General features: G+C 41.4%; 1 long non-coding RNA gene across 1 annotated transcript; it reads right to left on the reverse strand.

Moving 5' to 3' along the window:
• Positions 1–15,466: 15,466 nt before the first annotated feature.
• LOC142826521 (uncharacterized) lies at positions 15,467–45,422 on the reverse strand. The gene is made up of 3 exons (XR_012900712.2): positions 45,196–45,422; positions 16,645–16,753; positions 15,467–15,811 (listed from the first exon to the last, which is right to left on the reverse strand). It is a non-coding gene; the product is annotated as an uncharacterized LOC142826521 (long non-coding RNA).
• Positions 45,423–72,089: the final 26,667 nt, after the last annotated feature.

A 72,089-nucleotide genomic window follows, 5' to 3' on the forward strand; every position in this document is an offset into this window, starting at 1 on the left:
CCCGCTACCCTTCACCTCCCGCTGTGGTGCTCGTCTGACTTCTATGCCACTCAGCTGGGCTGCCACAGGGGAGCAAGCAGTGTAAGTGGCCATTTGGGGCCTGCGCTCCCCATGCAGCACGGGCCGCTCAGAGGGAACAGCCAGCATTTCAGCAACAGCGCTGCCCAGAGGGAACAGCCAGCATTTCAGGCAACAGAACCGCCCTGAGGGAATAGCCAGCATTTCAGCATTACAGAGTGAGAGACATTGGGCTACTATATATATGTTATATATATAAAGAATGCCCAAAGTTGTTTATGATTGTTTATATGTGTAGAGGTGGAGGGTTTTCTTTATCTGAGATAAAGACGTAATGATATTCTTTCTTCTATAGGACATAATAGGATTTTCCCTTTAGGTCTTCTCTGTTTTTTCTGAAAGATTTGAGGGTGGTCTCAGAGGATATAATTGTAGTTATAACATAATTGTAGTTATCCCGTTTTAAAGCGGTGAGAACAGGATTTTGGCTAAAGGTATTTTTTATTCAAGTATTGATCAGTGAAATCAAAGAGATGCCAGTGAAACTGGAAAAGAAATAAAAAGTAAACAATTTGGAAATTGAGCAACTAAGAGGGAAACAGATTTGTAACATTTGCTGTAGGGCTTGGATGTCACCGTTTCACTAAGTCTACGTCTACACTACAAGGTTTTGCACAAAAACCTGCAGAGCGTCTACACCTCAAATGAGCCCTTTCACAATTAAATGGGCAGTTAAATGGCAGAACAGAGGGCTTTTTCCGCCATAGGTAAACCTCCTTTTCTGAGGCATAACTGCTTTTAGGGCTACAGCTATTGCATAAGAAACCCCAAGGGGAAAAATCACACGTGCTCACAGAATGGCCATCAGAGCTTTCTTGTGCAAGAGCGTCCATGCAGTGTAGACGCCCTCTTGCGCAAAAGCATATGGCTTTTGCGATGTGCTTTGAGGTGTGGATGTGCTCTTGTTCAAGAAGTTTTTGTGCAATAACCCTTGCACAAAAGGCTTCTTGCACAAGAAGCCTGTAGTGTAGACGTAGCCTAATTGTTTAGTTATCACTAAAACTTCCAGGCGAGACAACACCTGATTACCTAATGTTAAAAAAAAGGTCTAGCTCTTGAATTCATATCTCAGTCCTTCACTCTAAACTACAGTTTGACTCTTCTCTGGAGGGTCCAGTTGTGGAATCGAAGTCTAGACCCAGGTCGGGATGCCATCTACCTCTGTAAGGGGCATTAATCTGCCTCCATTATTGGCATCTCATTCTTTACTTTTGTTATCCTCCCACTGCCCTTGTGGGGTAGAGAAGTATTGTAATCTCCATTTTACCAGCAGAGAATGGAGATCACACAGGAAGTTTATGATTGAGCAGCTGAAGAGAAAATGAAGTGCTTGGACAAAAGAGACAAGGCCTTCTCCATGTTGCTTCCTTGGGATTTGCAACCTGCTAAATTCAGTGAGGACATTGTCTGCAGCTTCATTTCCTGGCAGCAGCTGGGAAAAGCAGGAAGTCCTAGGCCAGCCAGGCAGGAGGTATGAGTCTGGTAGTTATCAAAGGTGTAACAACACACGCACACATTCCACTCCATAATTAGACTTTAGCATCCAAGGGAAAAAATAAACACATTGAAGATGTAGCTCTTTTAATAACCTTTTTTTAGGTGTTTCTTTTCCATTCACTTAAATATGTGACTAGATGTATGACCATGTATTTTATATAATATAAATTACATCTTAATTGCATGTTTCCTTTGATTTAACTGCACATCTATGATAATGCAAGAGTATGTGTTTTAAATGTCAGTATGCAGTGTTAAAATAGCTATTTTCAAAACATTAAATATCCATCTTTTTTAGTTTAGTGAATGCTTATTGCAGAGACTAAATGTTACTAGCCTCCTTTAAGAATTAATATTTGAAGTTAGAGCACTAGGGTCCTAAATATAATGGTGTATTATCTCCTGTTCTATTAAAACAGACAAGTCATAAACATGGCCCAGTGAAAAGAAAGGCTAATTGCACTGTGCTTCTCAGAGGCCACTAATGTTATTCCCAGCAAAAGGACAACATCCTCGTTTCTGTCTTAGCAGTTACTCAGTTATAAAACAAAAATGTCAAATTCCCATCTCTTCACCTCTCTCTCCTTCAGATGCCTTTCCTGTTATTGTTCCGTGTTCTTTTAACTTGAAGGGCATCAAATACAGACAAGATTTTCATCAAATACAGACAAGATTATAGTTAGGCTCTTAAATGTACATTTAAGCATCTAAGTATGGGTGTGTCAAAACAGCACCCTGAACTTGAAATAAGATATGCAATTTGCACTATGCAAATTGCGTTATCTTATTCTGAAAGCATTTTGAAATAGCTTGTCTTCAAATGTGGCACATCTACACAGCGCCAGATTTCAAAATAACATGCTATTTCAAGCCATCCCTTATCTCTCGTGCAACAAGGTTTACCGGATGGCAAAATAGCAAGCCTGTTATTTTGAAAAATATTTCAAAATAATAGGCAGCTTGTGTAGATGCAGGGTAGCTATTTAGGGATACTTCTAGTATTCCAAAATATCAGTGCTGTGTAGGCATACCCTAAGTGGTCTGATTTTCAGAAATGTGGCACACGCAGAGGTTCCCACTATAGTTGATGTGTTTACTACACTTCTGAAAATCAGAATTCTTTTATAGGTATCTAAATATGGACTCAGTTGTGATTTTGGACACAGGAGTCACAAGAAACAACTGGGTTTTTACAATTCAGGTCATCTATTCAAGCCTCTATATATGAAGACTCTAACTTTAGACATCCCCTTCTTTGACAATCTTGGCCTATCTGTGCTTGGAGTGTCTTCCCATAAGGGCCAGGCTACTATATTCTGAGGCCCTAAGCTATGTCAAGTATAATAGGACCTATATCACACACACACACACACAAAGGAATTATTATTTTTACAGAAAGGACATTGAATATATAAACAAAAAAATATGTTCTCATAAGGAACCAAGAGAAGATATATGATTTTTAAAAATTATGAATAAGGAAAATTATACTATTTTTATATGAGTGGATGAAAAAAATGATTAAAATTTGTCAGGGAAATACAAAGTTTATTCAGACTATATATAAAATGTATTTACAAATATATATTCCAATTTAATTTTCACTGTGAAACAATGACTTATTGGAATTTTTCTTTTGCCATATTACAAAAGGACAGCAAAGGTTCCTGAAACTGATGGTGAGAAGTCTACACAGAATTATCCTCCTCAAGATCCACTCAACTTAAGTCTAAAAGATGATCACCTCATGTGACGCATGGATAATGGTGGAGGCACAAAGTAGCATGAACACTAAAATACACAATTATACATATGAACAGATCAGAATAAGGAAGAACACACTACTAAAGAATAATGGGGAAAAAAGCAGCAAAGACCTTATACAACTAACCATGCTGGACCATAAACAAAGGATGGCAGCCTTACAGTTCTTACCAGCCAATGTAAATGTTATACATGACATCACCTAAGCACTATATGAATATGAGATTGGCAGAATTGCTTCATAAAACTGTTTCTGATCTCACATTTTTTCCAATTTTATCAGCAGTGAGACTATTTATGTATTTAAATAAATTATGAATGACGTCAGATTATTACCAGTTGCAGCTGGCCAGCAAAATACTGCCTTAGGAGACTGATGGCAGACTTTCTCATAGAAATACTAATTTTATAAGTACAATTATTATTTTTTTCCTTAACCCTGACCTCCTGCCTGTCAACAATTAGTGAAGGGTAATGGATGGGTGAGAGTATTTGTGTAGCCAGTTGTGTAGATTTTTATCATGAGATTAAATGGGAAAGGTATTTAGGGGTCATAGTGGACCATAAGCTAAATAGGAGTCAACAGTGTGACACTGCTGCAAAAAAAGTAAACATGATTCTGGGATGAATTAACAGGAGTTTTCTGAGCAAGACATGAGAAGTCATTCTTCTGCTCTACTCTGTGCTGATTAGGCCTCAGTTGGAGTATTGCGTCCAGTTCTGGGCACCACATTTCAAGAAAGATGTGGAGAAACTGGAGAAGGTCCAGAGAAGAGCAACAAAGAAGAATAAAGTTCTAGAAAACATGACCTATTAGGGAAGACTGAAAGAATTGGCCTTGTTTCATTTAGAAAAGAGAAGACTGAGAAGGGACATGATAGCTGTTTAAAAGTACCTAAAATGGTGTTATAAAGAGGAAGGAGAAAAATTGTTCTTCTTGTTCTACATGATGGTTATAATATTTAAACGATTTGATCAAGAACAATAGATACTGACACATACCCTGCTACAATGAGTTTAACAGGATCAAAATAAAAAGGGACACAGAGGAGGAGGGGGGAAGAACTGAGAAAACTGTGGATCATCCTGACTAACTATAGTGGAAATACATATTTAAATGGACAAACCAAAGGACCGTCAAAAAAAAGAAACATGCTTTATTTGGCAAATAACCTACCATCAGAAAACCTCCATAAATAAATTCTTATTGCTTGTTTGCAAATTCCAGCACCTAAATTAACACAACCAGCTCTACCAGTTTAGAAAATTTGACTGTTTATTCTCTAAATAAATTCTAGCCTTTTAAAACAATTTTTTTCTTATCTACCTTCTCAGGAAACAGATGTTGTTTTCTTTATTCCCATGAAAATTTCTTATCTGTATTCCCCTAATATTTCTTATTTCAGCTTTATATTAATTTTTTTGCACTCATCCTATTACAAATTCCATAGTACCTGTGATTTTTGGCTTTGAAACATAGGATTCTTCTTCTTCTTCAAGTTCAAATATATTTGAGTTCTGTAAGCTCAAGAATGTGTGATCTTCTGAAACTAAGCCTTTTGATCAAATATATATTTTAATGTTGTTTGGGTTTTGATTTTAAAATGTAGCAAAATGAAGTTCAATTGCATATGACAGCTCCATAAACCTTACCTGCTCCCAGCCTCAAATAATGCATTAAAGAATATTTAAGAATTAGATTATTATCCAGTAAAGGCAAAGAAAAGTGGGATTGAACAGAGGACAACCTGTGTTGTGATCTTAAGTCATTTCTGTAGTAAAATTACTTTAGGCACTGAAGAAAAATTCAGTGTGGGTGAAAATGGAGCAACAGTAGTTTCTGTGAAGCATTTTTCTTGGGATCTTAAGGTCATTTCTATAATGAAAAATGACTTTGGAACTGACACAGCGACACCAGAGTATTTACCTTATGTATCTAAGGATTTTCATTCTGAATCCCAGCTTTCTTTATAATGGGGGGATCAAAATTACAAGTCTGATAAGGCCAGTTCCCTAGTCCCAATTTTGCCATGCATGAGTATAATTTTTACGAAGCATGGGGACTGAATGGTATTCCCAGTGAAGAAGGTGAAAATGGATCCAAAGCCTTAGCAGCCATTAGGTCACTGACATCAGTAAGTTGTATAAGCTTTTTTTTTTTTTTTTTTAAACTTAGCAGGTTCAAAACTGTAACTACTTTGAAGTTTGAAAAGACTTATTTTCCACAGTAATGAATGTGGAATCTTAAAATGGCTGTCAGGTAATTACTTTCTCATGCTATAAAAGCATAAAGGCATTATAAGTTGATTCCCAAATATACTTAACACATAGACTGGCCAGTTTTTCCAGAAAATCAGCTGCTTTTCCGGAAAAACTTGCCAGCTGTCTACACTGGCCGCTTGAATTTCCGCAAAAGCGCTGACTTCCTACTGTAAGAAATCAGTGCTTTTTGCGGAAATACTATGCTGCTCCCCTTCAGGCAAAAGTCCCTTTTGCGCAAAACTTTTGCGCAAAAGGGCCAGTGTAGACAGCTGAGATTTGTTTTGTGCAAAAGCGCGTCTAGATTGGCCATGGACGCTTTTCCACAAAAAGTGCTTTTGCGGAAAAGCGTCCATGCCAATCTAGACGCTCTTTTCCAAAAATGCTTTCAACGGAAAACTTTTCCGTTAAAAGCATTTCTGGAAAATCATGCCAGTCTAGACGTAGCCATAAGGTATAGTCTCTTTCTCCTTTAAGAATTCTGTCTAGTTAATTAAAAGAACATCATTGTGAAATCCTTTTAAAAGGAACTTTGGCAAAAATGTGTTGCAAAGTCAAGTGCTAATTGAAAAATGTTATATCCAGACTGGAGATTTCCCAGTAACTTTGGTGTTTTTAGTGATCTCATCAGAGTTATTTCATTTCAAAGGTGTGGAATAAATCTGAAGAGTCAGAGACTGTCCTCCTGTGAAGAGACTCAGCATGAGCTATTCTCTGAAAAACGTTCAATGACTGCAAGGGAGGCTCTTCTTATAGCCAGAATGAATGCTTTTTATTAGGTACCATGCAACTTTATAAGGGCCAAACTTTCAAAGAGTAGTAGAGATTAATACTGTATTAAAACCTGCTCGCTGACAATTCAGACCAGTAGACATTGCATTTTGAACTTCAGGTCTAGTCATGTCAAGTTACAGATTATTTGCATGCCCATAAGTGTCCATGGAAAGTAGTGCTGAATTAAGGCATAAACAAACTAAGATATATTTTAGGGACTCACAATATGAGATATATTTTAGGGACTCACAATCTAGACTTCAAGCCTCTTTTGAAAGAGGCTTTTTCGAAAGATACTTTCGAAAAAGCCTCTTTTGAAAAAGAGCGTCTAGACTGCAATCAGTACTTTCAAAAAAGCAAGCCACTTTTTCGAAAGAGAGCACCCAGGCAGTCTGGATGCTCTCTTTCTAAAAAGCACAGTTTGCATTATATAGCGCCTTTTTTTGAAAGAGCACTTTCATTAAATGAGGAGTACTGCCGTCGAAAGAAAAGCCACATTCTTTCAATTTAATTTCGAAAGAACGCAGCTGTAGTCTAGATGCAGGTGAAGTTTTTTCGAAAAAAGGCTTCTTAATTCGAAAAAACCCTGCAGTCTGGACACAGCCATAGATTTAGGCTTACTTGATTTTGATTTTGAAACCATCACTTTAGCAGGCTTATGATTAAGATCTGGGAAGACTCTGACCACAGAGTAAAGTATGACTCTTACTGGAAAATAAGAATAAACACTCCGAGTAGACCTGTATTTGTACAAGAGCAAAGAGAGAGGGAGATGTGGAACAGAGTTGAATTTGAGTTTAATAAATACAGCTGCTCTTGTAAAAGTGTTCATCTTCAAAACAGATTACAAGCAAGTACTGCCACCTGTTATAAACTACTCCATCTCAAGTGCTACTAGCATTTAGATATTGAGTGTGCACTTGTTCTTGGTTGTATGTGTACCTATTGTCTCTTTTTAAGTATTTCAGGTCATATTTTTATCAAACTATGATAGCCATTGTCCATTACTGTGAATCACCCCATATTAGCACAACCAGAATTCAGTTAAAGATGAGTTGCAATGGCACTATCTGGATTTACAACAAACTCTCAAATTCCATCTGAATAGCTTCTTACTGATAAATACCCCCAAGGTGGGAATTTAGGAAACCAGTCAAGGTACTTCTCTCTCTCTCTATTCCCATTGTACCAATATGAAACAATGTAATGAGGGATAATTAAAATTTATGATGCCAAAACATAGCAGTACCAGTACACACTGTGAGACACAGTCTGTGGCCATTTAGGCTGCACTTCGTGTTCATAAAATAATCTATTTTAGGATAGGGATCTGATTTATGCTTCTCTAAGACTTAGGCAGAGTGAGTAAACTGACTTGTTGTTTGAGTTCTCCCCCATGCAGTCTGACTTATTAGGCATCCTGGACCAGAAGACACTGGAGCTGTTGGGGGACGGGGGTGTAGAAAAAGTGAAGAGGTAGGACAAAAGTTGCTGCTTAGAAGTCTCATATGAAAACTCTGACTACTACATCAAGAAGAAGTGACGCTCAAAGAGGGAAAACCCATGTTTGTAGTGTTATGCTCATACAAAGCACACGAGATCATTTATAGGGGAGAAGGCAGCACGCCGCATTTATTGAGAATACAACAGTTAGCCTGTTAGCTAACTGTTAGCTTTTCAGTCACCCACACATACACACACCATGCACACAGTCCTGCCAATCGATGTTGTAGTTACCAGTCCAGAGTATGGATCAATCTAGTGGCCAGCCAGACTGATCGCAGAGGGGAGCCAGGCTTTGTCAGTCGTGATCCGATGCTCCTGGAGTTAGTGGCAAGACGAACCCAAAGTCCCTTGGCAAAACACCCTGTTCTTATAGTCCTTTTTTCTCTGTTGACTTCTATGGATTTTGCTGTGTCAGTTTGTGACTGGTTACTACTTAATTGTTATCTTTTGATGTTAACATTTGAAAACACATCCAAGAGTGTCATCCTGTCCTGGATTGAGTTAATCAATTGTCTTCAGGGGTGCCAGCCTCCACTTTAGGGTCATCAATCTGCCCTTCCTTAATCATGGATGCACGTTGATGGTTCTCTGGCGTCGATAAGTCTAGTTAAATTTCTTTACCTCTCCTCTCTTGACCATCTGGTTTTTACAATGGCCTTCACACCTTATCTTTTTCTGATGCATACATTCCTTATTCACACAAACAGTCTTTTACAAAGACTTTCAAAGGTATACAAACAGTAATGGTTTATACTGAGCAATAAAAAAGCATTGTAAATTAAACCTTACTAAATCTTGTAATCAAAACAGTTCACATTGTGGCCCGGGCCTTCAACATTCCTCTAATTTTATTAACATAGACATAATACAAGATCCTGTCTCTTACTTATTAAACCTTAAAACAAAGAAATGTATATATAACTAAAAGGCCTAATGGTCTGTCCCCGCCTTAACATCAGTAAAGACACAGGCAGTCTGTCAGATGCATTTCTACCAATGCACAAAAAAGGATGGTTGGCAGGATGAAATTAAGTCATACATTACTATATTATTAAACCTGAAATATAAATATAAAATCCCACTCCTACAGTAGGGGACATGAGAGAAATTCTTTTCTCCTAGTAACCAAGGAAAGAGGCGACTAGAGCTTAGATTCTTGTGTGATCATGTAATCAATTTTGCGTCAATACACCAAGGTGCTCAGTTACAAAAAGATGTAAACATGCAACATTAGAACACAATTAGAAGCTCTCTGTAACAGTGTAGTCCAGGTTCCAAGTTCCATATCTTGCACAGATAAAGAGCACAAATATTAAATTGCTTCCATATCATTCAACCTATGCATACTGAATCTTACTTACCATTCTATTTGGCAGGATGCTATCCAAGCCCTGGTCTATACTAGAGAGTTATTTCAAAATAACCCATCTTATTTTGAAATAATAAGCAGAGCATTCACACACCAAGACCGCTATTTTGAAATAATGGGCAAGCTATTTCAAAATCTGTACTCTTGCTTTCTTCAGGGAATAACACTTATTCCTATTAATGTGTTGGGGTTTGGATGTTTTCTTTCGTATTTCATTAGGATCATTCTCAGTATTAGGGGAGAAGGAATAATTAGAACTAAGGGAGCATAGTAATATTCAAGCTAACCTCTGAACATTCCATCTTTCAAGTTAACAAAGTACACTGAACAAGATGTGGAACCTCTATATGTATGCTCTCTTCAGAATGTATTCATAGCAAAAACTGAATGGTCATTAGTTTATCCAAACTCACAGTTGATCTAACTTGACCAGGCTGTGATAGGATACAGTACAATTTCAGTTTGGTAACAGAGAAGTTAACTATTGCCAGTACTAGAAATTATGCAGGTGAATCCTTTGGTGCCATGTTAAAAAATCCATCCTTATATATCAGGAGAAGTTTGCAAGTAGAAATATAGTTGAGGGGAAATAACTTTGCAATGATGTTCAGGTATCAATAAAGGCAAACAGGGAAACTCATCAAACTTATTGTTTGAATACATCCTATTCCATACTTTTAAAATCCATAAAAGCTAATTTTAGAGAAAATTGTCAGCAAAGAGAGAAGTGAATGCCAGAGATAGCATTTTCAGCAATAAGATGCCTACCAATAAATAACACTTCCCTCTTTGCTCCATCCTGAAAGTATAGCCTACATTCTTTCTTCTTAGATGTATACAATTACATTTTTCTTTATTAAAACACATAGGCTGTGTCTACATTGGCACCCTTTTCCATAAAAGGGATGCTAATGAGACACTTCGGAATTGCAAATGCCACGGGGGATTTAAATATTCACCGCGGCATTTGCATGAACATGGCTGCCGCTTTTTTCCGGCTCGGGGTTTTGCTGGAGAAAAGCGCCAGTCTAGACAGGATCTTGAGGAAAATAAACCCTTTTCCGGAAGATCCCTTATTCCTACTTTCAAGCAAAACCCCGAGCCAGAAAAAAAGCGGCAGCCATGTTCATGCAAATGCCGCGGGGGATATTTAAATCCCCCGCGGCATTTGCAATTCCGAAGTGTCTCATTAGCATCCCTTTTACGGAAAAGGGTGCCAATGTAGACACAGCCATATTGTTTGCTTGCACCCACTTTAATAAGGGATCCAGACTATTCTGAACTGATGACCTGCCCTCTTCATTATTTGCCACTCCCCCAATTTTTGTGACAACCTCATATTTCTGTGTATGGGTAAGGATGGCCCTGGCCTCAGGGGAACAGGCAAAAGGCACAGAAGGTGGTGAGCAGAGCAAGTTTTGTCCAGAGGACTTTGGAGGAACAGTGGATGGTCGCACAGCCAGCAGCGGAAGAAAAGGTGCATTTTGCAGGGGAAACTGCCACTACTCTCTAGTTGATGGCTGCATGGCCACTCTTTGCTCCTCCAGACTTACAAATGAACTTTCAGAACACAACCCATTTGTATGTCAGGGACTTCCTGTATTAAGAAATTTGCCTTTCCCCAGCACTACTCTGTATCTCACTAGCAGGCTGGTAGGTGCCCCTAGTGTGTTTCCCCTCTTCAGGAGTCCTTCTTATAAAAGCCTACCTGGGCCCTGATTGGCTGTCACTAGCCTCATTCTGATTGGCTCCCAGGAAAGCTCTCTCTGAAGACTGTTTTTCACCCCATATCAGGAAAAAAAGGGTTAGCACCTCATTACTATATATCTCCACTTAATTTTTAAAGCAGGTCACTGCACTTTCAAATTTATTATTTTAATGAATGACATTAAATCCCTTTAATTTGGGGGGCAAAATGTTTCAATATTGGCTCAAACCTAGGAGCTTTTGGTGACATTGGAGTACTTCCTAAAGAACAAAAAATGGTACTTTTCCCATCATGTACTATTGATGTGAGAGGTGGACGGCTATCTATTAAGATTCACTAAGGTCTATTTCTAGAGTAATTTATGAACTAGCATAATTCAATAGATGATATGGTGATATTTATTAAAACTACAGTGAAACTAGACATCCTTTCAATGCATTTATCATAGAAAATGCTGTTTTTCTTGAAAGGTAGATACAATAATAGTGAGCAAAGGAAGTTAATCTAGCTCCATGGGATTTTATTCAATAGAAAGTCAGTGCAGATCCCATAGGCTGTTGCCAACTCTAGTTTAAAAGAGCATAGCACCAGGTAATATGGGATTATACGATCTACCATGGTGTAAATTTCAAATATATGGTAGTATATCTGGCTTTTTCATGACACAGACAAATTGCTTACTTTATTGCCCTGTCCTGTAATTTTGTTAGCACAGTGAAAAATTCATGTAAGTGGACAGATCATAGATTAGAGATGCTAGATGGTTGCCTCTTTTGGAAATTTTCTTAATGTTTTATCTATCACGTAAATGATTTGCTCTCTCCAAGCAGGAGCATCTGTTCATTGACTGATTCTGCCATCCTTTTGGCAACACTTCTGGGCAGGATATTACTAAGATACTTTTGTTCCATGTCCAAACTTTAAATACTTCAGGCTTCATTTAAAATAAAAGTAGTATTGTCTGAATCATCAACAAGAAAGTTGTATAGCATCACAGTCTGTTCTGATTATTTTGCCACTGTGGAATCTACTTTAAAATAATAATCAGTGTTGAACTTCACTGAGAATAAACACTATGTGATCAGGTGCATCAATTTTAATTTAATTTATAGTGAGCTGTCAAAAAAGTTACATTCCATAAGGTGCTTTGTAAGCAGACCTTTCATCTAAAAGTATACTTGGGTTATTTCTTCAGGATGTTCATTATTACACAGCAATGAAGAAAAGTTGCAAACAGTAAAGAGTCCAGCTATAGAAATCCAAATGTGATTGAAAGTCTGGAAAACTTTCCCTGGGGATCCATCAAATGCTTCAGTACAATATAGCAGGCACTTGCCTAGGAACTCAGCCTGAAAGTTACATATAATAAAAGCTAGACTGTAAAAAGATAAATGAAAGATGTAAACTGCTTGGGAAAATCTAACAAAGAAGCTTTCTTGTTAAATTAAGCATTCAATAATAATAAAAGAGGAGTTTGGAAGGATAGTTTGCTACCTGAAGGTCTTAACATAGAATATCATGTACTCCAAATTCCATTCAAATATTCCTACATTTACTAAACATTACAAAGATGAATATGTGCACTTGGTTAAAATAATACACTGCAACAAATCAAGTTTAAATTTCTATCCAGTAGGAGGCATGCTATTTCTTCTATATATTTGAGAGAGTTTGTGAATCTGTCTGTGTCCATTCAGCTGTGAGCTGTCAGTTTGTTCAAGAACTCCTCCTAAACGGTAAGCACTAAGGATGCTGCTTCCTATTATCATAACTTAAAGAAAGGTCAGGGTTTGGTTGGGCCAGGCCAATGGAATGTGCTTGGAATGTGATTGTTTCTCATCAAACAGAAAGGTATGGCTGTGATTGCAGAAACAGTTATACTCCGGAATGACCATGGGAGAGCCACAAGCATAGGGGGACAGTTACATATCCCAGAATGACCACAGGGAGGCAGCAAGTGCACAAGCATCAGGGAGCAGCTACCAGCTGGGCAGAGCAGCCCCTGTCACTCTGGCCAGTCCTGGGAAGAAGTTGGCAGGCAAGCTCCATGCCCCCCTCACCTCTGGCCAGTCCCAGGGAGCAGTCATCAGCCACTCCCATCTCCTTCCCTGAGTCCTCCTCCTCTGAAACTCCTCAAACACCTCACGCCCTCCAGCCCTGATTCCTTCACCCTCAGCCCCCAGCCCCTTGTGCTGAGGAACCCAAGCAATATTGGGTAAATATTCTTATAATAAATATAATAAAGAAAAGATCCATAAGTTTGATACAATTGCCTTAATTCATTACTGTATTCCAATTCTATGCTGGTGTCACTCAGTTGAAATCAGTGCAGTGACTCCATCATAAAATTAGAGTAACACAATGGGAAATAAGTGTTCCTTTCATAAGGCCCAATTCTGCGCATTTTTCTACGTAGGACTCCCACCAATTTTAATGACAAGTCTTGACTGTGGGGGTGAACTTGGCTGTGAAGAGAAAGAAAACAAAGCCTATGTGCACCTTAACTTAAAATAAGAACATTATAGTAATATCCTTATTAATCATCTTGAAAACATTAAAAGACTGATTTTCACAGGCTTTGGGTACTTACATCTCTCACAGAGCTGTGGGTACTCATCACTTCTCTAAGGCCATTGAAGGGTATGTGTTCATTTTAAACAAAATGTAATTTAAAAAGTGGGAATGCATAAAAAAGCGGGTATGCATAAAAAAGCATGCTGTGGCTCACCACCTTAGCAACAGCCTAGAAAAGGCCAAGGGGAGGGGGGTGAACCCAGCATGTGGAGTGAAGAAGTACAAGCATGTAACAAACAAAGCCATATATGGAAAGTAAAACTATGCTGCCTGCAATACACTGCAAAAGCAACAAAAAATCCCCCAGACTTAAGATAAACAACCTTAAAAAAATGTTTCTAGAAGATAGTAAACTTGGATCATCTTGCTGAGCTGAGCGATGGCAAAAATGAATCTTGCCAAAATTCCTGTTCAGTGTATAGTCAGTGAAATAGAAGAAAATTTCTGATTTCTATTTCAACTTCACTCCTTTTTGGTCATGTTATACATTTAAATCATATCCTACATACTATGAAGAGTATTTCTGAAAACAAATGTTTTTAATACAAAAATGCAGCCATCAATGCCCCCACCAGCTTAGCTATTTAGTAGCTTTTAAACTCAATGGTTCAAATTCAGTGTCCACTGCTACACTCTATTTACTCTGACCCAAGAGGTATTTGTGGGAATGGAATATAATCTGAGAAAACTATTTCAGGCTAACCACTAATTTTGTAAATCTGTGCAGAATAACCCTTTGACTCTGAAAATATTTGCTAGAGGTGGAATCCTGCAGTTTCTGTTGAAACTCAAGTGTTCATTTGTGTGGGGGGGGGGGGAGGAGAGAGGGAGTTTAGACTGCAGGATTAGTCTCTGGATTTACTTGTTCACAGCAAAGTATTCAGATAGGCACATGTGCATAATTTGTAGAAGCACTTAACATAATACAGTAACTGAGCACAAAAATAGACAACTAGATGTGTAACTGAACTTTTGTTCTGTATTCAAGTGACCAGACAAATTATGTGCATGTAAAACTCTGAAACTCTTGCTCTAAATTCCTACATATTTGAAATTTAAATCTCACTTAGTACTTTGCCAAATGTACAGTGAATGGGAGGACACATTACGTCATTGTCCACCCTAACCATTGCCAACAAAATGGAATAGAAAGATTTTATCCCATGTATTTTAGGGTTCACCTTTCCCTGTGCCCCTTAAAGCACATCACATCAAGAAGGGGACATGGAGGAGACAAGGACATGTTTCTTCATCCAAAAGGAGCAGAACAGGAGACTGCAGGAGCTGCAACACTCTAAGATGTGTAGTACTAAGCACCATGTCTCATGGAGCTTTACCACTGTCAGTGGTATTTTGAAACCCTTGGAAAGCACACTCTATCCCTTAATCAGCTGGTTAAATCTTTCATTTTTGATGTAGTATGTTTCCTCAGTGACTGCCAGAGATTTCATCTCAATTTTATTATATGGCCATCCCATATTTCAAAGCAGCGACTCCATATTTGCGGTCAGCTTTATGCATATACCAAAAACAGAATGATGCTGTGTAAATTTACTGCAGTAAAATTGGTTAATAATGTGCATATGACAGAAGATGTTGAAAATCAGAATGCTTGTTTTCCAAAATGCAACAGATTTTGAAAATCCAGTTCAGTCACGTTTTGGTTCTTTCTTTCTCTCTTTCTCTCTTTCTCTCTTTCTTTCCACCAAACATTTATACCTGCAATTATCCCCTAAATTCTAAAATATGAATTCTGTTGCTGTGATATTTCTTTAGAGCTGTTTTTGTTGTAGGGGCTATTCTGTGGGTCAGGTTGGAGGTAGACAAGTGTGTATGTAGCACGGCTACCAAGCACATACCTTCAGAGATTCCTGGCAGTGCTGCAGTCCATAAGACCAACAATCAAGGACTGTCAAAGTTACATGGTGGGGGGAATCTCTCCAGGCAGTGACATTACTTAGGGCGGCACAAAAAAATGGCTTAAAGCTAACTTAACCCACCCTCCCTCTGTGTTGTGATTCTTGGAGGCACAGCACAGAATATCATCCTGAGACTTCATTCTGGTATCCACCAACTTTTTTCATTAACTGTTTGCGAACAATTGTATTTTTTGTTTTGTTTACAATTTTTGTTTTTGGAATACAAAATCTTACAAAGAATCATGTGAAGGTATTCATGTGTAGGTTCATGTTAAAAATTACTTTGATTTTCTTCTTTATAACAGGTATAGTCATCTAAGCAGGTAGTCATCACATCCCACAAACAGTGAGTGGTGAACAGTCCTAGGTATAATCAAAGCAAACAGTTCAGGAGTAATAATTAGTAAACCAAATAAATGTCGAGATTTGTTAAATAAACTATTCACTATTAATTATTCATCTAGCTCCTCACACAGGCACTGCTTAGATCAGTGGTCACTAACCAGTAGACCGGGATCTACTGGTTAGTCTTGAAGCCTCTGGCAGGTGATCATGACTGGTTTGCCCAGGAGACTATCAAGTGCCAGCACCTCAGCTGCCCCTCCCCCCAGCACTTCAGTTGCCCCACCCCCCACTTCCATGCTGCTCCTGCCCTCTCCCTTGGAGCTGCTCCCTGAGAGCCTCCTGCAGTTGTGCAGGGTGGGGGAGACAGAGGAAAGGGATACTGATGTTACAGTGTCCACCTCCTCTCACCCCTGTATCCCATCTTCACAGACAGGGGGGTTATGAAAGTGCTGGGGATGGAGGGAGCTGCTCCTCCTATGTCTGAATGTCTGCAGCACACTGAAAGGGGTGATGCAAATCTCTGTCACTCTCACATTGTGTGTGTCTTTGTCACTCACACAAACTTTTACACTCCCTCTCCTGACCCAACACATACTTGTGTTGTTGTTGTCATCATCATTGTTGTTACTTCTTTTATTTCTTTCAAAGTGTGTTATTTTAGGTGTTTGCCTGGTTTGTGCATTTCATAATTTTATTTCTCTCTTATGCTTAACTGTAATTCTTTGAGCAGTGAGTTCTAAAATGCTTAAGTTGTCAGGGCTGGAGTAATTATCCCTGTGGTAATTTTTTTTTAATATATATATTATACCTAGGAATTTGGTTTCAACTGGTGGTGCAGAGCTACACATTACCTCAAGATTGGTGGACGTAACAAAATGTATTCCCTCTAATTGTTGTCTATCCATATGCAGAACACTGGTTGGGAAGCTCCTGGATTCAGGCTTGATCTCCTGGAGGTGCCTGCAGCCAAATTATGAGATCAGTCTCTAACAGTCTGGCAGTGCACTAGGGTTAAAGCAGACTCACCCCCTGCCCTTGCTCCAACATCTCTGTGTCCCCTGAAGAAGGTGGGGTAGGGAGTCTCAACACATTGCCCCTTGCCTGCAGACACTGCCATCACCCAGATTCCATAGGCTGGGAAGGAGCAACCATTGTCAATGGGTGGTGTGGGATAGGTGCCAGAAGACTGGAGGCAACATGCAGAGCCACCTGCCCCTCCCCCACAGGAGATGCTGCTGGACATGACGGCCACTTCTGGGAATGGTGCAAGGCTGGGGCAGGGGTAAATGTGCCTTAGTTACAATACACCACTGCCTGGGAGCCACCAAAGGTAAGGAGTGCCCAGTTGTAGTGAGCATCCTGAGCCGCTATCTAAGACCTGACCCCCATCTGCACCAAAACTTCCTTCCTGAGCCTGCATTCTGAACCCCCTCCTGCACACGAATCTCCTGCCCCTCACTCGACCAAGAACCACCCCCACACTCCATATCCCCTTGGCCAAAGACAAGAGACTGCATTACAACCCCCTGTTCCAGCCTGCTGAATCTATGTTGGCACTTTATAGTGCTGTAACTTTCTGGCTTAGGGGTGTGAAAAAATATCACACCCTCCTTGTTGTCCTCCCTCCCACCCGAGTGCATGAATTTACAGAACTGTAAAGTGCCAGTGTGAACCAGGTTACAACGCTCTGATCCATGCTCCCAGCACTGTTAGCTACTCCCCTTGTGGAGGTGCTTTACATAGAGCGCTGGGAGATCTCTCCCCTAGCACTCATGCCATGGCCAGACTTTCTGTGTAAAGCACTGCTGTAGCTACGCTTTCAACTCCTAAGTGTAGACAAAGCTTGAGTTAGGATGGGAAAGTGAGATGGATTGAGTGAGCAGGGTGGGGCCTCAAAGAAGGGGCAGGGAAAGAGGTGGGATAAGGGTATTTCGGTCTGAGGTGGATCCTTCATTGCATTTAAATTCAAAAACCAAGGTTGGAAACCACTGGCTCAGATCCTACCATGGTAGGGGCTTATTGTATTTCATAATATGTTTGCTTAACTTCTGGATATTCTATAAAGTTACTTCAGTAGAATTGTGGACTGGCAACATACTGTTATGTCATTCCCCAACAGGCTATCCCACAGAGTGGTACTTGCATAAAGCACACCACAAAATTACATGTAGCATGCACTGTTATGGCCACTTAAATAATATTGCATGTGCAAGTGTGAAGAAGACCTCAGTTGGCTATAAGAATCTGTCCCCTCTTGGTAGAAAATGACCTATCCTGAGCTTATCATACTTTGATCGTCTCCTGGCCAGATTATAGCCGTGCAATATACCTGAAGAGATGATGCGTGAGAGAGCGCATGAACCATGGGTGACAGATATTATTGTTCCACTTAATGCTCTATTGGAAGGAGCTAAGACACAATACTGACAAAGTTGGCATAAAAACCTATATATATATATATAAAGGTGAATAGTAGGTACTTGGACATCTCTATTTGGTCTTATCTGATCTCATTCCTCATACCTCTGCAGAATTTCTCTCTCTCTCTCTTTCACAAACACACACACACACACACACACACACACACACACACACACACACGCTTTCTCGTTTTTTCTATTGGGATTCTTAGCCTGAAAAGAGATTGTGGGAGCAGTTGAATTTATGAGTGGGGAGAAACCATAAATAGAACTATGCAAATCTGCACAGTGTGTTAGGCATTTACAAACAAAAAGCTTATTCTGCACCAGGAAGGATCATTACTTCCAGTAATTAAGAGATGTTTCCTCCAGGACAGTTCTTGTTTTTACTAATTAGAATTCTGTTAAGGGAGTACTAGGCTCCAATTCATCACAGATATTCTTCTTGTTTTCTTATAACTTGAGCCCAAACAAACAGCTTTTTTTAAAAAAAACCTTGGTTCTAATTATCCTTTTTCTTCATGTAAATTCCTTTTTTTTTTTTTTGTGAGCAAGGTTTCTCCAATTACTGTTGAGAATTATACACCCTAGGTCTGTTGTTTCCACTGGGGTTTACACCACTTAAGGAAAATCTGTTTCTAATCTAGTTCTTCATTCGCACACCACAGGATGCCAACACTTATGCATGGTGGTGTTTGTTTGGTTTTTTGGGTTTTTTTAGTCCAGAAGGAAAACTACTTCTTAGGCCTAGTAATTTCCTTGTTTTTGTTATAACTTTGTTTAGTAGAAAAAAGGAAGGAAAAGAGTATGACCCAGTGCTAGAGCACAATTTAAGCATCATGGCTCCAAGATTTGTCTTAGTCACTTTGGGTGTGTCTAGACTACAGGGTTTTGTCTACAAAATGGACTTTTGTCGACAAAACTATACCTGCATCTACACTGGCGCTGAGTTCTGTCGACATAACGTCGACAGAACTCAGCAGTTTTGTCGACAGCTGTAAACATCATTCTACGAGGAATAACGCCTTTTGTTGACAGAGTTCTGTCGACAGAAGGTGTTATTGCATCTACATTGTCCTTTGCATCTACACTGCCATGTTGACAAAATGGCTTGTTTTGTCAACAGAACTGGATGTACTCTAGATGCTCTTTGTTGACAGAAGCTTTGTCGACAGTATCTGTCGACAAAACTTCTGTCAACATAAGAACATAAGAACGGCCGTACTGAGTCAGACCAAAGGTACTTCTAGCCCAGTATCCTGTCTACCGACAGTGGCCAGCACCAGGTGCCCCAGAGAGGGTGTACCGAAGACAATGATCAAGCGATTTGTCTCCTACCATCTCTCTCCAGCCTCTGACAAACAAAGGCCAAGGACACCATTTTATCCCCTGGCTTTAGGCCTTTTATGGACCTAACCTCCATGAAATTATCTAGCTTCTCTTTAAACTCTATTATAGTCCTAGCCTTCACAGCCTCCTCTGGCAAGGAGTTCCACAGGTTGACTACACGCTGTGTGAAGAAGAACTTTCTTTTATTAGTTTTAAAACTGCTACCCATTAATTTCATTTGGTGTCCTCTAGTTCTTCTATTTAGGGAACTAATAAATAACTTTTCTTTATCGGCCCTCTCCACACCACTCATGATTTTATAGACCTCTATCATATCCCCCCTCTGTCTCTTTTTTTCTAAACTGAAAAGTCCCAGTTGCTTTAACCTCTCCTCATATGGGACCCGTTCCAAACTCCTAATCATTTTAGTTGCTCTTTTCTGAACCCTTTCTAAGGCCAAAATATATTTTTTGAGGTGAGGAGCCCACCTCTGTACACAGTATTCAAGATGTGGGCGTACCATAATTTTATACAGGGGCAGTAAGATATTCTGGGTCTTATTTTCTATCCCTTTCCTAATAATTCCTAGCATCCTATTTGCCTTTTTGACCGCCGCTGCACACTGCATGGAAGTTTTCAGAGAATTGTCCACGATAACTCCAAGATCCCTTTCCTGATTTGTCATAGCCAAATTAGCCCCCATCATACTGTACGTATAGTTGGGGTTATTTTTCCCAATGTGCATTACTTTACTCTTATCCACATTAAATTTCATTTGCCATTTTGCTGCCCAATCACTGAGTTTAGTGATATCATTTTGGAGTCCCTCACAGTCTGCTTCTGTCTTGACTATCCTAAACAGTTTGGTATCATCTTCAAACTTTACTACCTCACTGCTTACCCCTTTCTCCAGATCATTTATGAATAAGTTGAAAAGTATTGGTCCCAGGACTGACCCTTGGGGGACACCACTAGTTACCCCTCTCCAATCTGAAAATTTACCATTTATTCCTACCCTTTGTTTCCTGTCTTTTAACCAGTTCTCAATCCAAGAAAGGACCTTTCTCTTATCCCATGGCCATGTAATTTACACAAGAGCCTTTGGTGAGGGACCTTGTCAAAGGCTTTCTGAAAATCCAAGTATACTATATCTACTGGATCCCCCTTGTCCACATGCTTGTTAACCCCTTCAAAGAACTCTAATAGATTAGTAAGACAGGATTTCCCTTTACAGAAACCATATTGACTTTTGTCCAACAAATTATGTTCTTCTACATATGTCGCGAGAATCACAGGTCCGATAATGAATACCCAAGGGGGGAAGGACAGAACCAGGTGGACAGTTTTATCAAATAAAAAAATATTTATTTATGACAGTGGTGAATTTATAGTATTATTCTAAGATTTTAATAGACCGTGGTCATAATTAATTTACAGTATTTATTATATTTATTCTATGGTTTCTAGTAAAACGTGTCAGAGATATAGGGATGGGAATGGCAAGGGGAATAGTCTCTAATCTTAAAATACCCAGCTACAGTAATAAAATAACAGTGATAACTACAAACTCTTCTGTACTACCCACAAACAACTACAACACTAAGGTTATACAACAAGAAAAAAAATCAAATCATACATACCAACTTACACAGCACATGGAACATTTCACAGATATTGGTTCGGTTGTGAAGGCCTTGGTTACGCCCGAGGGTTGGGGGAGGTGGCTGGTCGGTTGATCAGGCCGGCAGCGCTTTGAAGTATACGGGAAGGCACACGCACGGTGGTACGTGTGTTGCGAAGACTTCCTAGAGCGAACTGTGCCATGGGTATTTATCACCAAATCTGCACATCGCTTTCCCGCACTTGCATATTACCATATATGGCCCAATGGTCACCAAGTAGGGGGTCTGTGTCCCAGGGGTTGGGCCGAAACTGTGCAGGTTTCATGCGACCAGGTAAGCCCCGCAGTTCTCACGCCAAGGTGATGAGTGGGAGAGTCTGAGGCTATTTTCCCCTTTTCACACCTTTCCTTTTTCTAAAGGCAATGGTATGCAGGAAGGGTGCGGCTGGTTTCTCTCAAGGAGTTCTGCAGAACAAGTGCGGCCTGGCCAAACTTTTTTACTGGGGGGGGGAGGGCAGTTTCTTTTCTCTAACAACATGCTTCACAATTTTATTCTTTACTATTGTTTCGACTAATTTACCCGGTACTGAAGTTAGACTTACCTGTCTGTAATTGCCAGGATCGCCTCTAGAGCCCTTTTTAAATATCGGTGTCACGTTGGCTACCTTCCAGTCATTAGGTACGGAAGCCGATTTAAAGGATAGGTTACAAACTACAGATAATAGCTCAGCAATTTCCCATTTGAGTTCTTTTAGAACCCTTGGATGAATGCCATCCGGTCCCGGAGATTTGTTATCATTAAGTTTTTTTATTTGTTCCAAAACCTCCTCTAATGACACTTCAATCCGGGACAATTCCTAAGATTCACCATCCACAAAGGACGGTGCAGATTCGGGAATCTCCGCAATGTCCTCAGCCGTGAAGACTGAAGCAAAGAAATCATTTAGTTTCCCTGCAATGGCTTTATCGTCTTTGATTGCTCCTTTTATAGCTCGATCATCTAGGGGACCCACAGGTTTTTTAGCAGGCTTCCTGCTTCTAATGTACTTAAAAAACATTTTGTTATTTCTTTTTGAGTTTTTGGCTAGCTGTTTCTCAAAATCTTTCTTTGCTTTTCTTATTACATTTTTACACTTGATTTGACAGTGTTTATGTTCCTTTCTATTTATCTCACTAAGATTGGACATCCACTTCTGAAAAGATGCCTTTTTGTCCCTCACTGCTTCTTTTACATGGTGGTTAAGCCACAGTGACACTGTTTTAGGTCTCTTGCTATGTTTTTTAATTTGGGGTATATATTTAAGTTGGGACTCTATTATGGTGTCTTTAAAAAGTTTCCATGCAGCTTTCAGGGATTTGGCTCTAGTCACTGTGCCTTTTAATTTCTGTTTAACTAACCTCCTCATTTTTGTGTAATTCCCCTTTTTGAAATTAAATGCCAGGGTGCTGGACAGCTGTGGTGTTCTTCCCACCACAGGCATGTTGAATGTTATTATATTATGGTCACTATTCCCAAGCGGTCCTGTAACGGTTATTTCCTGGACCTGATCCTGCACTCCACTCAGGACTAAATCGAGAATTGCCTCTCCCCTTGTGGGTTCCTGCACCAGCTGCTCCAAGAAGCAGTCATTTAAGCCATTGAGAAATTTTATCTCCGCTTCTCTTCCTGAGGTGACATGTATCCAGTCAATATGGGGGTAATTAAAATCCCCCATTATTATAGAGTTCTCTATTTTGGTAGCCTCTCTAATCTCCCTCAGCATTTCAATGTCAGTATCGCTGTCCTGGTCAGGTGGTCGGTAATATATCCCTACTGCTAATTTCTTATTATTGGAGCATGGAATTTCTATCCATAGCGATTCTGTGGAACATGTTGATTAATTTAATATTTTTATTTCATTTGATTCTACATTATCTTTCACATACAGTGCCACTCCGCCACCCACCCGGCCTGCTCTATCCTTTAAATATATTTTATATCCCGGTATGATTGTGTCCCACAGATTTTCCTCATTCCACCAGGTTTCAGTGATGCCTATTATGTCAATCTCCTCATTTAATACGAGGTACTCCAGTTCACCCATCTTATTAGTCAGACTCCTAGCATTTGTGTAGAAGCACTTTAAAAATTTGCCACTGCTTATTTGTCTGCCTTTCCCTGATGCATTGGATTCCTTTGAATGCGGTTGTTTGTCTGCTCTGGCCCATGGTTTGTCCTCTCCCCTCCTCTCTTTCTGACTACAGCTTAGAGAGTCTCTATCAATGGATTCTCCTCTAAGAGAAGTCTCCCTCCGATTTACGTGCATCTCCACACCGATCGGCTTTCCTCCATCTCAGTTTAAAAACTGCTCTACGGCCTTTTTAATGTTTAGTGCCAGCAGTCTGGTTCCACCCTGGTTTAGGTGGAGCCCATTCTTCCTGTATAGGCTCCCCCTCTCCCAGAAGTGTCCCCAGTTCCTAATAAATCTAAACCTCTCTTCCCTACACCATCGTCTCATCCACGCATGGAGACTCTGAAGCTCTGCCTGCCTACCTGGCCCTGCGCGTGGAACTGGAAGCATTTCCGAGAATGCCACAATAGAGGTCCTGGATTTCAGTCTCCTTCCTAGCAGTCTAAATTTGGCCTCCAGGACATCTCTCCTATCCTTCCCTATGTCATTGGTACCGACATGTACCATGACCACCGGCTCCTCCCCATCACTACACATAAGTCTATCTAGATGCCTCAAGAGATCTGCAACCTTCGCACCAGGCAGGCAAGTGACCATACGGTTCTCCCGGTCATCACAAACCCAACTATCTATGTTTCTAACAATCAAATCACCCACTACTAACACCTGCCTCTTCCTAACTGGCATTCCCTTCCCCTCAGAGGTATCCTCAGTGCGAGAGGATACTGCAACATCCTCTGGGAGGAGGGTCCCAACTACAGGATGGTTTCCCTCTGCTCCCATTGAATGCCCTGTTCCCTTGAGACTTTCATCCTCCTTAAGAGCACTGGGGCTCTCAGACTGGAGGTGGGACAGTACTAAAGTGTCCCGGAAAGACTCATCAACATAGCTCTCTACCTCCCTTAGCAACTCCAGTTCAGCCACCCTGGCCTCCAAAGCCCGAACTCGGTCTCTGAGGGTCAGGAGCTCCTTGCAACGAGTGCACACATACGCCACCCGCCCACAGGGCAGGTAATCATACATGTTACACTCGACGCAATAAACAGGATAGCCCCCACGCTGCTGCTGGGCTTCTGTCTCCATTTTTCTAATGAATAAGTTTAGGTGTAAATGGGATTCTTTTTAAACCTCTGGAGTATAGATTATTCTAAGAGTTATGTTTTAAAGAAGGTCCGAAGTCACTAGTGCCCTCTAACCTCCCTCTCCAAACTCTCCTGTTAGCTGTTCCTGTTCGCAAGCTCCATGATCGCTGAGTCACCGGCTTATATAGCTCTGGTAGCCCCTCCCCCTGACTGAGGCTCAGCCAATTAACAGAGGCTTCTAGGTTTCAAACCTTTTAGAAGCTCCTTCAAACAAACAAACAAACAAACAAACCACCAAACAGACAAACACAAGCTCAGCACACAGCAAATAACTCCCCCAAACACAAACACACACTTCTGACAGCCACTTACCACAAGGGTCCCGTTTTTACTCCCTCTTTTACCTGGAGAACTCCCTCCAGGTAAAAGCCTATAGTCTAGACGTTCCCTTAATTACTTGTCAAGAGCTCCATGCCTATGGACAAGACACTTAGGTCTAGTCCACAATAGACCTGGCAGGCTGGCTTAAGGGAAAATGAGTAGCTGGGTTCAGTTTACTTTAAGCTGAACTTCTACATGGAGGGAGGCTGATGAGAGCACATGTTTCCATCGGCTTCCCTTGGGGTATGTCTACACTACCACCCTAGTTCGAACTAGGGTGGTAATGTAGGCAACCAGAGTTGCAAATGAATCCCGGGATTTGAATTTCCCGGGCTTCATTTGCATAAAGCCGGGCACTGCCATTTTTAAATGTCCGCTAGTGCGGACACCGTGCCGCGTGGCTACACGTGGCACGGACTAGGTAGCTCGGACTAGGCTTCCTAGTCTGAACTACCGTTACTCCTCATTTCACGTTTCACGAGGAGTAACGGTAGTTCAGACTAGGAAGCCTAGTCCGAGCTACCTAGTCTGTGCCACGTGTAGCCGCGCGGCACGGAGTCCGCACTAGCGGACATTTAAAAATGGCGGCGCCCGGCTTTATGCAAATGAAGCCCAGGAAATTCAAATCCCGGGCTTCATTTGCAACTCTGGTTGCCTACAGTACCACCCTAGTTCGAACTAGGGTGGTAGTGTAGACATACCCTTACTCATTGCAGAATAAAGAGTACAGGACAGCAGTGGGGTACCCCTCACCATTCGATTTAGGGGTCTACACTGGACCCACTAAATTGAACACTAGAAGATCAACCTCCAGAGGGTCTGTCTTCTCTGTACTGTAGACATAACCTTAGGGACAGATTTTCAGTTGCCTAAAGATGCTGATAGGTGCCTAGTGGGATTTTCAAATGTGCTTAAGCATGTTAGGTGTTTAGTTCCCATTTTTACTTACTTAGGCACTTTGGGTACATCTACACTTGCTCCCTAGTTTGAACTAGGGATGCAAATGTAGGCGACCAAAATTGCTAAGGAAGTGGGGATTTAAATATCCCGTGCTTTATTAGCATGATCTCACCAGCGCATTACTCTGCTCAATAGCTGTTTCAAAAGCGAAAGTGTGCACCAGGACGCGTTAGTTTGAACCAAACCCCTTGGTTCGAACTAACGTTACTCTCATTTTTTGGAGTCATCACTTTCTTAGCAATTTCGATCGCCTACATTTGCATCCCTAGTTTGAACTAGGGAGAAAGTGTAGACATACCCTTGTATGTAATAAAGGCCAGATTTCAACGATATTTAGATGCCTAGGGATGAGATACATGGTTTTTGAAAATCTTACTAGGTACTTAATTCTCCTTTCAAGAACATAAGAATGGCCATATTGTGTGAGATCAATGGTCCATTCACTATACTATCCCATCCTCCAGCAGTGGCCAATGCTACATTCTTCAAATAAACAAAACAGGGCAATTTGCAAATAATTCATTCCCTGTTGTCCAGCCCTACCATATGGAATGTAGATGCCTAGGTGCTTTTGAAATTCGAACTAAGAGTCTATCTGCATCTTTCAGCATCTAAATATCTTTGACAATATGTTCCTTTTGGTGTAGCTTTCAGAAGCTCATAAGTACTTCATTTAGGCTCTGATCTTACAACCACTCTTGTGCATAACATTACGATCACAGGTAACCCCGCTGAAATCAATGTAGTCATTCTCTGTCTTAAAGCCAAGCACATTTGTAAATATTTATAGAATCAGGGCCTTACACTATTTGGAAAATGTTGATTTAAAATCTTCCTTGTCTTTGTTTACAAACCTGTAAAATTCCAGAGAGGTGCTATGAAGCTTAATTAATTGTTTGTAAAGCTCTTTGAAATCTCCCAGAGAAAGCATTATATATGTTCAAGGCATTATTATAAAGTATTTTAATAAATCACCATTGGCAGAATGAAAAGGTATTTACCTGCTCTGAAAGCTAGTGACCAACTGATTATCATTTTTAAGAGGATAGCTGCGGCAATCCTCCATTCAAATAAAAGTGGCAGCCATGTTTATGCTAATGAAGCGTGGGATATTTAAATACCTGCTTCATTAGCAATTTTGACGTGCCTAATCTACATCTCTCTGTCAACAGAGAGGTGTAGTCAGACATACCCTGTGAGAAAAGCAGTGTCCATAATAATCTTTTGGCTACACTAAAGTAGTATCAAGATAATAAAGGTCTCTCTCTCGCTCTCTCTCTCTCTCACACACACACACACACACACACACACACACACACACAAAGTTGAGTAGAGTAAAGTAAAATAAAATATCCAGAACACCTCATATTTGTATGTCTGGCTAATATTTACTAGTTTACTTTAAAAATGGATATAACCTACTGGTAGAAGTACTACTTTTAAAATGCTTAAAATATACAAAGAGCAAAAATTAAATCCAGATAAAGAGAGGAATTCCATAGAAAAATCACCCACGCTACTTCATATTTATGCAAAAATAATAAAAAAACAAGCCTTCCACAACATATACATCTAAATTCTTGTGTCAATGAACAAAAACTTAGTAAAAGAGTTAAGATTTGAAAAATAACCCTAACATACAAAGCATAATTCAAGTTTCTTGGCTACTGAATGATTGCAGCTGAGAAATGCAATAAGAACATTCCATTTAACCAGAACTACCAGACTTCATTCTCCTCCATTTTCTCCATTACTAAAAATTACTTTGTTCCTGGAAAATGCTCCCTCAGTCTCACAGACCTTGGGTAACTGGCCAGTCCTCATCTACTCACACCCTCCCCATCTGAAGCAAATACTTACCAACAGCCACACAATGCAACAGAGAAACACGTATCCAGGAACCTACACATGCAACAAACCCCATTGCCAACTCTGTCCACATGTCTATCTGAGTGAAATCATCAATGGACCTAACCACAGAAGCCACAACATCAGCAGTTCATCCACCTGCACATCCACTAACGTGAAGCATGCCATCAAGTGCCAGAAATACCTCTATGCCATGTTTATTGGCCAAACCAGTCTCTATGCCAAAATATAAATGGACACAAATCAGATATCAGGAATGGTTAGACAAGTAATCCTGTAAAGGGAACACTGAACCTGCCTAAACATTCAGTAATAGATTTGAAAGTAGCCACCCTTCTACAAAATAATTTCAAAACCTGGTTACAAAAGGAGACAACTGAACTAGAATTCACATGCAAATTCATCACTATCAACGTAGTATTGAATAAGGATCTCAACTAGGTAATACCTTACAAAAATAATTTCTCCTCTCTGGATATTCACATCTGTACACCAAATGCTGTGAAAGACCTACCTCCACCCTAATTTGATTACCTTCATTAACACAAGCAACTTCTTCCTTCTCAGCTTCTGTAACATCCACACCAATTCCTCTGATAAAGTGGGTTTTACCCATGAAAGCTTATGCCCTAATAAATCTGTCAGGGTATGTCTACGCTACAGTACTATTTCGAATTAACTTAATTTGAAATAGTTAATTCAAATTAAGCTAATTCGAAATAACGCATCTATACACAAAAACTATTTCAAAATAGCGTGTCCACACTGAGTGGACCTGAACCGAAGTTAAGTCTGGCCAGAACCAGTGCCAGCAGGGCATCAGGTTAGGATTTAGTGTGTGGGGCTGCTGCCTGAGGCTAACTGAGCTCTGTGCTTAAAGGGACCCTACCCACACCCCAGGAAGACAGTTCTCAGGGTTCCCCACTTGCTTGGCTACCTTGATGAGGGACAGCGAAGCAGTCCTGTCTTGGAGTGCCCTGAGTGCCCGCACTCGGGACACCATAGCACTCAGCCACATGAAGCCAGAGCTGCCCCTGGGCGTGCCGGTGTGTCATGTGGGGTCGTTGCCATCAGCCCAGCTGCACTTGCTGCAGGCTGCCATCCGGGGGGTCCATCTTGGGGCTGTCAGGATCCAGGAGGCCCAGAGGGAGAGAGTCCACCCGAGGAGCCCTCAGAGCATCCCCAGTTCTCCCCACTGGGGGCTCGTGCCCCATTCCTCCCTCATGTCCATCCACTTACCCTTCCCTAGCCCCACTTCCTGATGTCAAATAAAAGACACGTATGTTCAAAAATAGAAACTGGGTTTATTGAATAAAACTGGGGAGGGAGGATGAACCTCTGGGGAGACTGGGAAAATGAGGTGGGAGAGGGGAAGAGAGAGGGTGGGGGAGGGGAGGGAAAAACCTGGGAGGAGGGAGCTGGAAGGGGGAAGCAAGGGGAAGAAGGGGGAGGGGAAGCTCAGGGCTCATGGTTGGGGGTCTCGCCGGACCAACTTGACTTTCATGCTAACCTGCTCCTGGGTTTGCATGTGACCTTTGGTGGCCTGGCTGGCAGCTATCCTGCCATAGACAGCCGCATTCCTCCGTCTAGTGCGGAGATCATGGATGTTGGAAGCATCCCCCCCAAACCTGAATAAGGTCCATGATATCCTCCCTGGATCAGGAAGGTGCCTGCCTTCTCCAGCCCCTGTCAGGCTCCTAGGACTGCTCCCGGGGAACAGTGGAGGGCTGGCTGCCAGTGGCTTGCTGGCTCATGTTTTGGGGCCACTGGGTCAGGGGCTGCAGTGGCCACTGCTGGCTCTGGACTGGCAGGCTTTGAGCTGGCACAGGCTCTGTGGCCAGGGTCTACCCCTTTAATGTCTCCGTGGCTGGGGGAGAGGAGAGAAAGTTTACCTGGTTGTGCCCAGAGTGGCCACCAGGGCTCCCTGGGAAGGGCTGGAGGCCCCCTATTTCTAATTAAGTGTCTACACAGCACTTAATTCAAAATAGCTATTTCGAATTTGGCGTTACTCCTCGTAGAATGAGGTTTACCAAATTCAAAATAAGGGCTCCACTATTTCAAATTTATTTCGAAATAGCGGTTTGCCTGTGTAGACTCTATTAAAGTTAATTTGAAATAACTGCTGTTATTTCAAATTAACTTTGTAGTGTAGACATACCCTCAGTCTCTAATGCATGTGCCAAAGGACTCCTCGTTGTTTTTGAAAAACAATCCCTGGCACAATAAATCCATTTTAAGATTTTCTATTGACCCTGTGAGTCTCTTGCATGCACAGATTGTCAATGCCCTCATGTTATTCCCAGCACCTTTCATGCCCCACAGGTCTCTCAACCATTACGAATGTCAGCAGTACTCATCAAACCTTGCTGTTAACAGGATCAAGATGGAGTGCAAGTTGATTGAGACAATAGAGAGAAAGCTGACTATCATTTTCCATAGTACTGTCCAGTTCAAAATAACTACTCTTAAACTACTCACTATAGGGTATGTCTACACAACAAAGTTATTTTGAAATAACAGCCGTTATTCTGAAATAACTTTACCAACATCTACACGGCCAAACCACTATTTTGAAATTAAATCGAAATAACAGGGCTTATTTTGAAATGGAACCTCATTCCACAAGGAATAGTGCCAATTTCGAAATTGCTATTTCAAAATAAGCGCTCTGTAGATGCTTATTTTGAAATAGGGGGCCTCCAGCCCTGCCCAGGGTGCCCTGCTGGCCATTCTGGCCCAAACCAGAAAAACTCCTCTCCTCTCCCCCTACCCTGCACCGGAGCCCTTAAAGGGGTAGACTCTGCCCACAGTGCCTGTTCCAGCTCCAAGCCTGCCAGCCCAGAGCCAGCAGTCGCTGCACCTGACCCACTGGCCCCAGGATGAGCCAGGCAGCCACTGCCAGCCAGCCCTCCACCACTCCCCAGGAGCAGTCTGCCAGCTCCCAGGAGCTGCCAGGAGCTGGAAGAGACGGGCACCTGCCTGGTCCAGTGTGAAGATCAGAGACCTAATTCACGTTTGGGGGGGATGCCTCCAACATCCATGATCTCCGCACTAAACAGAGGAACGCAACCATCTACAGGTGGATGGCTGCCAGACTGGCACCAAAGGCCACAAGCGAATCCAGGAGCAGGTTTGCATGAAAATAAAGGAGCTGCGGCGGACCTAGGCCAGGGCCACAGGGGGAGCTCCTAACCAGGGGCATAGCCAGATCCCTGTCACTATTTTGATGCCCTGGACTGCATCCTGGGGGGCAGGATGGTCTGTGCCCTCCAGGTGGTCATCAACCACAGAGGAGGAGGAAAAGGAGGGCCAGGAGCCTCAGGAGCCTGGAGGGAGCGTGCCGCACACCCAGGACCTGAGCCATCCCAGCGGGCCTGTCTCCGGTGTCATCCAAAGCTGGGGAGGCAACGACATGTGAGTGCCATCACTGTCCTCTTATGCAAGGGGAGGGGTAGGCGGGGAGGGAGACCAGAGACCATGTGCGTGGCCCTTGCTGACCATGGATCACGCAGCAATCTTTGTATGTGCTGTGCCACCCCTGGACACGTAGCCCAGCTGGCTGCCACACAGGGGCCTTGGCCTGTTACCCACATGCATGTATGTATAAAGGCACATGACATGCTCCTGACCCCAGGGTGGGACACTGAACAATTCCCTCCCTTCAGAAGCCCCCTCTACATAGAGGCAGGGCACATCTCTCACCCCTCCCCTCCCACCCCCACACTATATTCAGCACAAGGGCATGGATGCAGTCCCGGGCCAGCTCCCACTCCCGGGGATAGCAGGACATGCTGAACATGGCCTGTGTGCAAGTACATTGGTTCCAATGGTGCAAAGACCTGCCGTCCTCGCCTTGCAGAGGGGGGCTGGGCTTCACCCACTGTGTCCCCAGAGATAACTGACCACTTCTCTTGTTTCTCCACAGCCGCAGCAGCTGTGAGTGCAGGACGCACCACCCCACCCAGGACATCCTCCCACAGGCTGACCTGTAACCAGGAGGAGTACCAGTGGCAGCATCTGGGGTTACTGCGAGGCCGGCACTGCACCCTGGACTACTGAATGCATGAAGACCTGTAGGTCCAGCAGGAGAGCTGACAGGAGTTGCTTGCCCAGGGCTGTGCCATGTCCGACCACCTGTAGACCCTGGTGCTGCTCCAATCCCTGCTGTCTCCCCAGATTCCACTCCTCAAAGAATACTACATACAACTTCCCTACCAGTTATATGGGGAACTAAGGCTGCTTTCATAAGGCTACTAATAATAGCCCCAGTTTTCAGTCACACACTGCCATCCATATGTTTTTTGTAAAGTGCGTGAAAAGCTGAAAATATGTATGTTCTTATATGTTCTTCCAGGCTGAGACTATCTTTGTTCCTTGATATGTCCTGCAGTGCTCAGGCTGTAGTACCTTATATTTTCTGGCGAAAGAAGAAATTGTGTTTCTGCTTTTCTCTGATTCTATTTTTTTCTTTTTGCAGATGGGCATTGGACCTGAGGGTCCTGATACAAAGCTCTTTAAAATCAAGGAAATTATTCCTAGTGACTTCAAAGGGCTTTGAGTTAGGCCCATGATGAATAGGATAACCCGTGGGAAAAAAACTTGCAAGATGTTTTCAGAGCTGAGCAGGTTTTCACTGTATTGCCCCAGTTCTTTTAAATGCGAGTTGAATCACTGAAACACTGCACAAATATATGAAAATGTAAGGGAAAGTCTATTACAATAACAGTCAACGTGTCAGTAAAAGCTCTCCAAACATACAACATCCAATAGACTAAATAGCATGCCAAACTTGTAGGATGGCCCTCTTGTTACCACCATAAGAGCAAACTGAAGAGATTTTGCTGAAACCATAGACTGAAGAGAATTATTACAAATAGTTGTATTGTATTTGCAAATCATCTGAAAGGAAGTTTTCAGTTCCTATGCAATTATTCTCTGGCATGCTATGATATGACCCTCTTATATATTTCCATGTGTTCATTTCAAATGTCCAGCTCCTTCTTATTCCTGAAATCAAATGTATTATACATAGGGCAGAAGACATGACTCTTTAAAATTACATAATAGGAGACTGTGACGGTCCGTGTCAGAGCCCCATGACAGAGACCATCAAATGCTTTTTGAAAGTAAAATTCTAAAATTAGAAGAAAATGTCACAATACCCCTGAATTTTCAGTTGTCTTTGAATTCAAAGATCCCCTGCTGGTGAATATATATTTTTAAACATTTCTTTTTTAAAATACACACTGCATTTAGCAATGATACTTCTCTTTTCCCCTGTCCTTCTAATACCACTCCCTCCTTTTAAGAACAGCTCTTAGCACTTATCTAAGTAGAACATGAATGGACAACACTTCGTGGAAGCTGTGTTAAAATCACTTTTCCATTCGTATGTCTGGGATTTTTTTTTTTTACCATATTATCATTAACTTTTTATTAGTTTTTTAAAAGCTTTGGTTTTATCACTTCCTGGAGCAAATTCACTTCCATAACCTTTATCCACCTGAGGAAAAATAGAGCACCATAGTGCTCGCTGAACATGTCTCAAACTAAGCGAGTGATTACACAGGCCTGTAAACTAAAGCACAGAAATGTATAAAAAATGTTGTTCAATAGCTATACAAGTCACTTGCAGCATAGAAGACCAAAAAAGAACTATGATAAAAGCCAGAGAGTAACAGAGTAAATCATGGCTGCTTTATATAGGAAAGGGAAATTCCAACCCACTTTGCTGCAGCCATAGAGGAATATATTTTAGGAGAGACTATGTGCAAAAGGTTCAGAGTCTCATTCTTCACGAGCTGTCTATGCAGCATCAGGCAGATGTCAGGCATGGGGGAATTCCCCCCCGCACCATACCAGGTAGTAAAGATTATTACTTTCACTGCAAGTCTGAAGAAGGCATTGGGGCAAACCCTGAGGAAGGGGCTTAACTCCTGATCATCTGCTCAAAACCCAGCCTTGCTGCAAGGACAGGTGCTAAGATCTGATTTGGTCTCATAGAATATAAACCATGGAGAGATGGAAAGGATGAAGCACATCCCAAGAGTAGCTACAGGAACTGGTTCATTGAGTGGCAAGGAATATGTGTATGGACGAGGGTGAACAAGCAAGTTTTGAAAGTAGTTGGTTTTAATAGCCTGAACTCACTAAATCAACTGGGCACACCTTGTTCAGCTTTAGTTCTTTAGTTTCATAAAAGTAAACAACTGATAAGGCTTAGCCATAGCATTTGAGAGTCATCTGTGCAGCCACAGTCAGAAGTGAGCCAGACAGAAGTCACTTTTTGGGTGCAAGTGAACCTTTAAGGCCAAACTAATTGCATTCAATTTGGCCCAATGAGTTTAATTATAATCAAGCAGGAGGAAAGGCAACTAAGAGGAGAGTATAAGAAAGTGGCAGAGTGGTTCTGTGGCCCTGCCCTGTTAGCAAGGATATGCTGAGCAGTTTCTGCTGAGTTATTGCAGCAGTTTACTATAGTTCCTTTACTCCACCCTGGAGGTGCATGGGAGTTGCTCTTTGGTCAGAGACAGTGGATAGCTAGGACAGACGAATTGCTGCATGGAAGCACAACGGTACAAAGTCTTATGCAGAAATGTACCTTTTTATGGGAATTATCAATAAAGTCAAACACTAGGACAACCTTGGGCTGGACCTGAGGCTCTTCTGTATTCATTTTATGTGATCATTTACATGTGTGTGAAGTGATTGTGACATGGATATAGAAATGCTGTCACTAGTATAAATGAATAATTTCATGTAATAGCAATTTTCACTTGCTTTACAGAGGTGTAACTAACTGTATAAAGCTGGGTAATTACCCCCAGAAGGTCTAGATTCTGGTTAGAGCAGAATGAGAACTCCACTTGATTTATATAAACTTTAGAGTCCTGACCCACTTTGGCTTGCAACCCTCAGTGTGAGAGTTATACAAACTTAGACTTCTTTGTGCTCAGTTAGAGACTCTCACTAATATGCACTTTTCATGTTGTCACAGAATTTGACCTCAGGAATTCACCCTCTGATCTACCCACAAAGTATAAATAAAATTACAACAAGAAGAGAGGAAACCGGTGGAGATATATATGAGGAGGGCAAGACTCTACAGGAAAAATCTGTCCCCAAATGTTGATTCTCCAGCAATGTCTTCAGATAATCAAAAAAAATACACCCAATTCGATTCATAGAGATTGGCAAAGGTGAGAGATCACTGCCATGAATGTCACAGCATTGTCATTGTAGTCCTCTCTCCCCACATAAGTGTGTACATCAGTCATCAGAATAATAGCACTCTGATATGTGAAATGTAATAGAAGAGCTGGATTAACAGTGGTTCTAGTCTTGTGCTTGTCTTCTTCCCCCCACACCCAAAAAGAAAGAGGGTTTCCAGCTCTGCGGATCTCCTTAAATCTACAAATATTCCAGAGGATGAATTGGAGGCTATTATTATTTGCCTAGGTGAGGTCGTAATAGCAGTTTCCTCTGTGGACTTCTTTCTTTGAAACTCCCCTTAAGTCAGTGATTCAATGGAATCCAGAACTGACATTGAGTGTCAGGGAAGTGTCTTACACCTCTTCACTGTCTGGGATCCCCTTAATGCACAGTTCTCAAAGGAAAACATTCTGCTCTCATTGAAAATGGGGGATGGAACCAAAAGCCAACTCTGATCTACTGGAAAGAATAGCTGCTTCAAATTAAATTTACAGATTTACCTATACATTGGCATTATGCCCAACACCAGTGTATCTGAGCTGGAAGCTGACCTGAACCTACACCTCAAAACTTGCTCAAAATCTAGATTTGAGATTTGAGTCCATAATTAGTTAAGATGAGACACAGCAGAAGATGAATTTAACAGTGTTTGGCCCTTTCAGGATTTTGAAAGAGAAGAACTAAAGACAGCTTTAAAAACAAGGTAGAGTGAAGCTTACATTTGAGGTTGCTCTGAGATTTGAAGGAAAGTGATTACAAAACTGAGGTTCCACCACAGCTCTTCCAGTGCACTAACTGCCCTAATACCCACTATAAAGGCTATGTCTACACTTGTGGCTTCTTGCACGAGAAATATGCAAATGCAGCTAAGCGTGGAATATCGCCAAGCCTCATTTGAATACCTAATAAGCCGCCATTTTTGCAGAAGAGGCTCTTGCACCATGCGGCTATTCCTGAAAATAATCGGTGTAGCGGCATTGTGCAAGAAGGCTTTTCTTGCGCAAGAAGGGGCAGTGTAGACAGCTCCTTCTGGCACAAGAGCCTCTTCTGCAAAAATGGTGGCATATTGGGTATGCAAATGAGGCTCAGAGATATTCCACACTTAGTCTCATTTGCATATTTCTCATGCAAGAAGCTGCGAGTGTAGACATAGCCTATGTGGGTGAAACAAGATAACCACTTTGTTGTCAAATTAACTCACATTAAAAGTAAGAGACAACAACAGCATATCACCCGTAAGTGAACACTCTTCACAGATAATCACTCAATATCTGACATCTCAGTTCTTGTCCTCACAACACCTTCAAGAGCCAAGCCTGAAAGTTTAAATTAATAAATTTGCTAGAAACTAAAATGAACTAAATAGAGACAATGGACTATTGGCCTATTACCACAATCTATAACCCACAAACCCACCCCCATCTTTTTTTCCTCCCCCGTGGCTCCATAACTGGAAAGGTATTAATGGAGCACTTCATTTTGAATGGTCCTTTAAAATATGTGTCAACTACACATACTAAACAATCTGTTCCACCTTGTATTTAACTGTGGCATGGCCTATGCTATAGACCTATATTCGCATAACTATGTTGCTTTGGGGTGCAGATTTTTCACAATCTGAGGAATATATTTATAACTACCCACCCTTCTGTGTAGACAGCACTATGTTAGCAGGAGAGCTTCTCCTGTGACCTACCTACAAACTCTTAAGGAGGTGAATCAACTAAGTAAATGGGAGAGCTATCTCCCATCATCTTAGGGGATATCTATACTTGCAGTGCCGCAATGGTGCAGCAGAAAGAGAACTGCTACAATTGCACCACTGCAGTGTTTGTGGTGAGAAAGTTCTATGACAATGGAAGAGAGATCTCTCACTGGCATAAAAATCAAGTCCTGAAAGCAGCAGAAGCGACTCCCGCTAGCACAGCATTGGCCACACTAATGCTTACTTAAGTTATGTCACTCAGTGGTGTGGAATATTCACACCTCTGAGGGATATACGTTTTGCCAATGCAAGTGATAGTGCAGACATAGCCTGAAAGCATCTTCATTAAAGCATTAGAGTGGTGAAGCAGCAACAGAGCTGCTGAAGTGTTTTAAGTGTAGATGTGCCCTTTGACATTATGAATGTATTTTCTAGATTAAAAGAAAAGCATGTTGAAAGCTCAAAAGCTTGTGTCTTCCAGCAACAAAAGTTGGTCCAATAAAAGAAATTATCTCATCCACCTTGTGTGTCTAATATCCTGGGAAAAACACAACTACAATGCTGTATGGAAGAAAATAGTTTCAGACACCAGGAAACTTCATACTTGGGGACAAACCTAAGAAACTCTTAAGCAATATTGTAACTGGCACTCATAGAGGAGGTGGGGAACTTTCTTAAACCCAGTCTCTCTGAGGGTATGTCTACACTAGAAAGTTAATTTGAAATAACAGCTGTTATTTCAAATTAACTTTAATAATGTCTACACATACAAACCACTATTTCAAAATTAATTTGAAATAGCGGAGCCCTTATTTCAAATTTGGCAAACCTCATTGTACAAGGATTAACACCAAATTCAAAATAGCTAATTCAAAATAAGTGCTGTGTAGACACTTATTTCGAATTAGGGGGCCTCCAGCCCTTCCCAGTTTCCCTTGGTGGCCACTCTGGGCCAAACCAGGAAAACTCATCTCCTCTTCCCAAGCCCCAGGGCCCTTAAAGGGGCAGGCTCTGGTCACTGGGAACATGCAAGAGCCAGGCCTGCCAGCAGCTGCAAACCCTCAGCCAGTGGCCACAGGATGGCAGTCAGTGTCAGCCAGCTCTCCCCCACCCAGTCCCCCAGCACCCAGGGGCCAACCAGGGGCCGTAAATGGCGCACGCCCTCATGGACTAGTGCGGAGATCATGGACCTCATTGAGGTTTGGGGGGAGGCCCCCAACTTCAATGATCTCCGCACTAGGCAGAGGAACATGGCCATCTATGGCTGCATAGTGGCCACCATGGCCAGAAAGGGCCACAGGCGCACCCAAGACCAGGTGCGCCTGAAGGTGAAAGAGCTGCAGCAGGCGTATGCCAGGGCCACCAGGGGCAGCACCGTAGCAGGGGCTGACACCTTTCCCTACTTCCCCACCCTTGACTGACTCCTGGGGGGTGGGGCGGTCCAGTTCATGCCAGCCCGGGAGGCAGTGAGCCAGGACCGGAGGGTCCTGACCCAGACACACCAGAGGGGCCACCGCCAGATGTCCCAGAACCAGAGTCGGCAGGGTCATCCAGGGAGGCCATACCGGGTAAGTGCCAGCACTGTCCCCTACCTGGGGGGGAGGCAGAGAGGGAGACCAGGGACTGCGCGCATGGCCCATGCCTCCCATGGATCACGCAGCCACCTGTGCATGTGCAAGCACGTGTGCCGTGCCACCCTTGGGCAGGTGGCTTCAGCTGCGTGACACCCAGGGACCGTGGCCCAATAGGCACATGCGTGTGTGAAGAGACCTGACATGCTCCCGACCCTGGGGCGGGACCTAGCAAGATGCTCTCCCTTCATATGCCCCCTCTACATAGAGGCAGGGGACATCTCCCCCCCTGCCCCGGCCACACTATACATTGCACAGAGGCATGGGTGTGGTCTTGGGGCAGCTCCCAGTCCTGGGGAGAGCCAGACATCCTGACCATGGCCTCTGTGCAAGCACATTGGCTCTGACGGTGCAGGGCACGGTTGCCCTCACATCACGGGGGGCGGAGGGGCTGGGCATCATCCACTGTATCCACTGGGAGAACTGACCACTTCTCTTCTTTCTTTACAGCTGCACCAGCTGCTCATGCAGGGTGCACCATCCCACCAGGGACATGCTCCTGCACCTGCAGCCTGCTCCAAACCACCAGCACGTGGCAGGAGTACCGGGACCAGCACCTGGGGGCCCTGCAAGCCCTGCACCACACCATCCAGGCCTGGATGCTTGAGGACCTGCAGCTCCACCAGGAGCAGCTTGCTCAGGACTGAGCAATGAACTGTAACCTGCAGGCCCTGCTGCAGAGCATGCTGCCCCGTGCCGATCCTGCGCCTGCTGCCCCCGCAAATACTGTTCCTCCTGCCACTTCGGCCCCCCCTCCCACCTCTTCCTCTTCAACCTCCACACCCTCCTCCTCAATGTCCGCACCCCCCACCTCAACCTCTGCACCCTCCTCTCCATCCCCCCAGGGATGCTGAGGCCCCCTCCCCCACTGTGCTGGGAGGTGGTTGGCCCAGAGAGACCCCCAGTCCTGAGTGCTGAGCTTCCCCTTTGCCTTCTTCCCCTTGCTTCCCCCTCCAGCTCCCTCCTCCCAGTTTTCCCCATCCCTTATCCCACTCTCTCTCCTGACCTCTCCTGCCTCCTTTCCCCTGTCTCCCTAGAGTTTCATTCCCCCTCCCCAGTTGTGTTAAATAAAGACAGGTTATATTTTTGAAAATACTTGTCTTTTATTTGACATCAGGAAGGGGGAGGAGGGCTAGGCAAGGGTAAGTGGAAGGACAAGAGGGAGGAATGGGGCACAAGCCCCCAGTGGGGCAAACCGGGGAGACTGTTAGCGCTCCTCAGGGTGGAAACTCTCCCTCAGGGCCCCCTGGATTCTGACAGCCCCTCAATGGTCCTCCCAGATGGCAGCCTGCAGACAGTGTAGCCAGGCTGCTGGCAACATGTCCACAAGATGCAGCAGAGTCCCCGGGGGCAGGTCTGGTTCCATGTTGCAGAGTGCCGTGGTGTCCCGAGTGCGGGCAAGCAGAGCACTCCGAGACACAAATGCTCTGCTGTCCCTCAGCGAGGTAGACCAGCAAGCAGAGAAACCTGAGAACTGTCTGTCCGGGATGGGGGGTCGGGTCCCTTTAAGCACTGACCTCAGCTAGCCTGAGGCAGCAGCCCCACACACTATGTCCGACCCTGATGCCCTTTTGGCACTGATTCCAGCCTGCCTTACCTTCGATTCAGGGTCCACTCAATGTGGACGCACTATTTCGAATTAGAAAAATGCTATTTCGAATTAGTTTTTGTGTCTAGATGTGTTATTTCGATTTAGCTTATTTTGAATTAACTAATTTGAAATAAGTTAATTCGAAATAGCGCTGTAGTGTAGACATACCCTGAGAGAGGGAGAGAATGATATTGAGAATCCCAAAGGCACAGGAGGTCCAAGGCTGTGAAGTAGAATGTAGGTTGGTTCTGTTCTCTTACTGCAATTTAAGAGAAAAACTAATTTAGCATATTCTAAAGCATATGATTAAAGGAAATTAAATATCTGTGTAGGCTGCTTGTTTTTTTTTTTTTAATCTTTTTCTTTCTTTGTTGCTTTGTTCCAGCTACTAAAAATACTTTGTTCCATGAAGGATGTTGGTTACATTATCACTGGAAGGGAATTCAGGTGGCCCAGTTGGAACTTTAGGATGATAGTAGCTAGTATGCACAGGGAAGGTAGCTGGGTCCTGGTCTGAACAGACAAGTCATGAGATGCTCTCCGAACACGTAAGGGCAAGAGTTGGGTGTATTCTGAGACCACAATGCAAGCACAGGTGCAGCTAGCCTTGTAACCATGACAACAATTTTCTACACTTAGGGTATGTCTACGCTACACGGCTATTTCAAAATAAGCTATTCCAGAAACCGCAGTCTAGATGCGGTTCTTTCAAAAACAGAGCGCTTTTTCAAAAGATCCTGTTATCGAAAGAACCGCGTCTAGACTGCAATGTCAATTTTGAAATATCGCTTTTTCGAAAGAGTACCATTACGTATTATGCAAATGAAGTGTGGGATATTTAAATCCTGGCTTCATTTGCACTTTCATTTGCTTCTTTACATCCTTCTAGCCTACATCTCTCTTTCAGCAGACACACCTTAAAAGTGAACCAGATGCTTGTCAGCAGTATCACATCAGCTGATGTCACTTGCCATAGCACCACATGACCATACAGATGGTTTTAGGGAAAACAGTATCCTCCCCTATCCAGTTTAAAGTTTAAATTGCACATGGAGATGAACTAGAAACCATAGGTGGAGTGTGCTTTGGGCCAAAAACAAGCCTGAGCAAGAGGCAGATACATAGTGCAATAGCTTAAAGCAGCCCATAAAAAGAACACTGAAGTAATCTAATAATGAAAAGCGCCAGCAGGAAGTTATGGAAAAGTATGGGCAATCACAACAGTTATACATGGAAATACATGAGACTCCAGTCCTTCAAACTCCATGTGTAGCATACAGCTAGGCATGTATTTAAATTTAAACATATGTATAAGTCTTTGCAGGATTGACGCAGAAGTCTGTAAATTTACATACACCGTTCTGAAAGTCCGTGGCCCAGTCATGCTTCTGTGTTTAAGTCAATAGCAGTTTTCTACTTATTTCCATGGGATCAGGATTGGGCTCTTGGCCTTGAATATGATGAGAATGTGTTCAGTCTGAGGGTATGTCTACCCTACAACCCTAGTTCGAACTAGGATGGTTAATGTAGTCATACGAACTTGCAAATGAAGCCCGGGATTTGAATTTCCCGGGCTTCATTTGCATGTTGCTGGGCGCCACCATTTTTAAATGTCCGCTAGTGCGAACTCCGTGCCCGCGGCTACACGTGGCACTAACTAGATAGTTCTGACTATCGTTCCTATTCATTCCACGAGGCGTACAGATAGTTAGGAATAGGAAGCCTAGTCCAAACTATCTAGTTCATGCCACGTGTAGCCGCGGGCACGGAGTCCGCACTAGCGGACATTTAAAAATGGCGGCGCCCGGGCTTCATTTGCAAGTTCGTATGACTACATTAACCACCCTAGTTTGAACTAGGGTGGTAGTGTAGACATATTTATTAGTCACTCAGGGTATGTCTACACTACCACCCTAGTTCAAACTAGGGTGGTTAATGTAGTCATACGAACTTGCAAATGAAGCCCGGGATTTGAATTTCCCGGGCTTCAGTTGCATGTTGCTGGGCGCCACCATTTTTAAATGTCCGCTAGTGCGGACTCCGTGCCCGCGGCTACACGTGGCACTAACTAGATAGTTCGGACTATCGTTCCAATTCATTCCACGAGGCGTACAGATAGTTAGGAATAGGAAGCCTAGTCCAAACTATCTAGTTCATGCCACGTGTAGCCGCGGGCACGGAGTCCGCACTAGCGGACATTTAAAAATGGCGGCGCCCGGGCTTCATTTGCAAGTTCGTATGACTACATTAACCACCCTCGTTTGAACTAGGGTGGTAGTGTAGACATACCCTGAGTGACTAATAAATGAGTAATATGTTATCAAACGTACACAATATTTTTCATGAAAGGGGCCTAGATACTTTGTAATTTATTTATTTGGTTTTGTTACTTTATCAATTATTTCACAACTATACATGGCCCAGGTCCTCAACTGGTATAAACATGTGTAACGCCATTGAAGGCAATTGAGCTATACCAAATTAGTCCAGCTGAGGATTTGTCCAATTATACTCTACCTCAGATAAAAGATAAAAATCAGAAAATAAAAAAACCCTAAAAAGCACAATGTATTGGCTTCAGCAAACCCCCAAAATAAATCATTCCCCCAAACATGCATTAAGAATTTCCAAAGTGAGATTCTCAAATTAATGTAACCAGGAACTGTTATTCATAAGTACTGAATATTAAAGGCTGAAATCAGAGAGCAGAACTCCAGGAAACAGTGAAATTCTAGAAAGGCCATGTATCTTAAGATACATGGATACTATAGCTAAGCAATCAGGGTATTTCTCAGAGTAGTGCAGTCTAACACAATAAAATCAGTTTTATCCTTAGATTTTACACCTGGAATGCAAACAAACACTTTATTACAATCGTGTCATTCTCACTGACTAAGCTCCATATCAGGCTTCCTTTCCAGCAGAACCATGTGTATTGTATATCGTTCCAAAGCTGGCTTTGGCAAGTAAAGTACACAAACTAAAATATCAAAATGCTACATATTTCTTCATTAATGATCTAATTAAAACTTTTCTATCAACATAAATTAAGGTCAAAATTTCGAAACATGGGTACTCATATTCCGGCACCTAAATCTCTATTTCAGCACCTAATTAACTGGCCTGATTTTCAGAAGTGCTAAAGTCCCACAGCTCCCACTGAGCTAATTACTTAGCTGTTTAATATTAAATTTGAAAATTTTGACCTAGAATCTTCAGAAAGAAAGATAAGTATTGGCATTCAGATTCTCCATTACCTTGCATCTTGTTTAGTTATTTGTACCTGTGCAAAGGTTCCATTCTGACTAGTCCAGGTGCAAAGGCCTCATCCCACACAGCACTCACATGGTTACATAATTTTAAGTATTTGCTTGAGTGTAATTGACTTCAATGGGATTTAAAGTTAATTACTTGGTTAAATGCTGTTTTGGATGGAGATATCAGAGCCTAATCCCAAACCCAAATGAATCAATTAGTATCTTTCCACAGGATTCAGAGAGTTTTAGCTCAGGCCCAAACTAACTATGCAAGACAAAGGCCCTATAATGCAGATGTACATTTGATTAAGGCCTGGACTATGCTATAAAGTTAGGTTGATGAACGCAGCCTTGTCCTTTGGGGGGCTAGAGACAGTGACCTAGGCCTTGTCTATACTACAAAGTTAAGATATCATAAGGCATCTTCTGTTGACCTGGCTCTGGAGTTGTGCACATAATGCACAACTGGTGACATAGTTAGAGTGATGCAGTGTTTGTGTAAGTACCATGTTGCTTATATCAACCTACGGGCATGTCTACACTAGGAAACTATTTTGAAATTAGTGGGGGGAGGTGGCTTGCCCTCTTCCCAGAATGGCACCCAGCTGCTCGACGTAGTGGCATGTGTTAGGTGCTGCCCCAGAGCAAGAACTTTGTCCCCTGGCCTTCATGTAGGACTCCTAGAGTTCTTTGATCTTCATCCAGTCCTGGTCCTGGTTCCAACGGTGCCCCTTCTGCGCCAGGCTGGCAGCCATCTGGCTATAGACTTTGGTATTATGCCTCTTGGTACAGAGATCCTGGATGTTGGTCTCCTCCCCACAGACCTCAATGAGACCCATGGTCTCCACAGCAGTGCAGAAGGGTGCCTCCTCTTTTGCTGCCAGCATGCTAGCAGCCCAGGGGAGCTCGGTGGGAGAACTGGGGTCAGTCATGGCATCAGGGAAGGCAGTGCAGGGTTCTGCAGTGTGGCGCAGGGCTGGCAGGTCCGGTGTGGTGCCACAAGTCCTTTCCCTCTGGCTGCATCTTTAAAGGTTGCAGGGGAAGAGAAACTATAGAGTTTTGATGGGTGTGGACAGAGTGGCCACCAGGGCACCTGTGAGAAGCCCTGGGAGCCAATTATTTTGACATAAACACAGTTGTTCCATCCTCACTTGCTCTATTTCAAAATAGGTGATATTCCTTGAAGAATGAGGGTTTATTATTTGAAAATAACAAGCCTGTTATTTCAAAATAATTTCAAACTAACTGGCTTGCTGTGTGGGCACTCACCTTGTTATTTCGAAATAAGGCTGTAGTATAGACGTGCCCTAGGATACAACCATATTTGCTCCAATCCTTCTAACAGCAACAAACACCTACAAGATCTTTATCAAGCATTCTTAAAACTAAAATAGCTACCTGGGGAAGGGAAGAAACAGACCGACAGAGCCAGATGGATACCTAGAAATCACCTGCTTCAGAACAGGCCCAACAAGGAAAATAACAAAACACCACTGATTACCACCTACAGCCCCCAGCTTAACTCCCACCAGCACATCACTGGCAATCTGCAGCCTGGCCTAGAAAACAATCCCTCACTCTCACAGAGCTTGGGAGACAGGCCAGCCCTCCAACCTGGAGCAAATACTCACCAGCAACTACACACCACACACAGAAACACTTACCCAGGATCTATCCTTGCAACAAACCCCATTGCCAGCTCTGTCCACACATCTGCCCTAGTGACACCATTAAAGGACTTAATCACATAAGCCACATCAGGGGCTCATCTACCTGCACACCTACTAATGTGATATATGCCATCAAGTGCTAGAAATAACCCTCTGCCATGTATATTGGCTAAAATGCACGGTCTCTGTGCTACAGGCTAAATGGACACAAATCAGACATCACAAAAGGCAACATACATAAATCAGTAGGAGAAAACTTTAACCTCCCTAGGTATTTGGTAATGAATTTAAAAGTAGCCGTCCTTTAAAAAAAAGAAACAAACAAAAATCTTTCAAAACTAGATTACAAACAGAAACATCAAAACTGCAATTCATTTAAACACTTAATACAATCAAATTAGGGCTGAATAAGAATTTAGATTGTTTATCTCACTACAGTTTCCTCCTTCTTGGTATTCACACCTCCCCATCAGCTGCTGTGAGTACACCCTGATTGAACTGACCTCTTCAACACTGGTCCTACGCTTGAGAAGTAATTCCTCCTTCCACTTGCCATTGTATTGCACAATCACTCCATTTTTTGAGATCCTTTTGTAGCTCTTTGCATTTAGGTTTGGACTTAAATATTTTGAGTAATTTTGAAAGATCTGCAAATTTGCCACCTCACTGCTTACCCACTTTCCAAGCAGGAGCTGCCTGTGACTATAGGCCAACTCAGCGGTTGCCTAGGGCGCCACCTTTAATGGGGCGCCCAGGGCTCTTGATGATGATGTCACAGGGAACCTGGGGCACCCGATGATGACATCATCCCATTGACAGCCATGCAGGCAGGGACACTGATCGCGCATTCTGCCTGGGGCGCCAGCTGCCACAGCCCGCCTCGGGCCAATCCTGTTTCCAAGACCACTTATGAAAAAGTTGAAAAGCAGTGGTCCATGCAGACCTGTAGAGAACACTGCTGTTATTCCTACACTCTTTTCCTTTTAAGAGGAGAAGCTAGCATTGTTTTCATGATCACTTAAGGATCCTTCAATCACTGGAATGACAAGCCTTTTGTTATCTTAATCACCCTGTCTCCCTCTGTTTATAAACAAACTCTCTGCCCCAAAAACAAAGCTGGGAGCAGAACAAACTCCACTGCAGCACTTTAAGCAGACCTCAAATATGCAGTCCAGGGGGGTTCAAACTTTAGGGGGAGCTACAGACCATAGCCCCCTTAAATGGTGCTCTTGCAGAAAAGACTGAACAAATCCCTTTCAGATCATCATACCATGAAAGGGTGCTCCACAATGCAAAGAAGGCAGACATTTCCTGCCAAGTCTATTTGGCATGCCCAGGGAGAAGCTGAGAAGTTTGGAGCACTGGACAAATTAGATTTTCAGCTCAAATCTGAGCCTAAGCCTATTTAAAGCTTTGGGAAGATTGCACATCTTTAATAAAAAGCAATCTTTCTAATACAGCTGTCAAGCTATACCTGGTATAGCTTTACCATCCTCTGCTTACACTCAATCCTAGGTTTAAAAGTCTTAACAATTACCACCTCAAGCTACTAAGAGCACACTGTGTTAATCTTGCTAACTTATTCACTTACCAAAAATATTATTTGACACTTTGTACTATTATTTTAGAATCATTATTTTCATTTTACATAACAACACTCCCCCTTTTTTAAACTTCTAATTTTATGCTTTTCTGTTTGAGTTTTTATAATGTCTTATTAGGAAATTGAATTAACTGAAGATTTTAGATGGGAACAATTCTGTCAGGACAGAGCTGGCCTTTCTGACTTACGTGTAATTCTTGCACTGGGCCTGTTCATTAGGCTGTAATCCTTTCAAACACCTGCAGTGTTTTGTTTTTTATTTTAGCTGAAAAGCCTGAACAAAATGTAGTGGCATCTTGACTTTCAAAATTAGTATCTTGTTTTCATTTTTATGGGGAGTTGTTTTCCATCAGATTGTGTTGCATGACAGTACATAGGGTCCAATACCCTTGATCTTACACTTTGTGAAGTCATTTAAACTTAGGCAAAATAGATGCAAAGTTCTATTAATTCAGAATTCTGCCATCACTCAAATCAGCAATGTCATCTACAGTCACTTAGCTGTCATTTGCACAGGTGTAAATAACACAAAGGTGCAAGGCAGTGAAGAATCAGACAGAGTGCAGCAGAGGGTAGCAGCAGGATCAGAGCCAAGGGGCATGCTAGATCCTTTCCCTCCTTCTGCCTTTGGCCTAAAAAAGAGCATAAAATGGATCAGTATATCACCAACCTACAAAAGGAACAGCAGTGGAAGCACTATTCCCCCCCTCCCCCATGCATACACACACCCCACTGCACCCTCTCCCCATTTGGGCATATCTACACAGCATGGCTAAAGCCGAAATAAGCTGCACAACTTGAGCCACGTCAATTGCGTAGCTGAAGTCAAAAGAGCTTTTTTCGGCTTTTGGTGCTGTCTAAACAGCAGGAAGTCCAAGGAGGAGCACTCTTCCTGGGTATGTCTACACTACAACGTTAATTCGAACTAACTTAGTTCGAATTAGTTAATTCGAACTAAGCTAATTCGAACTAACGGATCCAAACTAAAAAACTAGTTCGAATTAGTGTTTTGCTAATTCGAACTAGCATGTCCACATTAAGTGGACCCTGAACCGGGCTTAAGGATGGCCAGAAGCAGTGCCGGCAGGGCATCAGAGAAGAACTCAGAGCGTGGAGATGCTTTCTCAGGCTAGCCGAGGGCTGTGCTTAAAGGGTCCCGACCCCCACCCCAGACAGACAGTTCTCAGTGGTGCCCCGCTTGCAAAGCAGTTCTGGCTTGGATTGCCCGGACTACCCACACTGGGCACATCACACCACTCAGCCATCAGCTCGGCTGCACTTGCCGCAGGCTGCCATCTGGGGAGAGGGGGCAATTGGGAGGCTGCAGGAGAGCTTCCACCCCCAGAAGCCCGCAGAGCCAGCCCAGTCCTCCCCATCGGGGGCTCATGCCCCATTCCTCCCTCACCTCCTTCCACTTACCCTTCCCTAGCCCCTCTTCTTGATGTACAAAATAAAGATAACGTGTCTTCCAAAATGGAATCTGTCTTTATTGAACAAAACTGGGGGAGACTGGGAAAAGGAGGTGGGAGAGGGGAAGAGAGAGGCTGGGAGAGGGGAGGGCAACTAAAATGATCAGGGGTTGGGAACAGGTTCAATATGAAGAGAGGCTAAAGAGACTGGGACTTTTCAGCACAGAAAAGAGGAGACAAAGCGGGGACAGGATAGAGGTCTCTAACAGAAAAGTTGTTCATTAGTTCCCATAAAGAAGGACTAGAGGACACCAAAGGAAAGGAATGGGTAGCAGGCTTCAAACTAGTAACAGAAAGTTGTTCTTGACAAAGCAAAGAGTCAACCTGTGGAACTCCTCGCTGCAGGAGGATGTGAAGGCTAGAACTAGAACAGAGTTTAAAGGGAAGTGAGATCAAGTCATGGAGGCTGGGTCCATGGAGTGGTATTAGCCAGGGGGTAGAAGTGGTGTCCCTGCCCAAAGTTTGTGGAAGGCTGGAGAGGGATGGCATGAGACAAATGGCTTGGTCACTGTCTTCGGTCCATCCCCTCCAGGTTCCCTAGGGTTGGCCGCTGTCAGCAGACAGGCTACTGGGCTAGATGGACCGTTGGTCTGACCCAGGACGGCCATTGTAAGCTCAGGGCTCAGGGTCGGGGGTCTCACTGGACCCCCTTGATTCTCTTGCACACCTGCTCCTGGGTGGCCAGGCTGGCAGCTCTCCTGCCCTAGATGGCCACTTTCCTGTGCCTAGTGCGGAGATCGTGGACGAGGTCCACGATGTCTGCACTAGCCCAGGCGGGTGCCTGCCTCTTGCGGTCCCGGGCAAGCTCCAGAGAGCCTCCAGCCTGGTCCCGGGAAGAGGGAGAGGGCTGGGGGGCATCGGGTGGGTGGCTCGATCCGTGCCAGGTGCAGGGTCTGCTGGCTGGGTGCTGGCAGGCTTGCACCTGGCACGGGCACCGTAGCCAGCCCATGCCCCTTTAAGGGGTCCGGGGCCGGGAGGGGGGCAGACGAGTTTCCCTGGTGTTGGCCAGAGTGTCCTCCAGGGAAACCTGGGGAGGGCTAGCCTCCTACTAGTTCGAATTAAGGGACTACACACCCCTTAATTCGAACTAGCTAGTTCGAACTAGGCTTAATCCTCGTAAAATGAGGTTTTCTTAGTTCGAACTAAGCGCTCCGTTAGTTCGAATTAAATTCGAACTAATGGAGCGCTAGTGTAGCGCCTATGAAAGTTAGTTCGAACTAACATCCGTTAGTTCGAACTAACTTTGTAGTGTAGACATACCCCCTCTGACTTCCCTCACTCCTGGTAAAATGAAGGTTATAGGAGTTGGAGTAAAAAGTCCTCTGGCTTGACATTATTTTCAACCAACAACCCCACAAATGCTTTCTTAAGAAGGACATAAAAGGCTCATGCACCTCAAAAGAAAGAGAGATTCCAACAGGGAGGATTTTCTTTCCTGGCAGAGCACGGACGGCATCCTCCCCAAAATTCTTTCATTCTTCTTGATTTTACTTATATGTGCCATCATATGTACATAGAACTCACTGTATACTGTGTATGTGGGGTCGGGACAGAGTAAGTGGGGTTGTCTTCCATTAATTCTATGTGGCTTGATGGCCGTAGGGCAACAGTTACAATATTAGAGTCCCTTTGAATATTAGGTGTAGATTTTCCATTTCTTCTTTGCTGCACTGGATGGGTTGTCCAGGATAATATTAGATCTACCAGCTGACTTTCATGCTGTAAATCATGAGATGTAGTTAACTTATTTACAGTGACATGCAGGAATAGACAAAGCTATTCTTGAGTGGATCTACTACAGAATCCTACAGAATGCATAGGAAATTTCTCATGGTTTCTGAGCTCCTCTATATGCAGAGTGCCTTGAACTTTTTTCCTTTTACATCACTGTATTCAGTGTGATAGGGGGTTAGTGACAAAATATAAACTGTATGGTTTCCAGTACTCTCATATATACCTCCACCATGCCTATTCTAGCAGTGGCAACTGAATTTTCTACTCAATATCTGAAGGAGATTCCAGCATTCATAAGAGCAAGATGGGCAAAATTCAGGTCACACTGATATGCTATTGGTAGTTTGGGCAAAAGAACTGAAAGCTATGGCAGAATGTTTACCACCACTTTGAATGAATGTGTTGTATGCTTGAGTTATTAAGGCTTGTCTTCACTACTGGGGTAAGCTGACTTGTTACATTACTCCATCTAAGTGGGGAACATTGCTGGAATTGATGTAGTTTGGGTCAATTTACTGTAGTGTCTTTACCTCATTGCGTAAACAGGAGATGCTCTCCCATTGACTTAGCTTACTCTTCTTGGAAAGATGGAGCAGTGGAGTTGACTGGAGAGTGCTCTTCCATCAATTTAGTGAGTCTCTGCTAGACTTGCTAAATTCAAACCTGCAGCATTGACTGTGGCAGCATTGATCTTCCTGATAGTGAACAAAAGCCCTGAAGTTGAGGATCTGGTTAGAGATTTTAGATGATCCAGTAGCTATGGTGACTGGTAGGGATATGCATGTGTGTGTGTATGTATGTGTGTGTGTGTATATATATTTAAATATATATATTTCACTAATGTACCTCAGGCCTTTTTCTCTAATTAGAAGATTAGGCTAATGCTTTTCATGGAACTATACCCTAAGTTTATTGAGAAGATGAAACAGGTGTACAATTCTGCTTCCCACTCATTGAGCCATGTATCTCCACAGCAGGATATGACATTGTCACTGCGTGATCTACACTGGTAGGCTTTCAGATAGAATTTAAAGTGATGCCATTGATCACCAAAGCCCTAAGTGGCCTTGAAAGACAATCTCTCTTCTCATGGTTAATGCACAGTCTAGCACTTTCTGAACTCTAAAATGTCACAGCAATCTGCAAGGTTGTTCAAAATAGCTGTTTTCAATAGTGCAGAGGATTCTCAGGACTTTAACAGCAGCAAACAACTTTGTCCTTTGTGGTTGCATCTTGAAAACCCAAGGCATATGCAAACCAGCAAAATGAATGCATGTTTGATGGGTAGTATTTGTCATGACAGCTGCCTGTGGAAGTGGGAAAGTCAAGGAAGTTAAGTCTGGCTCAATCAGAGTGTTTGGCTCTGACTCAGCCTTATGCCCATTTATGTGAGTGAAGGGACTCACCTTCTCATGAGCACCCTTTTGTGGCTGTGGGCATGTCTACCGCTCCTCTGTCCCTGTTGTTTTTGGGGTGAAGGTGTCCCCAACTACTTTCCAGTCTGTTGCCTGGGACCAGGCTTCTTTTTATCCTCTTGCTGCTTATGAAGGGAATTGGGGGGGTGACCTAGGCCCACCCACTCCTCTGGGTCCCAGCCCAGGGACCCCGTACGTAGCAGTTGCCTGAGAAGTATCTCCGCTGTCTGCTGCTACCTTGCTCCCTGGGCCACCTCCCCACGATGCTGCCTTGTCCAGCCGAGTCTTTCAGGGCTTTGAGGCCCTGAGCCCAATGCACCTTGTCTAGGGTTTTGTAGAGTTTTGTAGTGGTTAGTCTTCCACAGCTGGACCTGGGTCTCAACGCTACATCTAAACTACACCCCTCTGTCGGCATGGGGATGTAAATTAGATGTATCAAAAGTGCAAATGAAGTGGGGATTTAAATATCCTGCTCTTCATTTGCATAATGGTGGCTGCCACTTTTTTACGAAATGGGGCTTTTCGAAAAAACCCAGCAGTTTAGATGGGGCATTTTCGACAGAAATGCCCCATTTCGAAAGATCCTGTACTCCTCAGGATCCTGTACTCCTCAGGAGGAGTACAGGATCTTTTGAAATGGGGCATTTCTGTTGAAAATGCCCCGTCTAAACTGCCAGTTTTTTTCGAAAGGCCCTGTTTCAAAAAAAAGCGGCAGCCACCATTATGCAAATGAAGCACGGGGTAATTAAATCCCTGCTTCATTTGCACTTTTGAAATGTCTAATTTACATCCCTCTGCTGACAGAGGGGTATAGTTTAGACACGGTCAACCAGGCCTGTGGTTCAGTCTGCACTCAGAGCTGTGTGAGGTGCTGCTGTTCTTCCATTCAGCCCCTAGTTCTGACTGGGTCAAGTGCCAGTGAAGAACAAACTGATCCTGGCCCAGCAGCTTCTTTTATATCACCTTACTGTGCCCTGATTGGCTGCAGTGGAAGCATCCACTCTAGTATGCCTAGAGGACTTCTTTTCTGCTCTTCTCCCTGGGCCAGGGTATGGCAAGGGCTCCAGCCTGTCTTCAGGCCTAGTCCACCCTGTCACAATGTGAATGAGCCAAGAAAGAGCCAACCCATAAAGGACATTCTGGCATTACTTCCTGGTTGTTACAGTAACTATTTACATTACTTCATACATTCTCCCATTTGTATTCATATAATCAGCTCCAATGGATAGACTGATGTTTTGGCATGGCTCTGACTTCAGATTTTCTGGCTTGTTTATGTCTATTGCATCCAGCATGTTGGTGAAACTAATTAACATTTATTTAAGAACAACTAATATCCAGTCTATGTTTTGATAAATTGTCCAGAGGATAGGGCCAGTAAACTAAATAAATTAATTAATTATATGTTAAAATAATATTAGCTACCATCTTTAGTACACCAAAGTCAGGTAATGTAAAACTGAAATTTAACTTTTAAGTCTATTACCTACATCTACCATATTTTCCAGCGTATAAGACGACTTTTTATACTAAAAAACATCCCCCAAAAATTGGGGGTCGTCTTATATGCTGGGTATAAACATACTGTAGCTTCGGCTACATACAGAACGTCCCTGTGCTGATACTGTATGTACCGCGCTGAGCCAATCCCGGCAAGAGGTGTATTCTATTAATGCATACAAAGCCTGCTCGGATTGGCTGAGTCAGAGAGGCGGGCTATTACAACCTTTGCCAACCTTTGCAGGCTTTGTATGCATTAATAGAATACACCGCTTGCCGGGATTGGCTCAGCACGGTACATACAGTATCAGCACAGGGACGTTCTGTATGTAGCCGAAGCTACAGTACTGTATTACCGCACATCTAGCGGCCTAAAAGATTAGGGACGTTCTGTAAGTGGGTGGTAGAAAAGACCCCATCATGGCTCCAGCAAGAAGAAGGAAATTTGAAGCCAGTTTCAAGCTGAAAGTTGTAAACTTTGCCAAGGAACATAATAACTGTGCCGCTGCAAGTCAATATGGAGTAACAGAAAAGGTGGTCCGAGACTGGAAAGCAAATGAAGACACATTAAAGAGTATGCCAAGTAGTAAGTGTGCATTAAGAAGAGGCACCCCACATTGGTCAGAACTTGAAAAGCACGTAGCAGACATGGTGCATGAGCATCGTCAAAATGGTTATGTAGTGACACGAAACAAAATACGTATGTTTGCACTTCAGTGGGCCAAATCTAACCCAGATCACAGCAAAGGATTTAAGGCCACTGTATCCTGGTGTACTAGGTTCTTGGAAAGGCATAATCTGGTAATGAGGCAAAAGACCAAAATTGCACAAAAATTACCTGCAGATCTCGACAGCAAAGTAAGTCTTTTCCATCGATATGTAATACAACAGTGCAAGAAACATGGCTATGCGTTAAGTCAGATCGGAAATATGGATGAAACTCCTATGAATTTTGATATGGTTGGAAATAAAACTGTTAATCCAAAAGGTGCAAAAACAGTGTTAATTAAAACAGCAGGACATTAGAAGTCCAGTTTTACAGTGGTACTAGCATGTACAGCTGATGGCGCCAAACTAAGACCAATGATTATTTTTAAAAGAAAAACAATGCCGAAAATCAAGTTCCCTGTTGGAGTTTTTGTACATGTGAATGAAAAAGGCTGGATGAATGAAGAAGGGGTAAAGCTATGGCTTGATAATGTATGGAGTAGGCGACCAGGTGGACTTTGTCAAGAACGTAGCCTACTGGTGTGGGATATGTTCAGGGCTCATTTAACTACCAGCACAAAGAAAAGGCTGGCAAGAATAAACACAGATGCGGCAGTTATTCCTGAAGGATTGACATCATTGGTACAGCCACTGGATGTGTGCCTAAATAAGTCATTTAAAGATCGCATTCGAGAACAGTGGAATGAGTGGATGGTTAGCGGCGAAAAGTCATTCACAAAAGGAGGAAACATGTGTGCGCCACAATTGGATGTTTTGTGTAACTTTGTCATAAAAGCCTGGAATGATATTGATGCAGAAACAGTAATCAAGTCTTTCAAGAAGTGTGGCATATCAAATTCTTTGGATGGTATGGAGGACGACTTCTTGTGGCAAGATGAAGGGGAAGCCAAAGCTGAAGCCACACCATCTGATTTGGAATTAGATCCATATGATGACTGTCTTACAAATGTACCACAAGATGTCATTGATGAACTTATGATGTCAGAGGATGAACATGATGAGGATTTTGAAGGATTTTAAGTACCGGTAAGTCAAAACCATTTTAATTAAAATTATTTAAATCAAATCTGATGTTATTAAATGGTGTTGCCTCGGAAGGGGGGGTAGTCTTATACGGCAAGTATAGGCCAAAACCTATGTTTTAACTGGAAAATTAGGGGGTAGTCTTATACGCCCAGTCGCCTTATACGCCGGAAAATACGGTATATATTGGGTATCTCTGCATGAGAAGTGGGTGAATGTTTATGTGTATGTAGAATGCATACCTGTATATTCTTTATTTTATTTATTGAAAAAGTATCTAAGAATGAAACAACATTCTCATAATATACTGTTTGCAAATGCAACAGACTGTAGCAGCTTTTGTTTGATGTCCTGGCACAGTTCTTTACTATGAGTGTTATTGACACAAATGGGTTCTAATATTGCCTACAAAACCATTACAGGCTATTATATTAGGGCACTTTTGAATACATGATAATTTATGTATCACTGACATAAACAGCCTATTGTATCAATACCTCTCAAGGTGTATGTAAATTAAACCCTTGAACCAAACATAACTTATGAATTTCAATGCCTTGCACATACAACAGCAACTATGCTTTATTAAATGAAAGAGCTTGACACATTTTAATTTTCAATTACTGACAACAAAATGATTATAATCATTATTCACCGAGCATGCCAGAATTCAGTATATTTGTCATAAAACACAGTTTTCCAGAAAAGCATAAAAAGCCAGGTCCTGCATCACTGCAGTCAATGGGAGCTTTGCTGACGTCAATAGGCACAGGTTGTAGACCATAATCTTGAGCTGACATGCACAAAAAAGGAAGAGAATACAGAAAGTGGGGCTGGTGACAGTAAGATTGTGGCTAAATGGGTACATCAAGGTCACAACTTAGTGTTTACTGTCATTGTGGTCTCACTTAAAGGCCATAGTTGGGGATCAGGTCCCATTGTTCTAGGTACTATACTCACGTACAACAAAAATGACAGCCGCTGTGCAAAAGCACTTACTATCAAGCTAACAATGATGTTTCAGTTTCTTTTCAAAATCAATTGTTCATTTGCTAAAACTACATTCTACTTTATAGGCTCATTTGAACAATCAATCTGTGTTTTAATAATGAAGATCCATAAATATCCTCAGCTAATAAATAATGTATTTGTCTTTTTTTAAGTTTTATGTTGATGTCCCAAGAAAATATCATCTCAATTTATCTAAGAGAATATTTATTCAACATGAAGATTCCTTGCAAAGCACTGCAATGTGCCTCAGACTGGGCCTGGACAGAATGCCTCTTGGAGCGGTTGAGAGTCCATGTCCACTCAGCCTTTGTTCTCTTTACTCATTGTTAATAGGAAAGGACTGAGTTAACTTATTTATTTCATTAATGACAAAGAGCCATTTGATAGTGATGTCTTTACTCTGTCCTGAGCAGTATTGAAACTAAAAATCTGATGATGGAAGAGAAAAAATAAAAAATTGTTTCCTTTTTCACTCTTTGAACCTAAAAGTAGTCAGAAATATCAAAAACATAGTTTTAAAAATATACATTTTGAATGTTTTTAAACTTTTTAACTTGTTTGGCTCATTGGCTGTATCTTACATTAATACTGAGTACATTTGTATATAGTACCAAAGAGCCCTATGAAGTAGTAGATTTTACTGCACTTTTTTGCAAAGTATATTCTCCCTTTGAGACTTATGTGTATATTTCACTTGGGCTAATGGGAGTTATATGCACTGAGAGAAATTAATAATCTATTCATTCTGTACACTGGGCAGCAATTTTTCATTTCATGCATTGTATACAACTTGCTATACAAGGTCAGTAAGTATTCTTAACATACGGGAAAAAAAGATTGAGACAGCTTTATTGTTTTGAAAACTAGATACATTGAGCTCATAATTCATTTCTATAGCAGAGGAACATCATAAGCTGCATTGATAGCCAGTCATAATATCCTTAACACAAAAACGGGGAAACCTGAAAGGTGCCAAGCCCCAGCTCTTTCACAGAAGTCAATCTGGCTCAATTAAATGACATAGGAACAAACCCCAAACTGCTTTACAAAAGAATCTGCAAAATGAATTGATTTAGGTTATTAACAACACAGTGAAGAGATGCCAATTCCATTCACGTAGACTAAAACCTCAGCAGTCCAAAGTACAATAGAAATTCTGAGCACTGAAATGATACGGTGAAAGTGTTAAAGGAAATGCAAAATAGTCAGTAAAGAATATTTAAGGCAGATGCTTGTTAAAGGGCTTGTCTACATGGGGAAATTGACTGTAGAGCTATAGTGGTTTAATATAGTTGCAATCCTGCCAGAATAACTCTCCTTTTGGACACAGTTTTTCAAAATAAAAATGACCTTATTCCAATATCATTACTCCATTTCCAAAGATTCCGTCCCAGGCACTTTTAGGAGTACATGAATTCTAAGGACACTCCAAGTGGAAAATTTATTGGTTTGGGGGACAATTCAGATATAGACCCTCTCTAATTGTGTAATCTTGGTCAAGATCGATGAACTTATCTGAGTATGCCCATATATTTCCTCAGGACAATCTTTATCTTTGCCATGGCTTTGTGAATCACCTCATACAGTAAACATAGCTGAAAGCTGTTTCTTGAATGAAATGAAGTTCATTTTCATTTACATTTCAAAGGCTATTTTAATGTCTACAAATCTAATTCCCAGAGAAAAATCCTTTTCTTAACATCGAATTTGCACTAAGCCCTCATTGTTTTTGGCTAAAATTCAAATAAAGACTCAATCTGGGAATTAAATTCTGATGGTGTTTCCAGTGCATACTTGATTAGCTGGATTATGTATCATAACACTGCTGTTTAATCCACTAAGAATTTCACAACAGAATATACAATGACCTAGAAAAGTGCCCTGCCAGGGACAATTTTGCTTTGGCAGTTGTGGAACTAAGTGTTCTTGTATAGCCTTACCATCTTTAATATCTGTTGTTCTATTGTTTTAGCAGGTAGCTTGATGTTTGGTGCAAGTAGGATAGAAACCAATATTTGTGCTAAGACTCTGTGGTTAGAATTGTGATAGAGATGCAGCCGTGTTAGTCTGGTCTAGCTGAAACAAAAGACAAGACTATGTAGCACTTTAAAGACTAACAAGATGGTTTATTACTAGTCTTTAAAGTGCTGCATAGTCCTGTCTTTTGTTTTAGTTAGAATTGGTTTCCTTTCCTGTAATTCAATGTTTTCCAACCAGAAGACTGGTTGGGTGATGGGCATAGTGAGAAGAGAAGCTGTGGGTTCAAGGCAAAAAAGAGAAGAGCTGTGCAAAGGTTAAAAGTGCATGACTATAGTTAGTCTCAATGCAAATCCATTGCTGTGGGTGACACAGTGAGCAGGTTCTTGATCTCCATCCCTGCAAAATCCTTTACAAGCAGGCACAAACAGCTCAACCATACAGCGCCCCAAATGTGTTATAAGATGTGTGTGACATCTTATAACACACAACTCAGCAGTCAAAGCACATTTGCATGGTAGAATTTGATTTCTGATAGTAAGCATCTAATCATGCCAAATTTCCTCCTTGTTCCATTTTCTGTACATGCTCGAGGACTTTAAGGTGCAGAAACTTTTTTCTTTTGTAGATAGAATATCTGTTCAAAAAAACCACCCTTCTTTTCAATCCCTTCCACCTCTCCCAAACTCTAAACATTCGTTTAATTGTGATGTAATTTTTTTGTCCTTTTTCTATGTTCTAAATGCAAAGATCCACAGTCAATTACATTGAAGGGAAGTCTGAAGTAAAAGTAAAATGACAACCAGATTAACAATTTTATTTTCAGTTTTTAACTTGTTTTCTTATTTCTGTCATGTGTGTGTATGCCCTCTCTCACGGAAGAACTTCTCACTTTCCTAGGCTTTGGGCATGTCTACACTAGCAAATTATTTCAAAATAACTAAATTTAAAATAATAACACTCAAATAACAAAATAGAAATAGTGTGTCCCCTACTATGGTGAAGCCTTGAAATTAGTCCAAGGCAGGCTCCATTACTGTGGATATTGTGGAAGCACTACCTCCACTTAGAGCAGGGGTAGCCAATAATTTTTTGCCAGAGGTCACTTCAAAAATTTTTGAAGTGACCCCGAGCCACACTGGATGGAGTGGGGCCTCAAAAGGAAGGGGCAGGGCCAAGATGCTTCAGGCTTCCCCACCCACAGACCATGATTGGTTTGGGGGGAAGCCCATTTGCCCCCCCTTCCCACTAAGCACCCATGCCCCTGGCGGTGGGAAGAGACTTCCTGTGCTCCCCAATCAGGGCCTGGTCGTGGGGGAGCATGCAAAGCGCCATGCGCTCCTGGAAGGGTGATGGAAACTTTGTGCACCTGCAGAGGCCTTTTTGCCCACCCCTGACTTAGAGACTCAGAAAGCACAGGGGAGTAATTACTTCAAATTACTCTGTGGTATATCAGAGGGGTAGCCATGTTAGTCTGAATCTGCATAAACAATGAGAAATCCTATGTCACCTTATAGACTAACAGATTAATTGGAGAATAAGCTTTTGTGGGAAAAGACCTTGTTAGGGCATCATTATCTCTGGCCTTCCTTTTCTTTGGTACTCCCTACTTTTCATGTGCCTGTATATTTATACCTGACTCTGGAATTTCCACTACATGCATCTGATGAAGTGGGTCTTAGATTTATTGGAGCGTAAGCTTTCATGGGCAAAGACCCACTTCATCAGATCTGCATGTAGTGGAAATTTCAGAGGAAGGTATAAATATACAGGAATATGAAAAGAAAGGAGTACCAATCAAGAGGAAGGCCAGAGATAACGAAGACCTAACAAGATCTTTGCCCATGAAAGTTTATGCTTCAATAAATCTGTTAGTCTATAAGGTGCCACAGGACTTCTCATTCTTTCTGGGGAGTAGTCATTTGAAAATAGCAGCATCAGAGTGTCCACACTACCATTATTTTGAAATAAGTGTTATTCCCCAAGGAAAGCAGAAGTACAGATTTTGAAATAAATGGCTCATGAATGGGCTTGGTAGTGTGGATGCTCCAATTACAAATTCAACCGAAGGGGGGGGGTTCTTTTAAATAACTCCTTAATGTAGATAGACAAGGGCTTACAGATCAAACCTTTGGGAAACAAGGAAACAAAGTTAAAATAAAACAAATAATAATTTTGGAATAGTAATCATTGGTTCTTTCTCGTGGGACAAATTCATTTAGACAGGTTTACTATCTCATGCTGCTGCTGTTTCAGCTCCTGGCATAATAATTAAATGTCATGAAATGGAGTACTGAGAAAGCAATGTCAACATAACATATGGACTATCTTTGTAACAGAAAATCTTCTATACCATTTACATATGCCATAGAAGTGCCAAGAAGAGAAGAGGTATTTAGAAATGTGGTCACACTTTTTAGCATATTCAAAGGAGGATTTCCCAACCAGCAAGTCAGAATCTTTTGCCAAATTATCTGAATACGTATTAACACGAACCTGAATAAGTAACGTATAATGTACATTAATATAATTTTATTGCATCATGCCTCAATAGAAAAAGGATTTTGTAAAATAATAATAACCCACCGCAAGTAGCTGTCTCTTCTTACATTACCAACCTGACTGTTAAAGGAACTGTTATAGAACTTGTGGGAGAATACAAAAATTATCCCCACCCATGAAGAAAAATGTGGATCAAATGATAGTCATTTAGAGGTATTGAAGAGTATCAGCAGAAAATTATTTTTCATAGTGTGCCAAAATATATATTCAGGTAGCACTATATTCTTTGTTCATTGCAAAAATACATTGGACATTTATAACATTATTAGAATAGTGTGATGCTAGAACAAGTTAATATGATTGAGGCATAGTACTTATCCAACTTGCACTAAAGTCAATGAGAAGACTACTTTTAATTTCAGTAAGATTGGATCAGTTACCTAGATAATTAGAGTAAGTCCACGTTATAATTTTATTGCAAATTGGCTAAATTAAGGACTGAATTTCATAACTTTTTTGTTTCAAGATGTGATAAAATGAGTAGACTTTGTACTTACTATCTCATATCTTATTGAAAGCATTTGTGTGTTTCAGTGAGATATGAATTGCATATGAAACCCTTTTCATATTAAAAGGTTCTTATTTTTAGATGACTTTCCCCAACCCTAGATCAAACCAGCAATGCTTTATCATCATCTGGGACCACATTCATCTATGACACAATTCCACTGAGATAAATTAATCTACACTGATGATACATTGGTTAATTTAGTAAATATTTTATTCACTTTGATTATATATACACATTTTAAATATATGTTTTATCTTGTAATATAATGATTCATCTAGTCACAACCTAGAAAAGTGAATGTTTCTTATGGGAAATGTAAGCATTTTAGACCCTGACAAATTGAATTTAATCTTTGGAAATATTTTGATTTGACAGATGATATTGTTTACTTTTGTCTGGATTTGTTTTGAGACTCTATTTTGTGGTTGAAGGACTGCACATATACAAAGCCTGTACATCAGCTATGCAATTCAGCTGCTATTACGAAGCGTGTATGGTTTCTGCAGTCTTAAACATGCATTACCTATCTTGCAAATTTCCTAATTAGTTCAACCAATTTTCTTTCTGTCTCCAGGTAATATGAACCAATGATCTGAATCTGATGTTGTTAACAGAATGGAGTGCTGAACAAATGTTTTAGGTCACAGTCTGTTTACAGCACTACAAAGAGTGCCTTATTTGTCTCCTAATTTATACATTTAGATTTCTTTATTAATTTACCAGAAAACTAAACCATTTTTGATTCTCAAACCCTTGCCTATTATTCAAGTCTATTCCAAAGCAATTATTGATCCAAGCTGCAACTCGTAAGATAGTACCACTTTTAAAGGAAGATGCCAGTGTTGAAAGACAATCACATCATTTCTTTATTAAAAATGTATGACTATACCTGCTTTCAAACACACCATACAACTCTTTCAATCTTCAGTTTCCCTTCAGCTATGTCGTCTTTTTATCTATTTTAATATGAGTGACACATGCAATCAAACAAGTGTTGGCAAACTAAATGCAACTATGATTAAAAATAATACATTATTCCATATTCACCTGTTGGAATATTATAGATTTGTTTATTTGCATAGTAACTCTTATACACTACATTGGTGCTTTCTTCCACTAGAATGATTTTACCCTGCTATTCACACAATTTATCTGGAGGCAAATCAGGCTGTAGCAGTACATGCAACGATCATTTTAATTCAATAATGAAAAGGGGCTGCACTAAATTGATCTACCAAACTCAATGTGTTTAATGCAACATAAAAACATGGAAACAATTGAAATGAAATGAAAACTGTTTCCAGTCAAAATATTCACTTAATCAGACATTCAGATGCGATAAAGATGGGATCTTCATAAGCTTCTAAACAGATATGTTAGTTAAAGAATATTACAAAAAATAAAGAGAAAAGGACAACTGAAGACTATGGAGCAAATCCTTTCAGCAGTAACATTGTGCAAGCTACAAAATGTGCTATAATTGGTTTATCCTCTGTGAAAAATCAGTGGATACACATCACATGTGAGAACTTCAACACACATCTGCATGCTGTAGAATGTAAGTTCATAGCATTCATCATGGACAGAGGGATACAGGTATGAAGGTGCCTGGACAGTGGGACCATGTGTCATGAGCCTACAAGCCACAATCCCATGGAGGAGAACAGTCAAAATAATCTTTTATATACTCAGTAGTTGCAGTAGATGTAGTCCAGTCATAGCACACCCTGGCCCTTGTTTGATTTGTGGCTGAATGTTCAGTTCTTCAAAAGTCTCATATTAGAAATAGAAACTATTCTTCAGCTAATTTTGTACTTCATTGTTTTAAAACCACATTTCCTGTGAAATTTTAAATGATTTTTATTGTGTGCAGATTGCCTTGTGAAATCCATTTCCATCTCAAAATGTCAAGATTTCTCACTTTCCAGGTGTTATTTAAATACAGGTAACAGATAACTGTGAATAGCATATTCTAAATTTATATTGTGAAGTGATAAGTCCCTAACACTGCAGAGCAGGAAGATGCTGCTGATACAACTAAATCAGAAAGTCAGAAACTCTTCGCCATTGCAATAGCTCTGAGATATTAAACAAAGAAAACTCATAAACTATCTTACAGACTTAATTTGCATACTATTGTACATTTGATGATTGTAATGAATCTATAACTTTTTTTATAAAAAATTGCCATTTTGCACTAATGAGAATGGAGCATATAAGTCAGCGTTGGGGAATAGGTTGGACAATGGCTCACCAGGGTTAGCTCTTAGTGGGCATCTGGCATTTTATTTTCCTGCACATCCACAGGTACAGCCACTTGGCTCTCCCACTGTCTATGGAATGCTGATTCATGGCTAACAGGAGTTGCAAGAAGCTGTACCTGTGGATGCACAGGTAAATAAAGCTCTAGCAGCTTACTAGGAGCTAACCGTGGGAAACTGCATCAGGCCTGAGGCCACTTAGGCTAGGCTTAGACTGTGATGATTTTGGGGAAAAAGCTACACAAAATGCACTCCTCGTTTTGCGTAGCTTTTTCACTTTTTCTTTGGAAGAGGCTTTTCTAGATGGGGCCAAATGGCAGAAAAGCCCCCTTTTTCAGTGGAGCCTTATGCCTTGTGAAATGAGGTATACAGTGCTCCCTGAAAGAGAACATTTGCTCTTATGCGAAAAAAAGCGGAAGAGCAAACGCGTTCCTTGGATGCAGCGGGGTTTTTGGGGGATACCAGAAGTATCCCGCAAAACCCCCATAGTCTAGACATACCCTTATTGCCCATCCCAATGTAGAGTGTAGGAATTGGGTTGTATCTCTTGAAGCATTATGAGCCCCCTAGTGCACCTCACTATCTTGTATTTTCAGAAGCCCATCAGAACCCCACCGGAGCAGCAGTGTGTATGTGTAGTTTGGCCTTGCATGTTGCATGCAGTTGCTAAACAAAGTCATTTGGACACTACTGTGTCTTCACAATGCTTTTCTGTGGCCAGAAGGGTTGAAGCTCAGGGCGGGCAGGTTGCTGCCGGAGGTGGGGTGGGATTGAAGCCATGGGTGGGTGGGTGGATTGCTGCCACTGGGGATTGGAGAGGCAGGTGGGTGGGAGGGTTGGAAACAGGGACAGGCCCATGGCCACATTGGGAGGTGGCTGCTCTGGATGCCATAGGTTGCCAAACCCTGACTCAGAGGCTTGTGTGCTACTTAATCATAAAATCATAGGACTGGAAGGGACCTCAAGAGGTCATCGAGTCCAGCCCCCTTGTATCAAATTACAAGGCCAAGAACAAAGAACTCAGCAAGGCAAAGTTGGGCCAATGATCACACTAAATGGTAAGATCTGCATCTTAATTTATTTATTAATAAAGCTGCTGTAAGTAGGACTATCATTGACTTTACAAAGTATCACCGGCACGCTGGCCTGTAAATAGAAGTGAATACGTTAAATCTCAGCACACTGCTTCTGAAAGGTTGCTGACCCTGTAATAGATTATTTTCACAGAAACACTGAATGAGCAGAAATAGAATGCTCAGACATGTGCTTTGGTTCCACTTTTACAAGCTGCACAGGAACCTTTATCTGAAACAAGAAACCCTACACACTCTCAGATCCCCATGTCACTTACCTGGAGTGAACCCAGATTCATACTTGGTTAACAGACTTTAAATTGGATAAATGATTGGGTAAACTGGAGATCTGAAAAGGCCCAAAGGACTGTTGTGTGCCTAATTCCCATTGATTTTATTTTCAATGAACACTTCGTGCCTTTGAAAAACTCCCCTTAGGATTTTTTTTCTTTAAAATATATCTAGCTAAGCTTATAGCCATGCAATAATTACAATGATAGAATGGTATATAGCTTGTGATCAGCTCTCACCCCCAGATTCCTTTTCTGCATTCTCCTTCCTACCTCTGAGGCAGTCATTTTCCAGTTTGTATGCGTGCAACTGCTTATTCCTTTTTAAGCTGAACACTTTGCATATCTCCTTGCTGAATTTCATCCTATTTACTTTAGATCATTTCTCCAGTTCGTCCAGATCACTTGGAATTTTAATTCCATCCTCTGAAGTTCTTGCAACCCCTCCATCTTGGTATCATTTGTAAACTTTATGAGCATACTCTCTCTGTCATTGCATAAATGTACCTTCCTTTATGAACCAAAGGCTAATTAGGACTCAGGTTTTTCTGTTGATTGTCTGATATCCATATAAGTTTCTTAGAGGTGCTGGTCCTGTATAGCTCATGAAACAAATATGACTCAGTATCAGCTTTATACATTTTATTAGCATAGTTAACATAAAATCAAGAAAACATATAACCAAAGCTAAGCTGCTGGTAATAATACAAAACAAACCTAAGAATAAACCAGTACAACTATCAAATCAAAGTTAAATAAAAAAATCAGTATGTTAGGCTCAATACTGGATTGCAATTAAAGCATGAAATGCATGAAATGTGTGTGTATGGGGTCTTTCCTCATTATGACAGCATGGCACTGTTTTTAAGGCCTTTGGCTAAGCAGGAGGCACAGCCATAACCTAGGAAATGTACAGTCACATCCTCACACATCCCAAACCAGTCATATTGAAGTATAGCAATTTTGGACTATTAGAAAGGCAATCCAAACTATCACCTACAGATAAAGGGAAGAGACAAGAAGATTTAAAGAAAACTTAAGTTGATAGCTGTCTGACTAGCAAGGAACCACTTAAGAGTTCTGGTTGAGAAATCTTCCTTTTTTCATTGTTTTGTCATTATGCTCCCCACTTCTCTATTGTTTATCTGTATGGTCTCTGTCTGGATCTTTGATTATTTTTGCCTGCTATATGATTAATTTTGCTGAGTGTTAAATAATTAAGGTTGTGGGATATAGTTGGTTAGGTAATCATGTTGGCATTGATTAGTTAAATTTCAGTAAAATGATTAGTTAACAGAGCAGACAGATTACTAAATAAATGGGAGGGGGAAACTGCAAGTGAGGGGGAAACAAGGGGAAAAAAGAAAAAGGAAACTGGATTTATGCTTGTTTGACATTTTAGAAGGGCAGTCTTCACTCAGCAGCTCATTAACTCCATAGGTTTCTTGGTCTTGATTTCTGCAGTTTGTAAATTTTGCTTACTCTGCCTTACAGTGCCTCCCTCCAGGACCTCCAGACACATCCAGATACATAGGACAACTTTTGAGGAAACTGGTATAGTATTATTCACATGAATGCTGGGTTCATGAGATGACACTTGTGTAAACTTGTGAGAAAACTTCCTATATTGACATCAGATTGGCTGGTTTCTTTTTCAACAACCAGTTACTCAGCATTCATACATCACCAAAATTAAAAATAAAATTGGAACAGCTCATTAACAATATCATCATTCTTTTCAAAAAAATAAAACAATTTATAGTAACCTATTTTGGTATTCAACTATAAGTTAAATAGCTTATCTTCTTTAATCGTCATCTAGACAGAGAAAACTTACTTTAAAACCTAGCATGAAAAAACTCATTAAAATAATTTTAAAAAATTATAGATTGTCTTTATTCCCACATTTGCTATTTCTTTCACAAACCATATGGTGCCATGATATTGTGTGCATTGTATGCTTTTAATCACTTATTGCTTAGTTATTAATCTCATGAAGTCAGAAATTGCAAAGGACAAGGCTTATAGTGAGAGCACTTAAAGGCAATTTAAAGCAATTGTACTTGTGCCACTGTTAGTAAACTAACTGGATAGGAACTAACATTAAGGTTAAAACTGAGGAAAAAGGAGATTCCATGCCTAGAAAGCCATGTTTTGTCTCCAGCATTCCACAATTTTCGAATTATGTTTAGATTTACAGAGTATTCTTTGTGTTGATATTGGTATTTAGAATAGATTGTATAAGACTCACTATAATACAGTGCTAGAAATACAGTGCATTTGAGATGATCCACACTTTGCGAAATACTGAACAGGGTCATGCATTACATAATCATCCCGATCTTTGAAACCAGTATGAAATCTCTGAAACTGACCTGACTTCACCTCTAACATTTTTTAAAGGGATAAAAGAAATGCCATCTAAATTAAAGAAATGAGGGATTGCTGAAGGAATATTGGAGGCTTCTGAATTGTAGCTTCAAATCATTCTCAACAGGATTATGAGGCTCTGGTAGAAGTTCCAGATGATGAAGAGAGGAGAGTAAAAGTACAGTGATAAAGGACTTAGTTTTGCAATGTGCTGAATAAAACTAGCTGAAATTTTCTGAATAAAAAGATTTTGTTCATTTAAGATGTGGTTAATAGATAGCTAATGGAGAAAAACTGAAAAGTAAGTGTATTTGACATAAAAATGCATGAAAAACTGTTTAAGGAAAAAAGTCCATTTTGAACCCTGCAAGTGAAAATATCTTTGACATGTTAACATTTTTTTCTGAATAATTGTTTTTCTGTTTTTGACCAGCTCTAGAACTGAATGTCCTTGTCTTCCATTAATGAAAATGGATAAGGAACATGCTCTGCATTTCACAGGAACTGTGAACTGCAAGGGTGCCATGGCATCAGCTGTGTGCCAGGGACACAGCTTGCTTTTCATCCTGTTCCCCAGATGCTAAGGGAGTGAGGGGAAGGTGCTTGCATTCTGTGTATTCCTCTCACACCTGGCGGATGAAGGGAGCTCACCAGCAGGTGTGAGAGGCATGCAAGGAATTCAAGCACTTTCCCCTCGCTCCCTTAGTGTCCAGGGAATGGGATTAAAAGCAAGACACGTCTGTCTCAGAGCATACAGCTGTTGCTCCCCCTAAGTGCCTGAAATGGCACCCTTGCTGTGAAGCTTTGCTAGGATTAAGTTTTGCAAAGCTTTCTAGTGATTTCATGTTAAATTCCTGATGAAATCCATCCAGTGATCATGGTTTCAAGTGGAAACTATGTTTTGAGCCATCAGGAACATCTGGTGGCATCACAGCTATCAGAGATGGATATGGTTGGCAGTACCATGGATATTTTATACTACTTCTGGATTCCAGCTTTATAGCACAGAATCCTCAATATTAAAAATCAATATTACCACTCTTCCTCAAAGAACTAACCATCTAAACAAACAATTGACACTGAAGTCTGAGGTCTAGAAAACATTCCTACTCCAGAAAGACAATGAAACTTGTCTTACTGAAATCCATAGGTCTTCAACATATGCTTAAAGCAAAAATATGTGCTTAAATGCTTTCCTGAATATGACTAAATTCATAAATGACATTCATAAATGTATTTCTGTTTGCAGGACAAAGTATGAGAGGATGCAGGTGTTATTTTCAGTATAAAATTGAAATCTAAAGTACAAGGGCAGTTCCTCTCCCCCCCTCCTTTTTTGGCACTATTTCAATTTGCTGTGACCTCAGCTATAGAACAGTTAGTTCATACATTTTTAATGTTATTTTCTAGGAGGCTCTGAGTTAATCGTTTTATTCACACAGTATGGAAACTCTTTGATGTCCTGCTGAAGAAAGTTCATTTTGGAATTGACATATATCATACTGGTCATCAAATGTGAGAATGCTACTTCATACAGCAGGATAGTTTCAATGCTAAATAGGAGATTAAAAAAATGTTTTATTAATCAAAGAAGTTAAATGATAGGTCCATCCATCCTTCTCCCAAATCATAGCTTTCCTTCGATTTACTATTTGTGTAATTGACAGAATACAACATTATGAATGAATTCTGCAGACACATCAAAGAAAAGCCTGAATCTATTCACTGGTTTCTGCTTAATTAATGTATTATAAAGTATGTATAGACTTTTTTAACTGTATGGTCTTGGGAGATCATAGATAATATAGAAGGATGGCAATAAATGTGGATACTTCCCTATATTTTACTGAACTGAGAGCTGCTCACTAGTGACTGCAAGTTTCTGAACTCCTTGGCTGACTATCTCAGTTGGGATTATGAGGTGTGAATGAGCAAACATAATTAGCTACTACACACTTCAAAATGGTCCCTTTGAATCAGGCACATAGGCATGCTCTATGTGACTAGCAGACAGAATTGCAGGTTCCACTGCTGATAATCTCATATCTTTTTGGGAGGGTGGACAATTTTAGGGGATTGATAATGGGATTTCAGAGCCTTTCATCTATGCATTAATAGTTCAAACCCAGCCCTGGCTAACCACGACTGAAAATAATAGCTATCTAATGGATGCTTTGGGTTCATGTGAAATTTATTTCCTAGGGTAGACACATCCCTATCACAAAAAAATCACCATTGCAATTTGCAGTAATTGGCATCTTTGCTGAAAACAGTCAGTAGAAAGGACAATGTTTGAACAGTCAGGGATACTGAAATACAGTCTCATTTTTAGTCTCAAAACAGATCTGAACAGCATGGATTAATTCTATGTGAGGTCTTTGGTCTGGGTGGGCTTGACTATTGAAATTTCATCCCTCCATGACTTCCAGCGGAGTTTCTCTTTTGTTTACAGCTTGTTCAGAAAGCAGCAGCACATTTGCTCACTGGCTTGAGTGGAGGCTGGATGTTACTATGCATTCCCTGTGCTCTCTACACTGCTTGCCTATGAAGTGGCCCTGAGCGTATTTAACAGGGTGGAAGGGAGCTTTGGCGCTCTGACTTCCTGCCTACCACCCACCTCAGGGAACCAAAAGGATATTGCCTTTTCCTCAGTGCTGGAAGAGAGGCAGAGTAACCCAGTCTGCTGCTTATTTCCTGGAGGCAGGGAGGTAAAATGTTCTGGTGCTCTGTCCCTGGTGCCACTGTGGGGGAAGGAACTGAAGACCACCCAAGCATTGTACATCCCTATTCCTGGAGACTGGGGGAGGGGGTGAGGAAATCTGCCTGCGGTTCGGTGACAGTTTAGCTGATCTGCAACAGATTCAGTGAAACATTTAGCTCAGCTGAATTGGCTTTTTCTAACAAAACTTTAAATTGCACCAGACGATTTATGAACAGCTCTAGTCCTGATCAGTATTTCTCTGCCGTGTATCTTCTTTCATATCTTAATGTGTGGAATTATCTCTCTCTCCTTAGACATCTATCTCAGTTCTGCCCCCTCCCCCTTATTTTGGTTTTCAAAGGTGCAGTTCATTATGTAGTCCTATTTATTTCCCAGGCCACTGTTCTGTTTTGCATTAACTGCTCTTCAGAGTTTGATTTTATAACCATCTGAGAGTACTTTCTTATGGTTTTTACTATACTTGGTATTTTATTGGACCACTGTGTCTGCCTCCAGTTATAGAGGCTGTGGGACTGGACCTGCAAAAGTGCTGATCTCCCAAGAGGCATTGCATCTTCACAGCAATTCTGACCCCATTCATTGGCACTATGGCTCCATTGAAACTTCACTTCCAGCTGTGCCCTACTGCACCACAGCTTATATAATCCCTTGTAAAGGGGAGTCCCTCTTATCATGGAAAGCATGGACATGTGTTATAAGAGTCCCACAGCCCCATTATTCTCTATTTCCCAGCACATTCTAATTCTCCCTTGTCTGCATTACCTAAATATCCCTGATCCCGCCTTTCCAAGGTAGCTTTTGCATTGAAACACTCATGAAGTGAATGTTGTAGGGTTTTACAGCAGTGCTTCTTCTCCCAGAGGCTTTTCTGTGAAAAGAGAACACTGGCAGAACCTAGGTCATAAGAAAGGTATTTATAGGCATTACCAGTAAAATACAAACATGGCACACACAAATTTTCCCTATTAAAAATATGTTTAATTATCCTAAAGTGGAACATCTGTTACATTTAATCTGATAATAGATATAAGGGGACCAAAAAAAGCTTAATTAATCAGAGTAATTGGACACATAGTTGAAAGCTGTATCTATTAGGTATGAAAGAAGGATGACAATATCCTAAGTGCTATATGCATTATTAATTGTTATATCAGATTCTATTAGCACAACTGGACTGAAAGATCTGTCAAAGTTGTCTTCATAAACAGCTATTTTCAGTAATCATAAATCAGTTGCTAATACTGGCTCTAGGCAAAACCTTGATATACTAAATCTCATCTCTAAAATCATTTTTTTAGTCAATTCCTAGGAACCAATTTAGCTTTTAAAAAAATATGTAAGTACTAAAACAACACAGGAATTCACTAACTTTGGATGACTCTTTTGCACTTGTGCTCAGAAAAAAAAAAGAAAGAACAGACCATACCGTGCTTTTTATTTTTAGTATGATGTTGTGCAGTTAGTTTTTAAAGTGGGCATTTGGTATTTAAGTATAGTAAATATCAAGAAATAACCTCTGAAAATTGACTATGGTGCATACACTAAAACTTTACAAATGTGTGTCTTTGGACAACTTCTAAATGCAGACTATATAAATATTTGAGCATTTATATAGCTTTATACTTGTCAGAGCACTATGTGGACAGCAATTAAGCTCTGGGACATCATTGTGATAGAGACAGAAAGGGATTTTACCCCCATTTTATATATAGGGAAACAGAGGTGAACTGGTTTGCTCAAACTCACACAAGAGGTCACCAGCTAAGCCAGAGCTAGGATTACGAAGCAGGCCTACCTGACCTTCAAAATATTCCTTTCTACAGATACTATTGTCTTTAGCATGCCTTTTACAGTTACCTTGTGAATGGACAGAATCCTGCGGTCTGTCTGTGTGTGGAACATCCAGTAACATCAATGGAAGCACTATGGCTTAGACCATTTTTTGCACTATGGTGCTACCATAAAAGCAAAAACAAAAAACAAAACAAAACAAAACAAAACCCCCAAAAAGGTTTGTTGCACTTAAAAAGTCCCTTCCATTTTGAAAGTCTTCTGGCTTGGAGGAATGCCACTGGAACCAGTAATCTCTCTCAAAATGTAAGAATGTATTTGATTGTGACCACAGCATGTTAAAGTATTACTTAGGGTATGTTTAAGCTCTTGTACAAAAGAAAGTGTATTAAATGTTGTGAGGAAAATTCTCAAAACTGGCTGCCTACCATGAATCAAGTAAAATCTACATTTGGTTTTTCGATTGTCAAACAAATGGGGCAATGGATTGGGACTAAGGAGACCTGGTTTTGATTCCAGATTATCTCCATCCTTCCCATGCGACTTTGGATAGAGCACTGAAATCTATCCAAATCCCCTTTTATAAAACGGGGCTAATACTTCTCTACTTCATAGGGGCAGTATAAGGATAAAAATCCGTTAATGGTTGTGAGGCAGTTCTCTCAGGAAAATTCTTTCCTTGGATGAGACTCTCTTTATCTTATGGGAGACATATATCGGAGGTCATATTCAGGGCTTTTGTCATTAAGTCACCATATTGACATTGTGAGTTTATGGTATAACAGCTTGCAGAACAGTACGTAAAATTACCTTCTATGAGCCTGAGAAATGCCAAAAGAGGGCCCCAAATGAGCTACAATACCCAAACATAATAGGATAATTTAAGGTACACATAATTTCCTGAGTTATAGCACTTATTCTGAGTGTGTTTGCTTTAGTGAGTTTAAATCAGTACCTTAAAAAACTGTATTAAATTACCTTCCTAAATTAATTCATAATATTCTTGTTAACAACTTAAGTTACAGTACTATAACATTTTATTCCCATGCCAGCTATAAATTTATTTACCGCTATCCATAGCATAATTTAACACTTGTATGGCATTTTCTGGTAGGCATTTTAATAATTAAATATTTTAATATGCTTCATACTAAGCTATTGGGAAGTTTAACTGTAGCTAGTAATCATTTCATTGATATAAATAAAGCACTGACTTCATAGAATACACCTTAATTTAGAGGGTGATTGAAGAGATGCAATCAATGAGTAATTCACTGAATAAGCACACTCAATTCTTTTAAATGTTTAGGACTTGAACTGCTTGGAAACTACAATGAAATGCAGATCCAGAGCTTC

This window comes from Pelodiscus sinensis, chromosome 1 (assembly GCF_052426305.1).
Source record: "Pelodiscus sinensis isolate ZL-2025 chromosome 1, ASM5242630v1, whole genome shotgun sequence".
Taxonomy (NCBI): domain Eukaryota; kingdom Metazoa; phylum Chordata; order Testudines; family Trionychidae; genus Pelodiscus; species Pelodiscus sinensis.